Source organism: Glycine max, chromosome 14 (genome assembly GCF_000004515.6).
Source record: "Glycine max cultivar Williams 82 chromosome 14, Glycine_max_v4.0, whole genome shotgun sequence".
Lineage (NCBI taxonomy): Eukaryota > Viridiplantae > Streptophyta > Magnoliopsida > Fabales > Fabaceae > Glycine > Glycine max.
Window position 1 is genome coordinate 3,698,938 of NC_038250.2, and position 71,211 is coordinate 3,770,148.

Here is a 71,211-nt window from a genome sequence, read left to right on the forward strand (position 1 = left end):
TGTATGGGAATTTCAATTTGGCAAATAAGTTGAGTAAAGCTTGGTTGTAACCAGAAGCACATAAGAAGTTCAAGTAATCGGTGGTGCGTAAATCGTAAACGAGTCCAGGGTCAATTGCAAGGTTAGGCTGAATGTGTCCGGCACCATATTCGAATGGAGTTGCTACCTTATGAAATGCATTGCGAATCGGTTGATTGGTGTTATCTAGTGTTGTAGCTGGAATTAATTAAGAGCATAGTTGTTAATTAATAAGCCACCAATGCTTTGCCAAATGATATGCTGCATATGTGCATTTTATATTTTGTAGATATGACAGTATTTTGTAATTAAGCATGCATATGCATATATATTACTAATGTACCTGTGGTCATAATAGCTGATTTGATAGCTGCTGGACTCCAAGTAGGATGATATGTTTTGAGAAGACCTGCAATGCCAGCGACATGAGGGCAAGACATAGAAGTTCCCTGTTGCACATTGAAAAGAGATCGGCGTCTATCCGATGGAAGATTAGACGGACCAGCTCCTTGTGTAAAAGCAGCAATTACGTTCACACCAGGAGCAGTTATGTCTGGCTGAAAAAAAAAACGAAACGAATTATCTAAAATTTATCTCTAAATGAGTCATTAATTGTAAGAACGAAAATCACCATGTAATGTAGGTGCATGTAGTTAACAAAATGTATATATTATAGACCTTTAGTATCAATGGTTGCACGGAACTGGGACCCCTGGATGAGAATCCTGCTATGATTGGAGCTGGTTTTACTCCTATATATGTTTCTGCAGCACTCAAGTAAGCTAAAATCTCCCTGCAACAACATACATATAAATTAATATTCAAGTGTTTCACTCGCTACTATTATACTATATATATAGAATACGACGTTTAGAAGGGATTTAATGATATATGAATTTTACTTGTTATTGCCATTGTTGCCTGTACCGTTTTTAATATTATGACTTCCCGTTCCACTTATACTTGCAGCGGGTAATACATGATTCTCGGCCAGAAGTAAATTATCACTTGGGTCATCATTTTGCACTAGAACTGCCACAGCGCCAGCAAGTTTACCCTGTTCACCCTCACTGGCTGAAGTTAATTTATTACCTCGAAGGCAGACTAGTATTTTTCCCTTTACTTTGGTAGGATCAAGTGTTCCCGGTTTGCAAAGACGACTACACCAACCAATACATATATATATACACACGTATGAGACAAATATTTGAAAGCTAGCTTGGGAAATAAAATAATGAAAATGGTGCTTACGCATCATCAATGGACACACTAGGAAGTCTAGCGTCCACAGAATAAATCACCGGATAGAACTTTTTCGATGGCGACGAAGACGGTAAGCCTCGATTGAGACTGGCACCCTGATATGATACACGTACGTATGATCCAATTAAATTAATCTATATGAAATAAATTAATCTCTAGATAATTAGATGATATCTCTTACGATAATGGATTGATTGTTGCTGAGAGAAATTCTGCTGCGAAAATCTCTGTCCATTGTACTAGCAGCAACGGTGAAGGACCAGGGTGCAACATTTGTGACACTTAAAGGTGCTGGTCCATCATTTCCAGCAGAGCAAACTACGACTATGTTTCTGGCAACTGCATGGAATGCCCCTATGGAAATCCCATCCGTGAACAAGGCTTCGGGATAGGGATTAGACCCACCCAACGAGGCAGAGATGACATCAACACCATCATAAATGGCATGATCAAATGCTTCTAGAATATCTGCATCATAGCACCCTCCTTCATCCAGTTTATTCCAGCATGCTTTGTAGGCAACAACGCGAGCCCTAGGGGATCCTCCCTTAGCAGTACCATTGCCGTTACCTTCAACATTTGCACCAGGAACAAAATTACCACCAGCTGTTGACAGTGTGTGGGTGCCATGCCCTACCAAGTCACGTCCGCTGCGTAGCGTTTGATCAACCTTCCCACCTCCCGCCTCCCGACTTTTGAGAAAAATTCTTGCTCCGATCAACTTTCTGAATGTTCATCATAATTATATTAATATTATGGCCTCATCATGTGATAGCAATTAGCAGCAGCGTATTCAAGAATTTTTCTTAACGTGAGTAATAAATAATTTATAATATTTTTTTCAAAAAAATATATCATGAATCTTTATAAAATACATAATATTATGATAAAAAATCCAAGATACTTAAACTCGGTTGTGGATTACCATACTCATTTGTTTATTTTTGGTCCTGTGACTCTTGAAAAAATGATTGGGGTATTCTTGTTCTTGTCTGAATTTGGATTTGAAATATGGATTTGGAGGCCAGAGCATTAAAAAAAAAAAAAAAAGACTATTTCATATTAAACCACAATAGTCATTACGTAGGAGATTTGTATACTAACTTGCCATTTTTACTGCACCTTTTTTTTATACTTATTTGAATAATAAAAAATATTATTATTATTTGACTCAAACAATAGTTTCTATTCATCTATTATACTTTCACAATCTTTCCTTTATTCAAACACATCCTTAGTATCACAAAAATAAATAATAAAATAATTACACTATAATTTCCCTCTATAATATATATATATATATATATATATATATATATATATATATATATATATATATATATTAGAATAGCTACACCTATATTCCTAGCTGTCTAGTATACTTTGGTAGTTTTTCTTTAGATTCAAACACACCCTTAATAAACACAAATTACATAATATAATAGAATATCTAATTTACAATTTTAATCACCTATTGATCATAATCTAATATTTTGATCTCTCTATTTTTTTCACGATATTAGCTTTCTTATTTCATAAAATTTATAATTTTAATTGAATCCTAATTTTTTACACTTTTTTATGTTTTAACTAATATTGAGGATTGAAAATTAAACATTTAACAACCAAAAAATAATATAATTAATTTAAAAAAGTGTACAAAATTAAGGATTAAATTAAAATTGTGAATTTATTTAAAATAAATGAACTAAAATTGAAGAGCGAGAAAATAAGAGGCAAAATTAGACAGATAAAACATTAATTAAGCTGTAAATAAAATAACAACTACCTTCCATTGCCGTGATCTTCGCACCGTTTTAAAATACATATATTATTTCAAGCTCAACCCAATTTTTGAATTGAAATATCAGAAAATTAATTTACCTGTTACACAGATATTTCTTTGTACCATTAAAACTGTCAATCTGACAGACACCTTTTCCACGCCACTTTGAAGGGATAGGCCCGTATCCTTTGTCGCTGAAACTGGGGTGTTCGGGCCAAACCCCTTTTCAAGAAGCAACCAACGTATTTAATTAGAAAAGGAAAATATGTTGGAAGTACAAATTCATGAAGAAAATAAATGTAAACTGAATTAAGAGCACGTGGAACGGTAGTCAAAAAGAGATTAACTAAGCATACCTGTATCAATATTAGCAATGATTATATTTTCTCCATATCTTGCTTTCCTCCAAGCGGAGTTTGCAGTGACTTTTCCATTTTTTTCCAGTCCAAGAAAATCCCATGACCTGGTAGTGAACAATTTGCGCTCTTTGCTCAAGAAAATAGAAACTACATTTGGATTTTCTGTACCAATAGAAACACGTAATGCATAATTATTATATCAATTTGTGTGGCTTCAAGATGACAAGAAAATCATGGCAATATATGGTAATGAAGTTTGCTCACTTGCAATCTGTGATGCTTCTTCCTCTTCAAGTAGGGCAGCAAAGCCATTGATGTACTTATTGTACGAGTATATAATTGCTTCCTTGGCCTTCTCGTGACTGTACGTTAAACAAACTTTGATTAACTCATACGTCCCAATAAGAATATTTAACACAACTAATTCCATAATTGTTTTACCTTCCTAAGTAAGAAGCGAGTAAATCATGATGGGAATTTGTGGCTGTTTCAAGATCACTAGGCAAAGGGTCTGGACCATGAGAATGTCCTCCCATGTACACAATGTAGGTCTGGAAACACAGAGTCCAAAGCACACAATTGGTGAAATGTTTTATGGTACATTAACTAACAAAATATAAATTTGGAAATTCTCAAAGTTGGAACTTGAAGAGATGATGGCAAAACTCCATCAGATTTGAATGGCAAAGCTTACTAGCCTTTCTAAGGGCATTGGTAGGTTCCTGCAAGAAAATGCAAAGAAGGAATAACGACAGAACATGTTTGAAGATAGAGAATGCCATAATATATCTTCAGTTGTTGTTTTGGTGTGGATGTAATCCGTGCTCTGCCTACTTATAGACGGAGTCTGGGCGCGAAAGTGCGTGCGTGTGTAAAAATAGAAAATTAGATCATTTTATTTTTAAAATGAACGGTTTAGAAGCATGATTATAATATGAAAATGAATGATATACGAAAGGTGTATGTACTTACTGATTGATAAATATATCCTCGTACCAAATAAAATTGAAAAATATAGTAAATAATGTGATGTAATAAAAAAAAGACGCAAAGAATGTATATATGTTATAAAATTATATGAAGGTCTTTGTGCATAATGCTTTACTATTGGCTTTGGAAATTAGCCTACGCCACCTCTTCCCCCAATCACCACGTCATTCACACACAAAAATAGTATTTCACTCCATAAGGGTCCGTTTGGAAGGGACACATATAAATGAAAAGAAAATTAAAAGAAAAAAAAACATATATAACGATATATTTCTCTTATTTGGTTTTAGGGGGCAAAAATCAAACAGAGTAACTCACTTTTAGAAAAAAAATACAATTTATCTTTTTTAATTTTTTTCTCCAATTTAAATTTTAAAGTTTTTTTCTCTCTCATTTATTTTTTCCTCTTCCAAACATAGGATAAGTCTAGCTCTAAATCTTTGGTAACTTTCACCTATTTTCATTACATAGACATCAATGATATCATCAATGCCTACATATGTTATTATTTATTACTTAAATATTATTTATTCTCTAGTTAGGCTCCAATTTTTTATTTGATATTAGAATTTATCTTAGATCCATCCAAAGAATCATGCACCAAGTTAATATGAGATTTGGATTTTTTTTAATACATCTTCTCACGTTCAATATTTTTTGGGTTTGGTGTGTGATTCTTTGAATGAATCTAAAATAAGTCCTGACACCAAATAAAAATATAAATTTGGTGCATAACCCTTTGAATAGGATTAGGACTAGGTTTCCTATCATTTATTTACGTTATTTTTAATTTGTATATAAACACTATATATCATTCTATATAAGCCAAACAATGAATTGGCATTAGTTTGTAACAATAGAAAGAGGAGGCATATCTAACCTGGGGAAGTGAATAACTTTCTCAGGAATGGGTAAATTACATCATAGATTTATTAGTTTGATAAATTTTTTTATCATATATTAATTTGATAATTTAATGGTTAAGAATTAGTGACTAACCTGTTGTAAAGATTTTAAGTAGAAGTTTATATAATTGCAAATAGTGCATGAATTATATATTTAAAACAGTTTTTGTTAAATTATATTTGAAATATAAATATATTTTTATCTATCCTCCCACCGAATGATTAATCAATGTCTTTTTCTCACGATGAATCGGAAAGGATTAAAAAAATATAAATTTATATAAATTTTATTTGTCTTGCATTTTATTAAACTTAATGTGACTAAGTTGTTTGCTTTCTCATGTAAGAGGTTAGAAGTTTCATTTCTTTCTTTTAGTGTTTTTTTTTTTTTTGTGTATTTTCGCTCAACTTTTCAAGGGAGTAGTGCGTAACAATAAGCCACAGCAGAGATGAGCGGAAAGCATTGCCAATTTTGCAGGTGCGGGAAGTGAAATCAATAAAAATGTTGACACGGTCTAATTAGAACATTCTTTTATTCAATAATAAATATATAGAAGAGATTAAATTAAACTAATTAAATAAATAAAATAACCAAATTAATAATTTAGGAGAAAAAAGTAGAGCTCGATCGGTCACGTGAAACATTCCAGCCCACTTAATTTCAACACAAACGTTGCAAAAAGTGCCTTCTTTTCATAAAATATTTCAATTCAATCACTTTTTAATACAATTATAAAAAAGAAAAAGAAAAATCCCTGTATGATTAATCATATCATATAGGTATCAAAAGAAGAAAAAACAAAGATAAGCACAAAGGAATTAAAGTGCACAAAGTTCGAGGTTAAAAAGATGATTATGATTGCTTTTATGATATATTTGGTTTAGAAAATGAAAATAAAAGAATAAAAATAAAAAGAATTTTTAAATTAAAATAGAAAGTAAAATGAATGTCCCACTAAAATAATTTTTTATTTTATCTCAAATTATTTTCTTTTGCTAAACACTACTTTTTCCTTTTAGTGACCACCACCCCACCACTCCTACCAACCATAGCAACAGAGAATATATGGATGCTTGACTTCTCCTCATATGAGTCAAGGCACGTGTAACAGTCATCTATTAAAGCACCTCCAAGTCCATCCGAGATGCTGATGTGGTGAAATTTAAGAAGGAAGAGAATGAAATGACGGAAGAGAAAGAAATAATTACAAAATAAAAAAGTAATTTGTTCAAAGAAATTGTATTGACGTTGTCCTCGATTCATAAAATATAAGTGATATTTTATATGACTATTTAAGATATATGTGAATTCTCATAGACGTTTAGTCTTTAATAATTGGGTTTTCAATATATTATCTCTAATAATCTAATTATTTAAATATATTGTAAATTTTTTATTTATCCATAGATATTCAATTATTTATAAAGTTATACATTATTTGTACTAATTTTTATCTTTTAAGTTGTACATTATTTTTAACATAATTCATAAGGTACTCATTATAAATGGGTAATTATCTATAAGGACTATTACATCACTATAACAATCTTTATCAACAAGCAACAACTTTCACTTCACACTATAGGAACTCTTATACTCTTTACACACATTTTTCATTTGTACTCACTTGAGACGAACACATACTTATTTACATACACTTATATTCTCATATTTATTCTCTTGACTCACATATTTACTTAAGTGTTAGAGTCATTTATTTTTCATGTCTCTCCTCCTGTTCTCCTAGCGAAAGTCACTTTGAATCTGAAGTGCAAAATTCAAGAATCCATTTTAATCATACATATATTGATGTGTGTCAGTTTTCAATTTTGATAAAAAAAAAAAATCAAAATCAGAATAACATTCATTTAAGTAATATTGAATTCAATTTTGTTAAATAAGACTTTAGATTTAATATTAATAATTGGTAACCCGAAAAACAAGAAAAATGAAACAAATGAATAGTCTTTTTGTTCATTTCTCTAAAATCAAATACTTTTATTTTTATTGTATTTCTCACTTATTTTGTCAAACATTCTTATTTCGATTCTTTCTATTTCTCACTTATATTTTTTTTCTTTCTTCAATCAAGCAGATCCTAAGAAATGCTTAGTGGAACATGTTCTTGGTAAATACTCTCAAAGTAGCATATACTTATAATGACATCAAATTTTAAAAGTTTTGTGGGTGTTATGTACATATAACTTTATGAACAATAAATTATTTTTCTCCATTTCATAACTATTGTTATTTTAAAATTGTTGATGCTTTAAAAATTTTAAGCCTTATATTAATTATTTTTCATATATACTTCTATTTAAAATAACTATATTTATTCTTAAATTTACTAGGAACACTATACTTGCAGCCTAAACACGAATATTTAAAATTGTATTGCTGAAGAGAAGATAGTGGATATTTAATAACTAAACGACAAATTTTAACATGATGTAAGAATAAAATTCAATTGCATTGCAATCTAGTAGTGTGAGTCTATCAAACATTAGTTAGAAAGATCTAGAAATATATAAAAGAAAAAGAAACAAGCAAAAGGGTAGAAATTATCCTTTTTTCAATAAATTGGAGATTAATAAAAGAATTCTTCCAATTACATTGTCAAGCCTTAGCCCTTTACTCTTGTTCAGGGTTTTCTACGTATATCCCTTTCAGTTCATTATAAAAAAGTCATATTTTATAGGTTTAAAAACTTTTTTGGTATTAAATAATTTAGTAATTTTTTATTTTTGTCTTTATAATTTTTTTATTTTATTCTTTATAAAATATGTTTGTTTTATTTTTTATCTTTAAAACACTTTAGATTGTATTTTGAATAATAAAAAAATGTTATAAACAATAAAAAGACTTATTTAAAGTGTTTTAAGATTAAAAAAAACAAAATAACGCAATGGATTAAAATAAAATTATTTTTACAAGTATAAAAATAAAATATATATTATAAAAACAGTTAAGTCTATTTTATAATATAAATGACATGTTGAGATGTTAATGATTAATTTAAAATAAATTATCTTTCTTCACTATAGGAAAAGTGCATTATCACTATAAACAAAGTTGCTTACCTGAGCGCATAAAGGAAACTCAGAATAAAGTAAGGAAAAGTGTGTTTGGAAACGAGACAAAGGCAGTATTGATACTTTTCTCCCCTTTGTCTCAAACTTGATACTTTAATTATTATTATTATTATTATTATTATTATTATTATTCAATAAAAGGATTATTATCTTACATATATTTTATAATAGATAATTTTACTACATATTATTATAATTTGAGCGAAAGAATTTTTTTTAAAATATTTAATACAACTATATATTTAAGATTTAAAATCAAAATTATTCATTAAATAAAACAATCTCATATCAGTTAATCCAAATGTTAAATGATTGTTCTGAAATATGTTTAAAAAGATGATTAAAATTTAAGTCAAGATTAGATCAAGATCAAAATCAAAGAAATCAAGAAATATAAGTTCTAAAAGTAGCTAAGTGAAAAAAAAAAACATTTTTAGGCAAGGGTTCAAATCAAGTGAAGGTTAACAACTATTTCCTTCAGGATACAGATGAAGGTGCTTGCTGATTGAGCTTGAAGTCGTATGCAACAAGGATGAGGCTAGTTTCAGATTATGTTTTGTATTTTCGTTCAACTTTTGTATAACACCTTCAAGTGACAGCTAAATAATGTTAAATGTGTAAAGTATTTTGGGTTTAACTTCTATGTAATATTTCTTTATGTTATGAGTAGCATCCGCAAGATGTGATCAACTTTTATTATTTTGATGTGTCCGACCTCATTCCAAAACCCATTACATGGTTTTTGTGTGAATAGTTTTTGCGTGTTGTTAAAGGGATAAAACCCATTACATGGCTCCATTCTCTCCTTAATAGAATGCATAACAATGAAAATAGTTGACCTTCAATATCTTTGAACAATTGAAAGCCAACATTCCCTCTGATATCGATGATTTCTCATTCAAATAAGTAATCTCAATATTATGAGAGGTTAAATACTTCTAAGTTTTCATAAATTTCTTCAAGATTGATTTGGGCATTAAATTGATGGCAACACCACCATCATGTGGCATAGTAAGGTATTGGAGTGGACACTCTGAGCTAGCTAGTTATGTAACTATGTAGCAGAAAAGCTGCTCGATCATGTTTAATGTACGTGAAAGGAAAATGTTGGAAGACTCCATAATAGAGAAAAGTATAGTCCATAGACACCACAGTCATACTAACACCTAGGAAGAGAAAAAAAATTATGATAAAAAGAGAAAGATAAAAAACAATAATACAAATGTTAACATTCTATAATGTTAATGTTAATGAATAATGATTTTTTTTTATTATGTACCTAACCTATTGACCACGACCAATATCGAAAAGTGATAGCAATAACGACACATTTATGATCTACGGTTAATAGTCGCTCAATGTTTCGATGTTTATGTACTCCAATTTAAAAGTGATAGCAATAACGACACATCTATCTATGGAGTACATTATTTTTTAAAAAGTTAAAGTTAAAATGGATGTACACTAGTACTTTATCGTATCCAATTCAAATTACATTATTTCATTTCTTTAGCAGAGTGTTTTAGTTCCCCAAGTTATACAGTTGGTCAAATTTATCTTAAATTATAAATGATCAGTTAGCTTTATCTCTCCATTAGTTAACGTAAATTTTAATGTTGTTAATCAACTTTATCTCTCCATTAATTAAGGCCGAATTTACCTGCCCTCCACCCATCATAATTGTAAATTGAAGTATACATTCTATAAAATGCTAATTTATTATTATTGTATATAGTAAAATTATTGATTTTTATAGTAACTAGTTTAAAAAGTCACGTTAGATTTTGATGTAACAGAATTCTACAAGGTTAATGGGTTAGAATTTCATAATTTTATTAATTTTATTCTTTTGTTAAACTTTCTATGCTTTTTCTTTATGGTACACTGATCACCACCACTACTACCGTGAATAAAAATCGAGAAAACGAAATAAAGAAGAAGCGAAACCACAAAGAAAGAGCTTGAAACAAGAACCATTATTTCTTACACCGTTGACGGTAATATAAAAGGAGTCATATGAAAAGGCTCTTCTTTTTCTTTACGTACGGTACACAAAGGGCTTTTGAGCTGGAGATAAAATTCCTCGATCCATATATTCTCATATATATAACGAAAAAAGCTAGCTAGTTGATGAGATAGATGCTGCTTGCTGCTGCTATATATAACGACTTTGTTCCCGTGTCTCCAATAATTAACACAAAGCTCTGTAAAAAGCAATCGAGGGCATGCATGAATGCATGTGCGCATTTGTAGCGGTGGTCTATTATGGATTCAAAGTAGGTTGCGAGAGGAATAGAATTGAAAAAGCATCTTTGCTTCCATTGGCTTTATCAATGAATTGAAGCTTGTGAGTGGTGACAGCCAGTGTTCATGCACCGACTCTATCTGTTGTCTGAGTATCTTATAACTACAGTTAAAGGTGTTATTGATGAGTTTAAAGGCAATTAAAGTAACCCATAATAAGGAATAATAAATTTAGTGAAATGACTAAAAACATAAGGGGTTTCATTAGGTATACAAATAGACATGTATAGAAAGTAAGTTAAAAGAAAATAAAGTTACAAGGAAGTAAAATATAATTTATTTTTGGAATTATGTTTTTTTTTAATTATATCTAGAAGTTATTTTAAACTTGGATTAATCTTCGTTGAGTTAATTAAAAAATGTATTGGATGAAATGAACTAAAATATTTTGTTATAATCTAATATTAACTATGTTTTTAGTCCTATAATATGAACATGTTTTTTTTTTGTTTTTTTTTATTTTCATCTCCGTAAAATATAAAATAATTGTTTTTTTTTTCACTTAAAAATAAGCAATTTTTTTTGGCCCTGGTAATAAAAATTAGTTTTTATCCCTCCAAATTTTAAAACCATTATTTGTGCCTAACATATATCTATTTTTAGGAAGATAGGTAACACTCATTTTGGACATTATTTTGCTAAACTAGATGATTTGGTAAAATTACATATCAAATTAGGTGTTTTGAAAAGTTAATTACTCAAGACAGATGATTTTTACTAAAAAATTATTGACAATCTAGAAGTGTGAGTCTATCAACCCTTATTTAGAAAGATCTAGAAATATATGAAAAGAAAAGGAAACGAGCAAAAGGCTAGAAATGATCCTTTTCTGAATAAAATGGAGAAGAATAAAAGTATATATTCTTCCCAAACCTTACATTTTCAAGCCTTAGCCCTTTACCCTTGTTCTGGGTTTTCTACGTATGTCCCTCTCAGTTCATTATAAAAAAAAACGTATTTATCGGGTTAAATATTTTTTTGGTATTCATAATTTAGTATTTTTTTCATATTTGTCTTTGTATTTTTTTATTTTAATTCTTAAAAAATATGTTTGCTTTATTTTTTTTTATCTTTAAAACACTTTGGATTATATTTTGAACAACAAAAGAAATATTTTGAACAATACAAAAATAGTATTTAAAGCATTTAAGAATAAAAAAAATGAAATAATACATTTTATAAGAATTAAAATAAAATTGTTTTTATAAGAAAAAAATGAAAAAAAAATTATAAAACAGTTAAGCCTATTTTATAATATAAATAACATGTTGAGATGCTAATGATTAATTTAAAGCAAATTATCTTTCTTCACTTTAAGAAAAGTACATTCTGACTATAAACAAAGTTGCTTAGCATATCACATAAAGAAACTCAGAATAAAGGAAAAGTGTGCTTGGAAACAAGACAAAGGCAGTGTTGATACTTTCCCCCCCTTTGTCTTTCAAACTTATACTTTTATCGTTGCTATTATTAAAGAAAAGGATTATTATCTTATGTGTATCAGAGATCATTGTACTCAAATCAAATACATTACTATAATTTATGAGCGATATATTTTTTTTTTAATTTAAATATTTAATGTAATTATATATTTAAAATTTAAACTCAAAATTATTCATCAAATTATAACAATCTCATGCTAGTTAGTTTAATCACTCAGTGGTTGTTCTGAAATATGTTAGCAAAGATGATTAAAATTTGAGTCAAGATCAAAATCAAAGAAATCAAGAAATAAATGTTCTAAAAGTAACTAACTAAAAAAAAAACATTTTGAGGCAAGGGTTCAAATCAAGTGAAGTTTAACAACAATTTGCTTCAGGATACAGATGAAGGTGCTTGCTGATGGAGCTTGAAGTCGTATGCAACAAGGATGAGGCTAGTTTCAGATTATGTTTTGTATCTTCATTTAACTTTTGTACAACACCTTCGAGTGACAGCTAAATATAATATTAAATGTGTAAAGTATTTTGGGTTTAACTTCTATGTAATATTTCTTTATGTCATGAGTAGCATCTGCAAGACGTTGTTTCATGTTTTAAATTTTATTGATAAGGAGGTTGACCAACTTTTATTATTTTGATGCGTCCATTCTCATTCCAAAAGAATAGGTTATGTGTGTTGTTAAAGGGACAAAACCCATTCCATTGGTCCATTCTCTACTTAAGAGAATGCATGACAATGAAAATAGTTGACCTTCAATGTCTTTGAACAATTGAGAGCCAACATTCCCTCTGATATCGATGATTTCTCATTCAAATAAGTAATCTCAATATTATGAGAGATTAAATACTTCTAAGTTTTCTTAAATTTCTTCAACATTGATTTGGGCATTAAATTGATGGCAACACCACCATCAAGTAAGACTTTATTTCGAAAATGGTCAAGTTCTTCGGAATAACTATTGAAACTTGAACTACCCCGTCAACACTTAGAGTGAATGATTCTTTGATGTGTCTTTCTTCTTTGAAATCAGATAGTTCTTTAAGAAATATTTATGTGTTGAATTGTTTTAATTATTATTTTTTAGAATAAGGAGCTTTATGAAAATATGAAGAAAAGACATTAATTTTTTTAAGGTGGGGCAAAGTCACCATTGTCTCAGGCATTCCAAAAAATAATGTTCGTGATAGCAAAAGAGAAAATGAATCAGAAATAATTATCTGTTTTTTATGGAAATATTTTTGGAAATGAATTATTGGGAATTACTAAGTTGTCATGTCTCAAGCATTCCTTAAAAATAAAGTTTTAGCGATTGCAAGTGAATCGGAAAGGGAATAACTAAGGAAATTGCTTCTTGCAATCCATTGTTTACTTCCTGCACCACATACAAGCTGAACAATCAAAAACACCCTTTAGGACTATTTTTGGGTTCCAAAACTACTCTTTCGTAAGCCTATAGGCATTTAGGAGTACTATTTTTTGGGTTTCATAATAACGAATCCAGAATATAGACCAAGAAACTTATCCTTACAGAACACTAACCGGAATCATGAAAACATTATTTTGAATTGAATAATCCGAAGAATAAATTGTTTCGAGAAGTAATCTTAATCTGGAACTACATTCACGTAATTATGGATTGGTTTTTCTAGAATTATGTAAACATAATTCTGGATTAAGCTTTCTGGAAATCATTTGTTCTCCGAATTACTTAATTAGGAATGACACAAATATTTCGCCATTCCAGATAGTGTATTCCAGAAATAAACAAGATCTAAAAAAATAAAAGCTGTGAGGTCTCAAAGCTTTCGATTTTGCACAAACTTTTTTGTCCATTTTTTAGTTTCCTATGGGGTGTAGTAAGCAATTCCTCATAACTAATTACTCATTTTTATTCTCACTAACACTTTATAAACCCAACTAATTAGGGAATTAATAAGTATATTTCCTTTTATTTTCTATTTTCCAAAACACCCTTATATTAAGGGTGGGCGTGCACTGTTACATACAGAAGATGAACAAAGCATGAGTTATATGGGTTAGGACTTAGGAGGAATGTCTGAGTTAGTAAGATAAAATGTTTTAATTTTGTGTGGGTTGCAATTGTGGGAGGTGGTATGATGCAATTGTGAGCAAAGAGAGAAAAATCAGAAAGAAATTGCTTGTTTCCACCAAGGCAATTGCTTCCTGCACCCTAATCTGAAACGTAATTTACATTTCAGATCAACCATTTCTTAATATAAAAATTTATATTCCAGATTACATTTTGAAAAGGCTAATCCATAATGTGAAATTACATTTTGAATTAGGCTTTTTAGAAGGTTAAAAAGGTGCAGGAAGCAAATCTGAAGGTGTAGGAAGCAATTGCCTTCCACCCATAAAAATAAAGAAGGCTGATAAGCCCATATTAATCCCACGAACACAGGAACCCAAAACAAAATAAATTCAACAAATAAAAGGAAAAAACAGAAAACATTTTTTTTTTATCTGAGTTTTATTAAATTTCTCAAGTCGTTGACGACAAAAAGAATGCTTATATTTATATGATTGGCATGTGAAAATTGGTTTGAGAACACAGTTGATATAGCCGCATAAACGATAGCAACCAAGTTGAACAGGGATAGAAAACAAGGATCATTCATGACTAGAATTTAAAGCACATGGGTGTCCATTAATCATTTTTCAAGAGAAAACCAATAAATTTTACCCTAACGCCTAGCCCCACCCCAGGTGCGCTTGCTGTTATCCTCCCTCGTGCTGTCTCCTTCATAAGAATGTCAGTTGAGGAAATTTTTTGGATCAATCAGTGCCTTCTATGTGTGTTAAGTTTTTCATCTAAAAAAAAAACTTAAAAAGAAGCCCCATAGCCATACAGGACCTCCTTATTATACTTACACTCGGTTTTCACACCTCTCTCGTTAATGTATTTTGTATTAATGTATTATTTACTATTAAGGTTAAATATTATAGTTATAATTATAAATGGGGTAATATATATTCACTATATATTTTTCCTCAAAATAAAAACGGTCTTTAATAGTTGAATCTCATGCTTGAATACAATTCATATGTAATTGGTGTTAAAGGTGACTCATTAGTGCTTCACTTGATTAGGATGTTTGCGTTATGGTTTGATTATTCAGTTTTTAGATAAAAAATTATCCTATCTAAATATAAAATAAAGATAGAGTTTGGTTAAAATATAATATCAAATCGGAATCAAATCAAATTTTTATGATTTGGTTCGATTTGATTTAATGATTTTTTATTTTTTTTATTTTATTATCGTATTTTAAAATCTATCCATTAAACTTATATAATTATTATTCTATATTATTTTAAAATAAAATTATTTTTTTATTAAATTTTGTTTAACATATTTTAGTTAAAATTTATTATTTTCACTACTATTTAACATTAATATAAAATGATATTATTAATTTTTTTATAATATAATAGTAATTTGTGTTTTACTTAATATTTAATATTAATTTTTAACAATATTAACATATTTTTTTAACATATAAAAATAAAATATGCATTTTAATTATAAAATAAATGAAAGAAATAAATTATCTATTAATTATCATAATAAAAATCAATATAACTATAATATGTAAATTATTTGGTTTGGTTTAATTTTTTATAATAAGATATGAAAACCAAATCAAACAAAAAAAAATGTGATTTTTAAAATTTTTGGGTTTTGTGATTTTCAATTTTTTTTATTTCATCATTTACCAACGATTTGGTTTTAAATATCCTACACTGACTGTGAATCGACCGTACATGTGTTTCAATTTTCATTGTGTACTGCAATATAATTACAGCATTCCAGATATTCATATCAATAGATTCATTAAAAAAATTCATCTTCTCTTTCCAATAATTATATCCTTCATCATTAAATGTTAGAGTACTTAATGTTACCTTCTTGTAGAAAACTAGAAAAGGCTTATTTTTGAAGCTGTTACACTTGTAATTGAGAGTCGATGTCACTTATTAATCAAATGATTACATATAAATTTAGAAGGTTGAATTAAGTTCTTTCAAAAATGGTCAATATAAATCATGAAAAGAGAAACCCTATATTGATTTGTTGGACAGATATTAGAGTAAAACCACAGAAATCAAACAAATAATCAAATAGAGCAATATAAGAGTAAATTTTATATGTGATTAGTAGTAATATATAGACACCCTATTTCTAGAGTTGAGGAGGCTAACTGACAAATTAAAACTCCTGCAAACGTTAAAACTTTCAAGCAAGCTCAACAATGAAGACATCTATATAAAAAAACAAAAAGGCATCTATCACAATTCCCATAATGCAAATCCATAAGTGAAAGAAACTTACCAAAGTTACTATACACTATCCTATATATGTATTGCAAGCAGAGACATAGTTAACTAGGGGTCCACCAGTTTGGTGAAACACTCAGGCAACAACCTAATATAAATAATTTCATGTTACAATGATTACATATACATGTGTGTGTGTTTCCTTGAATCCAGAAACAACCAGCGTCGAAGGGGCCAAAGTTTCACGTGAAATTTAGATGTACACATTGTTTAGTGCGGACCGCAATATATATGCATGATGTATTTTTGGACACTACCACAAAATTTGTCCGCAGGGTATCTAACATTATATCTTTTGTTTAATTACTACACAGCTTTCACATTTTAGAATTTGGCTAGTTCATTCCTCTCTCAAGAAACACATGGCATATTAGTCCCACTTTCTACATGGTATCTAGCATTAAATAAGTTTTTTCTATGTATGAATCATTAAATCAAAGAATCTTGTTAATTTGATGGTTGAAAACTGTTAATATTTTATGCAGTAATTAATGTATTTTCAGACTAAAGTACAACCACCTATACCTTTTGGAGTGTCTTAAGCTTTGTATTTATGTTGGACAGGTGGCTCATTAACCTGTTAGGTAGTAGAAACCTGCTGTGCTATTTTGTAAGTCAGTATACGGATCAGAAACATAACATTTTGCTGCTGTATGAATGAAATACCTCTCACAGTTCTGATTTCATAGAAACTTATTTTACCAGCAAAACTAATGTTACCTACCTCTGTAACTAGTATTTGTAAAAAGCGGTAGATTCAGCAATAATCAATTATCATTATAATAATTGCTTACTTTGCTTGGATACTAATTTCTAAATACTCATTCACTAATAATTGATTACTTGTCATATTAATTGATTACATTTATCTGAATGTGAACCTAGATGTTTTGTTGGATAGTTTAATTGATTAATTGAAGCAATAATCAATTACAATAGTTAAAGAACTAACGGAATAACAAGGTTGAACTCTTTTACAAACGGACGCGCGGAAAACTTTTCAAGTAAATATTTTTTAGGACTATGGCTAAATATATCTGCAAGAAAACTCGTATATGGATATTTTGAAGAATATATGAATTTGAATATATATGTATTAGACAAATGGTAAAGAATCCTAAGAAAAGGAGAACTGAATTTCTAAAAATCAGTCCCAAAATTATTTTCTTGAAAACTTATAGACACAATTAGGTTATGTAATTGTGCAATTGAGATGTAGAGAGTATAGCCAATGTAAATCTAATGCAATTTATATGATTCTAACACGATTACAGCATATAGAAGTCTAGAAACATTATGTATAACAAAAATACAGTGAGTTGAGGAATAAAGAGGATGTGAGACACAGATGTTATTCTGTTTAGATCATTACTGATCTGCATTGAGTCTCCAGTAAACCGTGCTGAGATTCTTCACTAGTTAAAGCAATAAAAAAAGCATACAACAGGCTGGAAACAAGGTTCAATTATCAACGAGTTGACTAAGTGTGACCATGGAGAATAAATTCACTGAAGATGATGTTGGCATCACAAACTCGTTATACACTTGTTCCATGCTTGGGCGAAAACGTGGACTTTCACTTAAGCAAGCAAATGTTATTTTTGCTATCAAGATCACCTCCTTGTCAACTGGATTCACTGGTTGAGGTAGTCGTTGGTCCAACACATCCTTTAACAGCAAATTAGACGCCGATGACATTCCAGGGGATGAAAAAAATGAAGAAATGAGATCGCCTGGATGCTTCCCCATCATTATTTCCAAACAAAGAACTCCGAAACTGAAGACATCACATTTCTCATTCGCTTCCATAGTATAAGCAAGCTCTGTAATATATTCAATTAAATATGAAAATAGTATCATACAACAAGTAGCAGCACTTATTATTGAAACAAGTATAGTGTTAATTTCTTAATAACAAAAAGGGCCTAACCTGGTGCAGCATACCCATAGGTGCCTGCAAACGAGCTTAAATTTTGTGAATCAGGCTTCAGAATTTTAGCTGTTCCAAAGTCAGAGACTCGGGCTTCATAATCCAAATCTATAAGAACATTCTTGCTTGATATGTCTCGATGAACAATAGGAGGAAAGCAACCATGATGCATATGGTACAAAGCATTTGCCACACCTTTAACAACCTTCACCCTCCTTTCCCAATCAAACAGTGTTGCATGCGTATCATCGTTTAGTAATTTATCCAAGCTACCTCCCTCTAGGAACTCATAAACCAAAAAGGAGAAGCAGGGATGTAAACAATATCCAATTAACTTCACAATGTTACGATGCTTGATTTCTGCCAAGGCTTGAACCTCACTTGTAAAAGCTCTTATGTTGAGTGTTTCCTCGTCGGGTACAGCATGTAGTTTTTTCACAGCAACAATTTGCCCAGTGGATAAACTTGCCTTATAAACAGATGCAGACCCACCTTCTCCAATGAGATATTTGTCATCAAACCCCTCTGTGGCTTCAATGATACTTTCATACACTAATTTTCCATCATAACTCCAAATGGAAAAATAATCCTTGGTTTGTTCTTCTTTAGCCTCCTCCTTTTTGGCCTTTGTTGCTCTTCGATAATAAATACACAACGAAATTCCAATCATCAATAATAATAGAAATAGAGCCCCCAAAGCAGGGAGTAATGCCTGGATGATGACATTTCTTTTCATTTTACCATGAGGTAGGGTGTGGCAAGGCACCAAACCGGAGGCATTTCCACACAAGCCTTTATTATTTTTCAATGCATCAAATGAAGCATTAAGAAAGGCTGGAATGCTAGGAATTGAACCCTCCAATTGGTTGTTAGATATGTCAACATTTGCCAAGCTATTCTTAAAATCAGGAATGGTTCCAGAGAGATTGTTGTGTGAGAGGTTTAGTGTTTCCAATCTTTGCAAAGTTGCAAGTTCTGCTGGTATTTTTCCATTTAACAAATTCCTACCAAGGTCAAGATCTTGAAGAGATTGCAATTGGTTAAACGAAGGAATGCTTTCTGTGAATTTGTTGTTGCTCAAGTTCAAGTGAAGTAATTTGTGTAAAGATCCCACCTGTTTTGGAATTGGGCCACCTAAATTATTTGCTGCAAGCTCCAAATTTTCAAGGCGGGACAAAGCACCTATTTCGGTAGGAATGTTGCCAAAAAGTTCATTGTCACCTATTGATAGATCAAACAAAGAGGTCAAGTTCCCAAGTTCTTTTGGAATTTTTCCTGTTAGATGATTTGAAAACAAGACAAGTTCCTGTAACATGGGTGCCCAGCCTAGTTCTGGTGGTATACCACCAGATAAATTGTTGTTGGATATCTTAAGGCTTGTGAGACTAGGACACTTAGCCCAGTTTGGTGAAATGTGACCATAAAAATTATTGTTACTCAGGTCAACGAAGTCTAACTTTGGATGCACACCAAAAGCATCTGAGATATTTCCGCTCAACCGGTTTCCTGATAGGTTTACTCTGGTAAGACTGGAGCAATTTTTCAGGCTTTTTGGAACTGAACCGGTGAAAGAATTACCATTAGCAGCAAATTTTCTCAGTGACCCACCTATGCAAATTTGTTGTGGCAAAGGACCGGTGAAACGATTTGTAGATAGTTGTAAGCTTTGGAGTTTGGTAAAGTTATTCAGTGCTGGTGGTAATGTACCATGAAGTTTGTTATTAAACACTAATAAAAAATTGAGCTTTGTCAAATTTCCAAGGGTAGAAGGAATAACTCCGGAAATAGTGTTCCTAGAAAGGTCCAGCGACTCTAGATTGATCAAGTTTCCAATGGAGGTGGGAACGGATCCAGAGATCATGTTATGGGCTAAGAAAAAAATGCCGAGCTTTGTCAAATTTCCAATATTTGAAGGAATTGATCCCGAAATTCTATTACTTTCAAAATCAAGAACTTTCAAATTCACCAACTCTCCTATGTAGGGTGGGATGGGACCAGAGAGACTATTGTTTGCGAGCTTAAGATGTTCTAAATTTGTCAAGTTTCTAATTGATGGAATGGTACCAGAAAGTTTATTGCCTGTTAAGTCTAGCAAAGACAAGCTAGCCAACTTCATCATGGAAATGGGGATTGAACCACTAAAAAGATTAGCATCCATTTTCAACTGAGAAACTCTAGACAAGTTAGAAATTTGCTGAGGAATGATTCCATTAAAACTGTTGTTACTAATATCCAGAGTTAGCAGCTTGGGAAAAGATGAAAATTTGAGACTGTGAAGAGTACCTTTTAGCCCAAGATTTGCCACATTTATAGCGGTCACAGAGTTGGAATCATCACAAACGATTCCTTTCCACGTGCAAGGACTTACACCACTGGACCATGATGACAAAGAAGCTTGGCTTTGGTTGTCAAGACTCACTCTCCACTCAAGTAGAGCAGCTGCTTCCCTCTCTTGGTTTTCAGCAGTGATGGCAGCAAAGGCAAAAGAGGTAGACGTGAAAAGTTGGGAGGAATGGAGGCTTAAGAGTGAACATAGAATTAGACGAAGTAATGAAAGCTTAGAGAACATCATATTTTAGCTATTGGGTGATTATGGAATAGCAGAAGATGATGAATCCTCGATCAGAGCTAGTAGTGCAACTAAATAGCAGAAAAACTGCTCCTGTTTAATGTGAAAGTTACAATTACTTAATCTCATAGAATTAGATAGACTAGCGTGGCCTCAGAAAACATGGATTGGATTTATTGGGAAATTTACAATTACTTAATCTCATTCTAGACTATTAGATTAATTTAATAGTTCGGATTTTACCATTTTGTTTTGAAAGTTTTTTTTTGTTCAGACCATCGGTAGGTTTCATCAAATGCAATCAGAGGTAAATAGAACCGTTATGATTTATAGGCTATAAAATTATCCCTCAAAACCATGTGCTAAATTGAAATATTTTGTAACAATTAATTTACACACTTAATAGTATTTTTTATGGGTTTAAAATAAAAAACGATAAATTAATAACTAAAGTAAGAATTAAATTAAAAAAATATTTTTTAAAACAAGTAGTAAAATTTGGATGATAAGATTAAGGTAAATAATAAAGTGACAGTGACTTTTGCTGATGCAAAGTTAATGCATCCAAATCCAAAAAATATTGTGGTCCCCACTTGTAAAATACTTAAAACGTGTTCTACGTTTTTATGTTTATTATTCTTTTAAAAAGACAAAGTGACATTTTAAAATTTTTTATAAATACAAATAGAGGGAAAAGAGAGTAAAAGGTTACCAAATATATTTATGTAAATAAAGATTCTTTTGCAGATAAATAAAGATTTGTATACTATCAATAAATAAGAAATCATTCAATTATTTTTTTTACTCAAATAATACAAAATAAAATAATAATTACATAAATAATACCCTCTCCAGATTATTTATACAAATAGCACCATCACTGTTCACGCAGAGAACTTTGACCTCTCATACCCGATTCCTCTCTTGAATTTTTTTATGTTTATTTTATTTTGATGTTGAGAAATTGGGAACGTCATTTTTATGTATTTATTATTTTTCTGGTTTATAAAAAGAACAATTCATGCCTAAAAAAAGAACAATTCTAATAACGTTTGTTTAGCGGACACTAAAGGTAGCATCAATCACATTCTGAAGTTAGTTTAAGATTTAGTGTCAAAAATGAAGTCTGCACTAATCAATTTTATGTCAGCTTTCATGATTTAGCGTCCACTCTTGGCTAACATTATACCAAGAGTTTCTTGTAGTGATATTATCACAGAATTTGGTGATTAGGAAGATAGGATTCACGATCACAAAATTAGGAAATAACCGCCATCTAGTTCGAGTTTAAATCCTATTGGCACCTGAAAAATGCGCTTTTGAATGGTTTTAGTCATATGAGATCTCTATGCAGTTATCTATGCAGGAGTACTAACATATTCCAGCTGCTCCAACTGACATTCAAATGCTTGCTGTTATCATTTTGTAATTCAAATTCTGCTGATAAAATATGATTATGTGAGGACTAGTTTAAATTCAAATCTCTTTGGCCTTTACTTATTTAGTTGTAACAAACTCTCTGCTGTGCTGTTATAAATACATATTCCTGTTTAACCTTTGCAAATCAATAAAACAATGAAAAATCTTTCATTATTGGTGGGATGTTGTTAAGGGTTTGACAAGTGTACCAAATGTTCAAGTAATAATAAAGTCTTGGAAGTCTGAATGTCGAATTTATAAAAATTTTGTGTTGTATTTATCTTGCATATTTTTTAATTAATTTATAAGTGAAGAAATAATATAAAAAAGAGGGGCAGAAGAGAAAAAAATAATAATGAATTATAAAAAGCAAAAGAATTAAAAGCAGAATAATTCAAAACGAGATTCAATAGAATGAGAGTGTTAGGATCTAACATGCTATCCTACCCACATTTATTCATTTGCTCGCCCCTCAGAATGACAAGCCTATTTTATTTGCATGCGCATAAAATTATCATTTTATGTCTAGCAATGACTTTCTTATGAAATTCTTTCTTTTTGTTCTGTGAGAAGTTATTCTCTTCTGAGTATCTAACTCCTAAAAGAATGAAAAGATGAATAATGCATGAAAAGATAAACATAAAAGATGATAGAATGAAAAAAAACTTGGTATTGCATCGATAAATAGTAAGTACATCATACATCGCTTGCTTGACTTTTAGGTCTGTCAGGCCCTAGGATTTAGCACCCATGGCGATGAGGGCTATATAATGAGGGGAGAGAAAGAAAGAAAGGGATAACATAATAAAAGAAAGGAGATGAAGAGTTCTCAGGGCTTTAGGTAATAGTAGTGAGAGTGCTCTGAGACTTGGTGAGTCGTTCCCCCTCGACCAGATTCTCCATTTACAACTGCTGAAGTGGACTTTAGATCTTCGTAGGCTCGCTTAGCGCGCCCTCCTTTGCTCAGTGCCAATGGATCACGTGCTTAATGGACTCCTCTCGCTTAACGTGCTCTGTTTTGTTGGATCTCGCGCTTAGCGCGTGTTGCGCGCTTAGCGGATTCTGTTTCTGTTGCGCGCTTAGTGCCATGTCTTCTGTCTCGTTTAGCGCGAGTTGTACACTAAGCGAGTCGTGGGGTGGATCTTTTTTGATTTTTTTTTTTTTTTGTCTTCATTATTTTCCACTTTTTATTTTTAGCACCTTCAGTTTTTGTATTTGTCGCCAAGATTCAACGAAACATCAATTTTTTAACATTTAAGTGTAAATAACTGTTAAATAATTATTTTTAAAGATAATTTGACTTTATTTTTTATTATCAAAGTACAATTATTTAGCAATTATCAGATGTTTAAAATAAGTGGTTGTATATCATTACTCACAACAACCAGAGTCTATATGGTAGTACTACTATATTGTATCAAGAGCCTATCTTTAATCAACCTTTTTTTTTTTTTTCGACCCACATGGCCTCCCAAACCACCTCTTCCACAACAACCAACAATGCCTATAGCTCCTCTAACTCTAACATCATTGAGTTCAACCTTGCACCCAACCTGCCAACCAAACTTTCAGCAATCTGGAAGGAGATGTTAAATAAACCACTCCCTGTCCTCCATCCACTATTGGATCTGGAGACTCCGCGGTCACAAATCCTGAATACCTGCATTGATGTCACCAAGATAGCCATTTTTCACTTGCCTTACTCGGATCCTGCAGCCCCGCGGCTCAGGTTATGTGGCCTCAGCTACTTCCTCTGCAGATGCTTCTGCTTATCTTGCCCTCAGCCTCAGCCACTAATCTAGAGGCATTCTATGTTGGGAACCAAAGTAAATGAAGATGAATGCATGACTGCACGAGATAAAATAGAAAGAAGAGAAATCAATGGTGAAGGCAAATTGATGGATTAGAGCCTAATTAAAATTGTTCAATATTATTTAGATAGGGTCTCAACTCTCAACATTGTCTATTAATTAGACTTTCAAAGATACGGGTTCCATACATGATAGAGTGTGCCTATTACAAACATAGCTCCAAAGCAACAGAGTTCAATACCTCGAAATTTTAAACCTTCCTACTAGTTTAGACAAAGTTTAACACAACAGGAGTAGGAAGCACGCTTATATTACAGCCTAAAAACAGCAAACGCAAACACACTCAAATGACAGTGATAACATAACAATGCTGAGAGCAACTTCTAACTTCTAAGGTTACATTACAGAACTACAACAGGACTGGTTACTCTGTGCCTGCCATCTGTCCAAGACAAATTCCCAAATAAAGGCAACCCATGACGGGCACCAATTGGCTGCAGTATAACCTGAAACTTCTTCTTTTCTCCGGTTCTCTTAAAAGTCAACGAACATGGTTGAACAAGAACCTTAATCCCCTTCGGCCCGTGAGTATTCACAACATACGTGCTTGGAGGCCCAACATTTGTAACTGTACGAGTAACACTTATGGTCTTTGACCCAGAATGACGCACCGTAATTGAAGGATAGTTGAAATCTTCAATTCTGTAAGACTTGGGACAAGTGTAAGGAAATTTCAATTTGGCAAATAAGTTGAGTAAAGCTTGGTTGTAACCAGAAGCACATAAGAAGTTCAAGTAATCGGAGGTGCGTAAATCGTAAACGAGTCCAGGGTCAATTGCAAGGTTAGGTTGAATGTGTCCGGCACCATATTCGAATGGAGTTGCTACCTCATCAAATGCATTGCGAATGGGTTGATTCGTGTTGTCTAGTGTTGTAGCTGGAATTAATTAAGAGCATAGTTGTTAATTAATAAGCCACCAATGCTTTGCCAAATGATATGCTGCATATGTGCATTTTATATTTTGTACATATGACAGTATTTTGTAATTGAGCATGCATATGCATATATATTACTAATGTACCTGTGGTCATAATAGCTGATTTGATAGCTGCTGGACTCCAAGTAGGATGATATGCTTTGAGAAGACCTGCAATGCCAGCGACATGAGGGCAAGACATAGAAGTTCCCTGTTGCACATTGAAAGGAGACCGACGTCTATCTGATGCAATATTAGACGGACCTGCTCCTTGTGTAAAAGCTGCAATTACGTTCACACCAGGAGCAGTTATGTCTGGCTGAAAAAGAAACAAATTACCGCAAGTTTATCTTACATGAGTCATTAATTGTAAGAACGAAAATCATCATGTCATATTGGTGTAACAAAATGTATGTAGACCTTTAGTATTAATGGTTGCACGGAACTGGGGCCCCTGGATGAGAATCCTGCTATGATTGGAGCAGGCTTTACTCCTATATGTGTCCTTGCCGCACTCAAGTAAGCTAAGACCCCCCTGCAACAATATATGTAGAAATTAATTAAGTGTTTATATATATATATATATATACATACACACACGACATTTGAAAGGGACTAATGATATGTGTGTGTGAGAGAGAGAGAGAGAACTTTACTTGCTGCTGATGTTGAAAGCACCTCCTTGACTTTGATTCCATGTTCCACTGATACTTGCAGCAGGTAAAACATGATTCTCGGCCAGAAGTAAATTTCCACTTTGCTCATCATTTTGCACAAAAACTGCCACAGCACCAGCAAGAGCACCCTGTTGGCCCTCACTAACTGAAGTTAATTTATCACCTCGAAGGCATATTAGTATCTTTCCCCTTACTTTTCTAGGATCAAGTGTTCCCGGTTTGCAAAGACGACTACACCAACAAACATATATACATACATATACTCGTATGAGACAAGTACATATAAATATTTGAAGCAAGCTTGGGAAATAAAAACAAAAATTGTGCTTACGCATCATTAATAGACACATGAGGAAGTCTAGCCTCGACAGAATTAATTATGGGATAGAACTTGTTCGACGGGGACGATGGAGGCAAGCCTCGATTGAGACTGGCACCCTGATATATACACACACATTCCAATTAATTAAGTTGACATAATAAAAACATATGAAACTAATAAATTAAGGAAAAATATAGAAAGATGATACCGTAATGGATTGATTGTCGCTGAGAGAAATGTCGCTGAGAAAATCCCTGTCTAGTGTGCTAGCAGCAACGGTGAAGGACCAGGGTGCAACATTTGTGACACTTAAAGGTGATGGTCCATCATTTCCAGCAGAGCAAACTACGACTACGTTTCTGGCAACTGCATGGAATGCCCCTATGGACATCCCATCTGTTAACAAAGCTTCGGTATAGGGATTAGACGAACCGATAGAGGCAGAGATGACATCAACACCATCATGAATGGCATGATCAAATGCTTGTAGAATATCTGCTTCATGGCACCCTCCTGTGTCCAATTTATGCCAGCACGCTTTGTAGGCCACAACGCGTGCTCTTGGGGAGCCTCCCTTAGCAGTACCTTTGCCGTTACCTTCAACATTTGCTCCACGAGCAAAATTACCACCAGCTGTTGACAGTGTGTGGGTGCCATGCCCTACCAAGTCACGTCCACTGCGTAGCGTTCGACCAACCTTCCCAACTTCAGACTCGTGATTTTTTAGGAAAGTTCTTGCTCCAATCAGCTTCCTGAATATTCATAATATTATAGGCCGTTCTACCTTGTTACCGACAACAAAACTTCCAATGATAAACTGAACTAAATCATTACAGGTATCTAACATACTAATTATGAAAACAAATTAGTTTTTTTAAAAAAATTATTAGCTTTTTTGGGTCTAGACAACAGTTATTCTTTATTAGCTTGCCAACACAATTTATGTAAGAATATTAAAAGGTATCGAATTTGTTCTGTCATTCAAAGGAGCAATCAGTGCAGATATATACACTGGCCAATATTCATCATGAGGCTTGCGATGTTGCTCCCAAGTCCTAAACATATGCATATGTTTGTGGCAAAGAAAAAGTTACGCCTAAATTACCCTACATTAATATCCATATCAAATATACTCCTAAACATACGCCTATAAGATATTCCTACCGGATTTTGTTAAAGAGAAATGATTCTTTGGACACCCAAAGGTATAGACACCTTGAGAGAGATGGAAAGAGAGGAGAGATAGATAATTGATAAGATTGATGATGGATGTGATGTAACAAAAAGAGAGATATGAATGTTTGTAAAATCAAATGATTGAACATGAATAGTTATTATACTAAAGTTAAAGTTGAATAGTATGCCTAATATCAAATTATGTAAAATCACGTGATTGAGCATGTATAGTTAATGTAGTGAAGTAAGGTTGAATTGTTCCACTAATAGTGAGTTTAATTATTAATGAAAATAATTTTTAATTACATTTTATTTATCTTTTGATCGAACTCATTAGACAAAATTTATTTTCCATGATAAATCCAAGGATTAAAACAAAAAAAAAATGAGTTATTGGTGTCCAAATATCACTATTCTTTTTTAAAAAAATGTTACATGGTATTTACATCTTTTATTTACAAGCGTAAATTTAGCATATCCCATTAAATATCACGTTAACAACTTATCATGACTCTTAAAAAAAAAAAAACTTATCATGTCTAGGTGTTGCAACCTCTTTAATTTTTGAAAAACATACATGAGCACCCTCTTATTCATTACTTTACCTCAACCCAATTTACAAAAGAAAATCCCTGTTTGTTTCCAGAAATAATATTTCTTTTTTTTTTACTGAAGAAATAATGAAAAACATACATGAGCACCCTCTTATTCATTACTTTACCTCAACCCAATTTACAAAAGAAAATCCCTGTTTGTTTCCAGAAATAATATTTCTTTTTTTTTTACTGAAGAAATAATATTCTTGGAAATACTATTACATTAAGATGTTTGATAAATATTTAACATTGCTTGGAATATTTTTAAATCTATATTAATTTAAAAATAAAATTATCGAATAAACAAAATATAAAAGAGAAAAGTGAAAAATTATTTTAGAAAATAAAGCTTCTCACTTTTGCATCAGAATAAAATGGCAATGAAATCAAGATGTCTAATTCAATTGGTTAAACATGCTGTAAATCTCTAGTGCCATGTTAATATTTCCGAGAATATACGTTTACTCCGTGAAACAAATAAACTCAAAGTAATGTATGCAAAATATTGAATTCTATTATGTATTTTTTTTTTTTTTTGTTATTAAGAGAATCTTCCATCTATATATAGTTATCAGGACGAATCCAAAAACTAATTACAAAAGAAAAATCTGAAGAGGGTTGGGTCGGGTTTAAGTCCCGTCCTATTTTGTTTGTTGAATTTCCAAGTCCGTCCCTTTGTTTCCGAAAATGACAAATTTATGGCTTCATACCTGGCATCACAATCCCTCCCTTTGCTAAACTTTTATTGCAAAAAAAAGATATAAAATTAAATATTTGCGCTATGATTGCACATTGAATAATTGTTAATTTCTCTGTATAAAATGATAACGTACGTGCAGCCTGATTAATTTGATCCTTTTTGGTTGTTTTTCTACACTAACTTGAGTACTAATTTTATAAATTTACATTCAATTACCTTAAGTTATATATTTCAGTAAAAAGAATATATTACCTTTGTTTAAAAGGCTGGTTTCTTATGTTTTAATGGGTAGTTCAACAACCCCAATTTACGAATTGAAAGTTGAAACAACAAAGAAAATTTACCTGTTACAGAAGTATCCCTGTGTACCATTAAAACTGTCAATTTGACAGACACCGTTCCCACGCCACTTTGACGGGACTGGTCCGTATCCTTTATCGCGGAAACTGGAGTGTTCGGGCCAAACTCCTGTTCAAAAAGCTACTAATGTATTTGCAAGAGGAATATGATGGACTTTGGAGTACAAATTAATGACTTTTTATATAAAATGTAAACTATTTTAATTATAGTAGTGAGAATGAAATCCATCCATTTGTTAAAATAAATTATTTAATAGGTGTGATTGGCACACACTAAGGTAAAACATAAAGAGAATAATGCATAACAAATATGTTTAAATTACGAGACATTTTTGAAACACAATGAACACAATACAAACAAATTAATGTAAAACTTATTATAGTATCATTCTTAATATAGATTATCTTAACAAAATTACTTTTATAATTATTATTATATTTTAGAAAATATCATATACTGTTATATATTATTAATATACAGTGGTTGTCCTAAGCACAGTCGAGGTGAATCATTTTTGGAGGGGGATCATTTTTATTTTATTTTGTTTATAAATATTAAAATAATTTTATATAGTTTTAAAATTATATAAAAATAAAAAAATAATAATAACCAATAATTTTTTAGGGAAAAAATTAACAATAATTAGTCAATTAATGGGTGATGTTTTACTTTTCCACAAAAATCTACTCACAATTCTGGAAAAATGAATCCACAATTTTATGCATAATGCTAACGTAAAGAAGAGAGTTGGTATATTATTTCCTGTCATATTTTTTTTTTCCAGCATTAACGTAATTATGTAAGCAATGACATTGAACTTTCTCCCTTTCCCTCTAATCTCTGCATCTTGGGTCTCTCTCTTTAATCTCTTTGTCATTGCACCATGTCTAACAACCCGAATGCACAGTTACACAGAAACAATCGTGTCGTGCCACTAATAAGTCCTACCTTTTCATTGTGTTTCATCCTCTTTAATTTCTTTGTCGATCACTTTGTGTCTCATTGTCGTTGTGTGTACTTGGGTAATTTATCGTTTCATAATGGTAGGAACTAATTAAGACACATAGTACTGGTGGACACCATCATTGATTCTGTTTTCCATTGTGTTGTGGCTTTCAAGGATTGCTCGTATGTTTAATCATTTTTAGCAAGTGTGTTTAATTGTTTATACTTTTGAAAATTGGTGTTTGTAGGTTCAACGTTACAATATATATAGCAATGCCAATGTAAACCTGAGGAATTGTTTCACTTTAGTTGGTATTTGGGATACAAATGAAAAGAGGAGGGATACATTAGGGATATATAAGAAAATAATAAAAATCGAAACTAAAGTACAACATAATTATTCTTATAATCTTGATGGTTAAATTGTTGTTAAGAGAGGTTTTAATGTTTGAATTAAAATCAAGCTTGGTGATATTTAATTATTTAAAGATATTTAATTATTTTCCCTTGTATAACTTTTAAAATAATATTAATTGTTCATGTTGTTACATATGCATATGCTTAAAGAATTAAGTTTATCGACATTGAAATGATTAAAATTCTATTTGCGACCTATTAATTAATTAGAATTTCTTTTATTTTTATCAAAAACAATTTTTAAAAAATCTCGATTACAAACAGGCTATTAATAATATACAACAAAAAATACATTAATTGAAGAAAAATATTCAAATAATTATAAGAACATCGTCTTCTCGTTTCTCTTACAAATAATAATGAAATTATTTAAATATATTACTTTGATTTTTGCATAGATATATATAATTTCTCATTTTTTATTTAAAATGAATGGGTTTGGTTAGAAGAAGCAAACTTAAACTAAACCTAAAACGACTCACCGACGTGTTTTTGAGCTGATAGATGGATAGGTGATCACAGTATATATATGTGTGTGTGTGTGTAATGGGATAAATTGTAATGTCGGTCTTTCATTGATTTTCGATCTATAATTTTATTTTCTCTTTTTTAAAAAAATATACAATTTTTGTCATATCCTTAATTTAATTTTCTATATGCTTATTTTTTTTATATTTTAATTAATTAATTTTTTTAATAATATTTTAAATGAATATGTTAGGTTTAAAGTTTTTCAATTGAACTAAAATTAAAAGAAATAAAATATATGTAAAATTAAAGATTAAATCATAAATGTGAATTTTTTAAATACCAGAATTGCATTAAAAGGAGATAAAATTTTTTGTTAAAGAATAAAGGGGAAATCAAATTGCAATTTAACAGTTGTAACTATAAAAACAATATTTTAAAATTTCTAGAAAAAATGTCTTAATTATATATCTAGATATCGAATTAATTCAATAGTTAAATTAAAACATAATTAAGATATTTGGTGGCTTGGTGCTGAAGAAGTAAACACAATAATAAAATATCAGTTCAGCACCTTAAATTTTCGATCAATTTGTTGTCGGAATTGGTGCTGAAGAAGTAAACACAATAATAAAATATCAGTTCAGCACCTTAAATTTTCGATCAATTTGTTGTCGGAATAAATGTAATATAATGTAATTTAAAAGCTGAGCTGTTGCGTTGTAAAATGACGTACGGCTTTTCTTAGGATTTTTTTTAAAAAATAGGATACAATATTTTTTAATTTCTATAAATATAGTTAAATGTAATTTTCTTAAAATATACTATATATATATATATATATATATATATATATATATATATATATATATATATATATATATATATATATATATCAACAAGTCATATCACATGTTACTTTAGAATAACTATTAAAATGATGTAACTAAATATATCATATGACAGTGACGCTTTAAAGGAATATTTATAATTTCATAATCTCTAATAAATGTTAATCTCAACTAAAGCACTATGCATCTACTAAAAAAGAACAAAAAAAAAAAAACTAAGCAATATGCATACCTGTATCGATATTAGCGATGATTATATTTTCTCCAAATCTTGCTTTCCTCCAAGCAGAGTTTGCAGGAATTCTTCCATTTTTTTCCAGTCCAAGAAATTCCCATGACCTGGTTGTATGCAATTTGTGTTCTTTGCTCAAGAAAACAGAAACTACATTTGGGTTTTCTGAACCAATACAAACATATAATATACACTATATCAATTTGCGAGGCTTCAAGATGAGTACAAAATCATGGTCATGGTAATAGTCTTTGCTCACTTGCAATCTCTGATGCTTCTTCCTCTTCAAGTATGGCAGCAAAGCCATTGATGTGCTTATTGTACGAGTACATAATTGCTTCCTTGGCCTTCTCATGACTGTTAAATTATCAATTTTTTTAATTAACATGCACGTCCTAATAATATATTTAACAGAATTTAACATTTGTTTTACCTTCCTAAGTAAGAAGCGACTAAATCATGATGGGAATTTGTGGCTGTTTCAAGATCACTAGGCAAAGGGTCTGGACCATGAGAATGTCCTCCCATGTACACAATGTAGGTCTGAAAACACAGAATCCAAAGCACGCAATTGGTACATCAACAAAATATAAATTTGGAAATTCTCAAAGTTGGAACTTGAACAATTACAAAACTCCATAAGATTAATGAGAAACCGTAATGGGCGAACTAATAAAATGCAAAGCTTACTTGCCTTTCTAAGAGCATTGGTAGGTTCCTGCAAGAAAAAGCAGAGAAGAAATGATGTCAAAACAAGTTTGAAGATGGAGAATGGCATCATGTATCTCCAACTGTTCTTCTGTTCTGGGGTGGCTGTAGTCCATGATGTGCCTCTGCTTATATTGGAAAATGGGTAACATATATTTACTTTGTTTTTTTGTTTCTTTTCCTTCTTTTTTTCGTCCTACTTCTATTCTGTTTTTTTCCCCTTATCTTTCTTCCATTATTTTTCATTATAACATTTATTACATCCATCATTTTTTATTTTTTATTATTCCTTTCTCTTCACCGTACACCTAAACAAGAAAGCAATGATTCAACATTTATCGTAACAGAGAAAGAATTGTGCTCGAGGGAGATAATGAATTTTGCATTTATATGGGATATAGAGGAATAGGTTTGTAACTTTTATTAATTAATTTGATATTAGTTTACAGTGATATATATACAAGTGAACAGTCCTAATATGTAGTGAATCAAGCTACCAATCTCCTAATAATTCTCAACAAATCAGAATTGAAAATAACAGATTTACACGGCTAAATAATTAAAGGAATTGAAAACTAATTATTATTATTGATATCCTCCCGCAAGTTGTATAATTTGGATGAGAGATGCAACTTGGACAGTAGCGATTCGAACCGAGGGCGAAGCAGAGGCTTTGTTAGAATATCAGCAAGTTGATCATCGGTAGACACAAAAGACACTTGAAACTTGCCATGTTGAACATGTTCTCGGAAAAGTGGTAGGCTAAGGCTATATGTTTCATCCGAGAGTGGAAGACAGGATTAGCACTGAGATTTGTGGCACCAAGAATGTCACAGTATATGACTGGATTGGCAGTGGGCATGTGACCAAGTTCTGTGAACAAGGAAAGAACCCATAATAGTTCACTAGCCGTGTCAGCCAATGCTTTGTATTCTGCTTCAGTTGATGATCGAGCAACAGAACATTGTTTGCGGGAGCTCCAGGAGATGGGAGTGTTACCGAGATACAACAAGTAACCAGTGGTTGAAACATAATCATCCTTGTCACCAGCCCAATCAGCATCCGAGTAGGCATGAAAGGTCAAAGGAGCAGTCGCTGAGATGAAGACTCCTTTGTCACAAGAGCCTGCCAAATATCGGAGCACTCGTTTGAGTGCAGACCAATGCGTCGTTCTTGGATTTTGCATGAACTGTGCGAGTTTGTTAGTGCTGAAGGCGATATCTGGACGTGTAAGACTCAAGTATTGAAGGCTTCCAACCAGTGTGCGGTACTCCTTTGGAGAGGGTAGGAGATCACCAGAATCCTTAAGTAATTGAACACTCGCTGACAAAGGAGTGGATGCTGGTTTTGTATTTGTCATGCCTGATTTATGTAGCAGATCAATGATATATTTCCTTTGTGAAAGAAACATTCCTGCAGCGGAAGGAATTACTTCGACACCCAAGAAATAACTGAGACATCCAAGATCTTTTAACGAAAACCGAGCAACAAGTGTGGCAATGAGTTTGGACAACTCTGCAGATGAATTTCCAGTGATAATTATATCATCAACATATACTAATAAGTAAAGTGTAACCTCTGGTTTTTGGTAGATGAAAAGAGATGCATCTGCAGTGGAATTGACAAAACCAAGGGAGAGCAGGAATACGCGAAGCTCCGTATACCAGGCGCGGGGTGCTTGCTTCAGCCCATAGAGTGCCTTTTTGAGGCGACAAACATGATCAGGAAAGTTTTTGTTGACAAAACCAGGTGGTTGTATCATGAAGACTTCCTCCTTAAGTGTCCCTTGAAGAAATGCATTGTTGACATCAAGCTGACGTATGGGCCACCCTTGACGAACTGCAAGAGTTAGGACAATGCGAATGGTCACCGGTTTAACAACGGGGCTAAAAGTTTCTGTATAGTCCCAACCAGAGCGTTGGTGAAACCCTTTGGCGACTAACCGAGCCTTGTAACGATCAATTGATCCGTCTGGATTTCGTTTGATTCGAAATACCCATTTACAGCCAACCAAATTTTGATCAGAGGACCGACTGACAAGATCCCAAGTGTTGTTGTGGTGTAAGGCATCAAATTCGGCTTGCATGGCTGAGCGCCAATCAGGGTCGCGAAGGGCCTGGGTGATGGTGTTGGGTTCAATGGGAGAGAAGGCTTGGACATGGAGATTAAGCTTTTGGATGGGTTTGATAATGTTGTTTTTAGACCGAGTGATGATCCCACCTCCATTTGGGTTGACAATGGTTTGGGGTGGTGGAGCAGAGAGTTGCGGGGATGATTGTGAGGTTGGAGGAGGAGATTGAGTGGGGTTTGTGGGTTCGGTGGAGGACTGGGCCATATATGGGGAGTTGGTGATGGATGGGGAGGAAGGGGCAGGAGATGAATCTTCCGGTGGGTTCATGGGTTGTAAGATGGAGAGTTGAAGTGGGCCTGTTTGTTGCTCCGGACTTGGACTAGCGTGAGTTACTAGGGAGTTGAACGGGAATTCAGATTCAACGAACTTCACATGCCGAGAGGTGTAGATCCTTCCTGTTGTGGGATCGAGACACAAATATGCATGTTGATCAGCCGAGTAACCTACAAAAACACACATAGCAGACTTTGGTGCAAGTTTATGGTTAGCATATGGTTTAGTCCAGGGAAAACACAAACATCCAAAACACTTTAACTTATGATAATCCGGACTAATGTTGAGCAATTTAGAATAGGGTGATTGGTACCCAAGAATTGGAGTTGGGAGGCGATTTATGAGATAAGCGGCGGTGATCATGGCGTGAGGCCAATAGGTGAGGGGCAAGCCCGAGTGATGGAGAAGAGAGAGACCGGTTTCAGCAATGTGACGATTCCGGCGTTCTGAAATTCCATTATGTTCAGGTGTATGAGGTGGCGTTGTATGATGACTTATACCATGATTTAGTAAAAAAGGGCGAAGACCAATATATTCGCCACCATTGTCTGTGTAAAGAATTTTTATTTTGTGATGATAGAAATTTTCAACTAGCGGTTTAAATTTGGGAAATATAGTTTGCACATCAGATTTTCGTTTCATTGGATATAGCCAAATATAACGAGTAAAATGATCAACAAACATGCAATAATAGCGAAGATCATCAATTGATAAAATAGGAGAAGTCCAGACATCAAAGAAAATTATTTCTAATGGATAACAAGATTGAAGAGTGGATTCATGGAATGGAAGTTTATGACTTTTGTTAATTTGACACGAGTGACAATCGGATTGCGGAAATTTATTTGAGCCTAAGGAAAAATGTTTCTGAACAAATTTGAAAATAGAAGATGAAGGGTGCCCAAGCCTATGATGCCATGATGCAGAGGATTCTGTTCGAACCGTGTGGACGGAGGGTGAGGTGGCGGACCAGAGATAGAGTCCATCCACACATGAGTCTTTATGGGTTGTGTGACCCGTCTGCAAGTCCTTCACATAAAAAAGTTTGGCAGGAAAACAACAGCAGAGTTGGTTTGTTGGGTAAGTTTAGAGACAGAGATTATTTTTTGTTTCATGGAAGGAACACACAGAGCATTAGACAAGGATAAATCATTAAGTAAAAGTGTTCCAGAATGAGTGATGTTTAAACCTGAACCATTACCCATAAACAGTGAGTCAGGACCAGTGTACGGATGATGAAGTGCCAGATTATCAGATCATTGGTTACGTGATGTGTCGCTCCACTGTCAAACAGAAAATCATGTTGCGATGGGCGGCAGTTGCAGTATTGACCTGAACCTGTCCAGTGTGAGTCGGAGAGTTACGAGGTGGCGGTCGGAGGTCGGGGTGGGGGACACACCTAGGGATGCTGCATGCTGGGAAGGTTTTGGCCAACTGGAGGAGGAGGAACATGAACCCTATTGATGGTTTGCACACCACTGGACCAGACCGGCCCAGGAGGAAAAGGGTTTGCAGGATGTATGATGGTGTCTTTGAAAGGACCAATAGATGTGCGGATGTGTTTTGAGAAGGATCCAAGATCATGCGAGGTCTTGGTTGAGACACAAGGAGGCCACTTCATTAGAGAGAGTGGTGAGGAGAGCACCATATATAAGGCGGTCCTGGTGACGCAGTGAGCAGGTGGAGTCGTTACCGGAGTGATGCAGTGGTGGGGGTCGTTTTCGACGGCGCAGGAAAAGATCCATCTGGATATTGAGGAGATCATAGCCATCAAGGAGAGCTTCAACTTGTTGTTTCCAATTAGGATAATTGTTGGGAAGAAGTTTGGTGACATTGGTGAAAGTGATGCAAGCAAGGGGTTTGGATGGCTCATGGGGGTTGGGAATGAAGGAGTTGTTGTCGGCCATGGGAGGCAAGGGTGGGGAACGACGTCCTTAATTGAAGAAATAGGGAATGGTGGATCGTTTAGGCTGATACCATATAGAGGAATAGTTTGTAACTTTTATTGATGAATTTGATATTAGTTTACACTGATATATATACAAGTGAACAACCCTAATATGTAGTGAATCAAGCTACCAATCTCCTAATAATTCTCAACAAATCAGAATTGGAAATAACAGATTTACACGGCTAAATAATTAAAGGAATTGAACACTAATTATTATTATTGATATGGGAAACAATTAAAGTGGCATAGTTATGCATAATAGGAGCTCAATATGAAATGGATTGTTTTCAGCTTTGTCAGGCGTGGAAGAAGCATATTTCTTTTTCTTCTTCTTCTTCTTTTAATATAAGGTATAAGAAGAAGCCTATTTCATAGTCTGGTAGAGGATGTGAGAAGAATTAGTTCTAATGCTTCAAGGCAAGAATTGTTATTCAAAAAAAGACAAGGCAAGCTGTCCATTGTTTAGCTTCCTTGTCTTTTTATTTATTAGATGGATGTTGAATTCAGGGAGGAGGTCTCTTACGAATGGGGAAAAGAAAAGCCTAGCTTCGAGGCCTAGCAACTAATAATTGTTAAATATAAACTATTTTTTATAATAAAAATATATTGAAAATATCTTTAAAAATATTTATTTAACAGTTATTTTTTACTTAAATGATATGAATTGATAATTTTCTTTTTTCTATGACTTGAAGATATGAAAATAAAAGATTAAAAGATCCAAAAGATATAAAAAAGATAAATAAGGAAGATCTTTTGCATCAAGTCTAAGTCTACTTTAGTAGCTATAAATAGAAAGTCGGACCAAGGGGAAAGACTCACTGAGTCTCAGAGCACTCTCACTATTACCTAAAGACAGATAACTCTTTTCTGTTATTATCTTTATCCCTTCATTTCTTTCACCCCTTTCATTGTAAAGCCGGCCGGTCATGAGTGACTAAACCCCTAGTTAGGGTCTGGCAGGTCTGTTTTATTTTGCATTCTCATCTTTACATTCTTTTAGGGGTTAGACACTCGGGAGAGGGTAACTTCTAATAAAGCTTTAAAGAAAATATGCATGAATCAATTTTGGGAGTTAGATACTCGGGAGAGGGTAACTTCTAACAGAACAACAATAAAGGATTTAATAAGAATATCATTGCTAGACATAGAATGATGGTTTTATGCCCATGCATTCATGCAAACATCTAGAATTCATACTTCAAGCATTTTATTTGTCGAGTCTTTTCAAAGGAATTTGGGATATAGATAAATAAAATAGGCTTGTCATTGTGAGAAATCAGGGGTAAGTAAATGAATAGATGTGGGTAGAATATATCTAATTGCATTGACAAAGAAAAATCATAAACTCATGCATCCTAGACAGACAAGGCATGTTAGGTCCTAACATTTGCATTTCATTGAATTCTCTCTTTAATTATCTTGCTTTTAATTCACGCATTTCTTAATTCACTATTATTGCCTTCTATTCTTTCGTCTACTCTTTTCCTCTATTGTTTTTCTTTTATAAATTGAAAAGTATCCAAGATAAGTACAACACAAAATCCCTGTGAAATCGACACTCGGACTTTCGAGATTTTATTACTTGGACATTTGGTACACTTGCCAAACGCCTAACAGGAACCTCTATAAGAGAGAAAGATAAGGAAGAAACTTGTATTATTTTTCTGTTGTCCAATACATTCATGTTTACTCCTATATATATGCATCAATGATGTTGTGATTTGAAAAGAAGATAACAGGATTCTAGAGAATTCTAGTGAATTCTAGCAATAACAGAATTTAGACAACAATAACAGAAATTTAGACAAGTATCAGACAATATTATTCCTTGTCCTGCCACCTCAGTATTCCCTTAACATAATGGATTACACAAAATCCCTTATGTGCTAAGATTAGGTGATCTTTCTAGTGGGCCTCTGCTGTATGCTAGTGATTGTTCCTATCGTGCCTGGTTGTATTGTATCTGATGGTGGTTGTCGTGTTACTCCCTCCATAACAAGGTCCCATTTTAGTTGAGCACCAAATGATAGGGATGAGCGTGTACTAGTTTTCAAGGAACCAGGAACCTCCAGCAAGTAGTAAGAGAGAAAGGAAGAACAGAGAAGAGAGTAAAGGAAATTGGATAATTTTCATTCATGCCTTGCTTGTTATTTACATTAGTATTTATAGACTTCATTCTAATATAAAAGATTCTCGAAATATTTGGTCCTAACAAAATTTGTCCACATTGTCCCCTAGGAGCTAACAATGCCAAGTAAGGACATTCTAGAAGGTGGCCTTAGTTGTTGGCCTCACCATTCTTCCTCAAACGTAATCATTGAGGTAAGAAGGTTTTGAAATCCTTCTTTTGATCTTAGTTTCTATTTGCACCTCCTCTTTTGCTTTTATGACTCCTGCCTGCATTTCTGTTTGTAAGCCCGTATCAACCAAATCATGAGCATCTTCTCTATTTCATCAATAATATGTGAGCATCTTGAATTTGAAAAAAAAACTATGCTTTCATCATTTTCTGGAAGCACGATTTTAATCTGAAGAATGATTGATGTACGAAATGTATGTTACCTACCTACCGAGAAATATATGCTAGAAGTAAATTTATTATTAATTATTTATAAGTTCCTATAAGAAAAATAATAATAATTAAGATTTACTTAAATTAATCTATGTATGATCCGTGTTAAATCTGTTTGTTTTTTTTTATTATTCATTCAGCATGAACGACCTTGTTTTGAGCCGGGATAACTTTACTGTTTTTATTCGAACAATTTTTAACATGTTTTCATTAATTGAATGTGAACCTTTTATCTTTTGAAATCAATTTAAAGTTAATGTGTTTTTAAAAAAAAATTTGCATGATTTTATTTTCTTTTATTCATTATTTGTGAGAATAGAGAGTGTCACACACCAAAACAAGAAAGCAATGATTCAACATTTATCATAACAAGAAAGCAATGATTCAACATTTATCATAACAAGAAAGAATTGTGCCCGAGGGAGATAATGAATTTTGCATTTATATGGGCAACAATTAAAGTGGCATAGTTATGCATAATAGGAGCTCAATATGAAGTGGATTGTTTTCAGCTTTGTCAGGCGTGGAAGAAGCATATTTCTTTTTCTTCTTCTTTTTTTAATATAAGGTATAAGAAGAAGCCTATTTCATAGTCTGGTAGAGGATGTGAGAAGAATTAGTTCTAATGCTTCAAGGCAAGAATTGCTATTCACAAAAAAGACAAGGCAAGCTGTCCGTTGTTTAGCTTCCTTGTCTTTTTATTTCTTAGATGGATGTTGAGTTTTGGACGAGGTCCCATTTCAGTTGGACCAAACCATGGGCAATGATGTATCTTCTCTATTTCATCAATAATATTTGAGCTTCTTGAATTTGAAAAAAAAAAAACTCTGCTTTCACCGTTTTCTGGAAGCACGATTTAATCTCTGAAGAATGATTGATGTACGAAATGTATGTTACCTACCTACCGAGAAATATATGCTAGAAGTAAATTTATTATTAATTATTTCTAAATCTCTATAAGAAAAATAATAATAATTAAGATTTACTTTAATTAATTATGACTTTACTTAAATTACTTTTCAGATTCTTTGAGGAAAAACAAAATCAAATCAATTAATTTGTATCCTATGATAAGCTCTCTGATCGGCATCAACTTCAACTTTAAGCCCAATTTCATGTATGATCCGTGTTAAATCAGATTAGAGCCTCTCCATGAATCAACCAAAAGAAAAAACTCAGCTCCATAAAAAGTATAAATCTATGTTTAAAGTTTCTTCAAACATCAAGATCATATTAGTTACATTACTGGAGTCCCCAAGTTAGACTTGACTTTCTTTGTGAGTTTATCTTGCTCTTCTTTCTAAGTCTTGCTCATCTTCTGTTTCCTTGCACATTTTTCTTACGTTGAAAAACACAAATAATTAAGTGCAATCATGAAATGTCAAAACATGAATCACATGAAAGTGTCGACAATTGGGTTATTTTCTTACAAAAATTTATTTAGTTAATGCATTAAAACATCTAAAATATAATGGATTTATCGGCTATACAAGAAAACCAGGTGATCACAAAAGAATAATTGGTTTCTAGAGTTATGCTCTTAAACTTATACCTAGTAAAATTGTTACACAATAACCCTATAACTATGCGGTATTACATGATTTCTTACAATGCAGACAGACAAAAATGCTTACAATGCAAAATAAATCCAAGTTCAAATATTTTAGAGTTGTCCAATTGTAATAACAGGAAATGGACCCATTAAAGGTGATTTTGGCATCACAATTCACAAACACCTGATACACTTATGACCTTTTCTATGTACCTTTTTATATTTTTTTCCATTTTTATTATGATACATTTATTCAAATTCCTTATCACCTTTTCTAAGTAAATCATGTTTTTATTATTTTTTTATAATTTTACACTTTTCATTTATTTCAATAGTTAATTTTATTGAATATTTAATAAGTTAGTTTTTCAGTTTTCAGCTACCAGTTTTCACTATGTTTGTTAAGGCATTTCAGTTAATTTTTAAATTTTTTTATTAGCTAAAAGGTTTGTTTGACTATTTGGTAAACAATTTTTTAATAGCTTTTGACGTTTTTTAAAATTCTACTTGAAGTGACATTTTTTAAAACATCAGCTTCTAATTTTTTATATTTTCTTTTCTTTTATCTTCAATATATTTACTAGTTATCTTTTTAAAATAAATCATGATTTTTTTTGTCACTTTACACTGTTTAATTACTTCAACAATTAGTTTTATCAAATTTTTAGTTAGCGTTTGAGTTAGTTTCATCAAACATATCCTTAGTAGCTTCTAGCGTTTTTTGAAATATTACTTGAAGTAATATTTTTTAAAACACTAATTTGTAGTTTTTTTATGTTTTCTTCCATTTTATTCTTTATATATTTATCTAATTTTCTAGTTACCCTTTTTTAATAAATTATTATTTTATTATTTTTGTATAATTTTACACTTTTCAACTACTTCAACAATTAATTTTACCAAACATTTATAATTTAATAAGCTAATTTTTCAATTTTCAGCTTTTGATTACCAATTAACTTTTTAGCTTTCAGGTAATTTTTCAACTTGTTTTATCAAACATAGCCTAGGTCTACAAAAAAAAACCTAATCTACCTAAAAAAGGAAATAAAATCATAAAAATAAACTTTGATATTTTCATTCATTGATTGATTTCCTAAAGAAGGAATACACTTATAAATAGTCATAATTGATATCAATCAATGGATACTAATTATTCATTGAGGGCAAGGCCCAATGTGAGGCGAGGTAATGTTAGGATGAACTTAGAAAGACCCAAATATATCCTAAAATTAAAGTAATTAAAGGATTATATTGGGCTGAGTTAAATATTTTATATTATAATTTTATTTATGATCAGAATGAAATGATGTTGACATTTGGATAAATATTATCCATGGATTAATATCATTTATCAGTATCTAAATGTATTTTCCTTTGCCTATTATTATGAATGAAAAATATGAATGTTATCTTTTATCTTCTATTTAGCTTTAATAGTAGTTTTATGTAGCTTTAGTGTTGCCTAGCTTTTAGCACTCTATATAACATGGGTTGTAGACTACAATATGCATGATGCGTCAGCTTCTTCAATCTTTGGCACCGTGGCTAATAATCTGTCGTCAGGGTATATCTGAACATTATATATTTTGTTTGTTTGTTACTACAGCTTAATTTCTCATTTTAGAACTTGACTGGTTTCTTTCTCCCTCAAGAAACAAAGTATTAAGTATTAACTTCATGCATGGCATATTAGTCCCACTTTTCATTGACCATATATGTACTTCTTGCTGCATCCAAGGTTTTAAAAAGATTTTGCTTATCTGCAACGTCAAAAAAATTGAGATCTCTACCATTACATTAACTGAGGCTGCATCAATTGTGTATTATCTGCAATTTTGCACATTACAAAGATTATAATGAAAACGCAACGCTAATGATGACCACAAGTTAAAACCTTAGCTGCAGGCGGCATCCCTAGGAAGGCACAAGTCAGTTATTTACAATGAAATTGCCCAAGACTTTAACCCGGTATAGACAGATCAAATTAGCATCCCCACCACGTGGTGTGAAAAAGACTTGTCTAGTTGTAAAGTACACAAATCAAACATGAGACATAATATATAATAGAAACGAAAAAATTATATACTTTTCCATTCAATACAAGTTCTTCCCATCAAGACACTAACATGCGATCTTGTTTAGGATAAGGGTACATAAGATTTTCTTGGATTTTCCAAGTCGAGAGTTGCAGATTTTTTTTGTTTTTCCTCCTCGCTTCTGGTCCACTGTTGGCAACTTGGCTCAATTTTTTAGGTGAGTTTGAGATAATAATCATAGTATATATTCATCGGTTGAAAATTAAGAAGAGACTCGTTGATTTTCAATTAATCCAACAGCTGGCACTACAATTAATTACGTTCAAATTGGGGCCGAGTGCAAGAGTGCTCTACCTGATTGGAATCCAAGAAGCATATATTGAAGTAATGCATTTGATTTGGCTTCTTTTAATTTCCGATTTTTGAAGGATTTATTTATAAAAAAAAAACATAAAAATCCCAAACTAGTTTGATTTGATTAGAAAATAAAAATTTTGAAATTAGACGCCACACTGAAGAGTGAAGACTAGAGCTAAAATCGATCCCAAACTGCTTCCTTTGTAGCAACTGTATTTTGAATATCATTTAGAACTATGGTCAATCTGCAATAAAATTCGCATAAGAATATTTTGAACAATAGATTTTAATAAAAATCACTACCGCAAATGGTATTTAGACTATATATGCATCATTAATTGGAAGAGATTTCAAGTGGTACGTTAATTTTGAAATATATAGTGAAAATATCCTTAATTACTTAAAGAAATCACTGCTGTCTCCCTTTAAAACTAGACCATATTTATTCAACCTACAAAATAAAGACTCCGGGTCTTACTTAAAGACATAAGACAGCTTTGCAATATTTTCCAGGTCTGACAAAATAGAAGAAGCATGCACACAACAAACATTAATATAACAAAAAGCTTACAACACACCAGAAAACAAGGTTCAATTATCTCTGAGTTGACCAAGTGTGATCATGGATAATAAATTCACTGAAGATGATCTTGGCATCACAAACTCGTTATACACTTGTTCCATGCTTGGGCGAAAACGTGGACTTTCACTTAAGCAAGCTAATGTTATTTTTGCAATCAAGATCACCTCCTTAACAACTGGCTTCTCTGGATGAGGTAGTCGTTGCTCCAACACATCTTTTAACAGCAAATTGGACACTGATGGCATTGCAGAGGGTGATAATAATGAAGAAATCAGATCCCCTGGATGTTTTCCCATCATTATTTCCAAACAAAGCACTCCAAAACTAAAAACATCACATTTCTCATTCACTTCCATAGTATAAGCAAGCTCTGTAATATATCAAAATATGAAAATGATATTACACAAGAAGTAGCATGACTTATTATTGAAACAAGTATATATATAGGATTAAATTCCTAAGAACAAAAATGGCCTAACCTGGTGCAGAATATCCACATGTGCCTGCAAACACGGTTAAATTTTGTGAATCAGGATTCAGAATTTTAGCTGTTCCGAAGTCAGAGATGTGGGCTTCATAATCCAAATCTATAAGAACATTCTTGCTTGATATGTCACGGTGAACAATAGGAGGAAAGCAACCATGATGCATATAGTACAAAGCACTTGCCATACCTTTAACAACCTTCACCCTCCTTTCCCAATCAAACATTGTTGCACGCGTATCATCGGTTAGTACTTTATCCAAGCTACCACCCTCTAGGAACTCGTAAACCAAAAAGGAGAAGCGTGAATGTAAACAATATCCAAGTGACTTCACAATGTTACGATGCTTGATCTCTGCCAAGGCTTTAACCTCAGTTGTAAAAGCTCTTAAAGCGGGTGTTTCCTCGTTGGTTGAAGCATGAAGTTTTTTCACAGCAACAATATGTTCTGTGGGTAATATTGCCTTATAAACAGATGCAGACCCTCCTTCTCCAATGAGATATTTATCATCAAACCCCTCTGTGGCTTCCAAGATATCTTCATACACTAATTTTCCATCATAACTCCATATGAAATAATGATCCTGACTTCTTTCTTCTTCAGCCTCCACCTTTTTGCCTTTGCTTGCTCTTCGATTGCAAATGCATAACGAAACTCCAACCACGAATGCCACTAGAATTAGAGAACCCAAAGTAAGAAGTAATGCCAACATGATGACATTTCTTTTCCCTTTATCATGAGATGGGGTGTCGCAAGGCACCAAACTGGAGGCATTTCCACACAAGCCTTTATTATTTTTCAATGCATCAAATGGAGCATTAAGAAAGGCTGGAATGTTAGGAATTGAACCCTCCAATTGGTTGTTAGATATGTCAACATTTGCCAAGCTATTCTTAAAATCAGGAATGGCTCCTGATAGATTGTTGTTTGAGAGGTTTAGTGTTTCCAATCTTTGCAAAGTTGCAAGTTCTGCTGGTATTTTTCCGTTTAACAAATTCCTACTAAGGTCAAGATCTTGAAGAGATTGCAATTGGTTAAATTCTGATGGAATGCTTTCTGTGAATTCATTCTTGCTCAAGTTCAAGTAAAGTAACTTGTGCAACTCTCCCACCTGTTTTGGAACCGGGCCACCTAAATTATTTGCTGCAAGCTTAAGATTTGTAAGGCGAGACAAGTCTCCTATTTCTGCAGGAATGTTGCCAGAAAGTTCATTGTCGCCTATTGACAACTTCCACAAAGTGGTCAGGTTCCCAAGTTCCTTTGGAATTTTTCCTGTTAGATGATTTGAAGACAAGACTAGTACTTGTAATTTGGGTGCCTGGCCGAGTTCTGGGGGTATACCACCAGATAAATTGTTGTTGGATATCCTAAGGCTTGTGAGACCAGGACACTTAGCCCAGTTTGGTGAAATGTGGCCATAAAAGTTATTGCTACTCAGATCAATGTAGTTCAACTCTGGATATACACCAAAAACAACAACAACAACAACAACACCTTATCCCACTGAGTCTGTAAAGACTGGAGCAATTTTTCAGGCTTTTTGGAACTGGACCCGTGAAATAATTATAGTCAGCAGCAAATTGGTCAAGTGAACCACCAAGGCAAATTTGTTGCGGCAAAGGGCCAGTAAAACTGTTTGTAGATAGTTGTCCATCTGGTCTACTCTCCTCACTACAGAGTCTACCGGTCTTCTCTCTACATGCCCAAACCATCTAAGTCTATTTTTCACCATCTTCTCTACAATAGGCGCTACTCCAACCCTCTCTCTAATAGCTTCGTTTCTAATTTTATCCTGTCGAGTCTTACCACACATCCACCGCAACATCCTCATCTCCGTTACACCTACTTTATTCTCATGTTGGCTCTTGACCGCCCAACATTCTGTTCCGTACAAAATCGCCGGTCTTACCGCAGTCCGATAAAACTTTCCCTTTAGCTTGATCGGTACCTTTGCATCACATAACACCCCCGATGCTTTTCTTCATTTCATCCATCCTGCTTGAATGCGATGATTCACATCCCCTTCAATTTCTCCATCATCCTGTATTACAGACCCAAGATATTTAAACCGTGTGACTTGAGGGATAATATGGTCTCCTATTTTCACCTCTGAGTTAGAAACCCTCCTTCTTTTGTTGAACTTACATTCCATATACTCCGATTTGCTTCTGCTTAGGCGAAAGCCATGTGTTTCTAGAACTCGTCTCCAAGTTTCCAACCTCTCATTCAACTCATACACCAAAAACATCTGATATATTTCCGGTCAACCGGTTTCCATCTAGTCTGAGTCTGTAAAGACTGGAGCAATTTTTCAGGCTTTTTGGAACTGGACCCGTGAAATAATTATAGTCAGCAGCAAATTGGTCAAGTGAACCACCAAGGCAAATTTGTTGCGGCAAAGGGCCAGTAAAACTGTTTGTAGATAGTTGTAAGCTTATGAAATTGGTGAGGTTATTCATTGCGGGTGGTAATCTACCATGAAGTGTGTTTTCGAACACTAGTAAATAGGTGAGCTTTGTCAAATTTCCAAAGGTGGCAGGAATAGTTCCGGAAATATTGTTTTGACAAAGGTCTAAGATCATTAGATTGACCAAGTTTCCGATGGAGGTAGGAATTGATCCAGAAATCATGTTAGTGCCAATGGACAAATTGACCAGCTTTGTCAAGTTTCCAATACTGGAAGGAATTAATCCTGAAATATTATTTTGATCGATTTCAAAGACAATCAAATTGACCAAGTCTCCTATGTAGGGTGGAATGGGACCAGAAAGACTATTGTCTGAGAGCTTAAGGCTTTCTAAATTTGTCAAGTTTCTAACTGAAGGAATTTGACCAGAGATGGAGTTACTTGACAGATTAAGTTCAACGAGGTTGGCCAACATTCCAATTGTTGGAGGAATGGTGCCAGAAAGGTTATTGAATCCAAGTAATAAATACTTCAAGCTCCGCAGTTGTCCAATCTCCTTAGGAATGTAGCCAGAAAGTTTATTGCTTGCTAAGTTTAGCCATGACAAGCTAGACAACTTCATCATGGAGATAGGGATTGAGCCATTAAAAAGATTATCATCCATTATCAACTGAGAAACTCTGGACAAGTTAGCAATTTGCTGAGGAATAGTTCCACTAAAACGGTTGTAACTGATATCCAGAGTTAGCAGCTTGGGAAAGGAAGAGAAGTTGAGAGTGTGAAGAGTACCTTTTAGCCCAAGATTTGTGACACTTATAGCGGTCACAGAGTTGGATTCTTTACAAACGATTCCTTTCCACCTGCAAGGACTGACACCACTTGTCCATGAAGACAGAGAAGCTTGGCTTTGGTTATCAAGGCTAGCTCTCCACTCAAGTAGAGCACTTGCTTCGGTCCCTTCATAAGCAGTGATGGCAGCAAAGGCAAAAGAAGAAAACCTGAAAATTTGGGAGGAATGGAGGCTTAGGAGTGAACACAGAATTAGACCAATCAATGAAAGCTTAGTGAAAACCATGTTTGATCTATTGGGTGATTATTGTGAGGTACAAAATGTTGGACGCTCAGAGCTACCACGTTCTAAGTCGCGGGCCTCGCGAGGCTCCAAGTTGTTTGGCAAATTGAAATTCCCTTACACTTGTCCTAAGTCTTACAGAATTGAAAATTTCAACTATCCTTCAATTACGGTGCGTCATCCTGGGTCAAAGACCGTAAGTGTTACTCGTACAGTTACAAATGTTGGGCCTCCAAGCACGTATGTTGTGAATACTCACGGGTCAAAGGGGATTAAGGTTCTTGTTCAACCATGTTCGTTGACTTTTAAGAGAACCGGAGAAAAGAAGTTTCAGGTTATACTGCGGCCAATTGGTGCCAGTCATGGGTTGCCTTTATTTGGGAATTTGTCTTGGACAGATGGCAGGCACAGAGTAACCAGTCCTATCACAATTCTGCCTAAGAAATCACTCTCGATCAGCATTCTTATGTTATCATTGTTGTCTTTTGAGTGTGTTTGCATTTGCTGTTTTTTAGGCTGTTATGTTTTTATTTTTTATTTTTATTTTTTATGTAAAGCTTTGTCATAAATAAGGTATTTTTAGAATGCTGATGGAATTGGAGCTATCATCAAAGAACTAGTAATGATCGGAGGAAAATCAAGCAAATTTAAATCACGTTTTTGTCTTTACTCTTTAATAAAGGAACCACACAACATCCTACGCGAACATCAAGCAAAAATAGTTATCACTTCATATGATTGTCATCCATCTAAAAGCTTATCATTTAAACACAACTAGCAAAAGAGAAAAAGAAATATTAAATAAATAAGATTTTGGTTTGGTGTCTGTCACAGTTCAAGATTTTGAGGTAGCCACACTGATATTAATGGTACCCAAACATGCTGTAACTACAAGAAAATGTCATTAGAGACCAACCAAATCGGTCTCTAAATTGGGTATATAGGTCTGCATACATTAGAGACCGAAGAGGAGCAGTCTGAACAACCCAAGTCGGTAAATCGTTATTGTAAGAAATTTATTTCTAGCGAAACAGAGACCAAATCCAAATCGGTCACTATGTAACAAATTCTTTTATTCAGTGACCAGACCATTTTCGGTCACTAAGGATAACATCATTAACACTGTTAGCAACAAAAATTGTTTGGTGCCATTTTGACAACTATTTTACTATTTTATAATTTTGAATTGAATAATATTTTCTTAAACTCACCGTTAGTTTAAAAGTTCTTTTTACATAGATCATATATGCAAAATTTGATATTGATCCAAAATCTGTTGTTGTCTTGTTCATTATAGTTAAAATCAATATAATATAACATTTTAAAATATACTAAAATATAGATCATTTGATTATCTTTTTGTTGTTGTTCAACTTTGACAAAATTTAACATAAACAATCTTGACAATATGTAGATATATTTCAATAGTTGAATCAACAAAAATCACGTTTTATATTAAGTTATAAAAATGGTGAAAAAATTATCAAAGTTACACCGTGTAATTTGATTCCTCCTATATATGTATCAATGAATAAAATTTTTGTATGTGAAGTGATTAATCATAGAGTTAAAACATAAATTGATAATAAATATATTAATTAATTAGATTAAATTAATTTTTTGCTAAAAAATATTGAGTGTGATGTCATCACTTAAATGCTACATTAATATTTTTAGCTAAAAAATTGACAACAAACTAATAGTTTACTAAATTGCTAAATTTTAAAAACGTATAGAACCAAATGTGTAATGTGTTACGAACATAGAACCACAAGCAGAAGTGAACAACAAAAACAGAGCATCAGCAAGAGTGGAATATGCAAAAGAGGGGGTGCCAACAGAAGACAAGCCCAAGCGAAGGATTAAGAAACGTGCATACCTAAACGACTTCGTTTGAGGATAGCGACAAAAAGAGAATGCTGAGTCATTCCCAGAATCTTCGAAAATCTTCCTTGCACAAAATTCATGCTTGATGTTGTCAGCCCTGCACGACAGCACTAACAAATTGGTGATTGTAATATTCCTAGGATCATTTTGTTACTAGGAAGTTTATAAATACCTGTAAATAAAGAGAAAGAATCAATGAAAAAGCTTATGAATTTTCCTTCCCCTGTTTCTTCTCCTTTTCTCTCTAGTTGTCTGGAGGTGCTGGTCCTCGTAAACCCAGCGTAGTCATAACAATTTGGTGCTCTCATTTCCTTTCGCCATGTCCAGTACCCCCCTCATCATGGGGCCTCGGGTTCCCTAGAAGCCCTTCTTACTCGTCTCGATGATACTCTCTAAATTATGACCTTGAAAATGGATGAAATCCTCAATCGAGCCTCACCATTTTCCTTTCCGCAACCCAACCTTGATCCTCACTCCACCCATTCGACCCCCATTCCCGCAACAACACATAAAATGAAGTTAGAGGTCCCACAATTTGATGGTACCAACCCTCTTGGGTGGATTTTCAAAATTACCCAGTACTTTGAGTACCATGGCACGCTAGACCGTGACCGCCTCACGATAGCCTCATTTTACATGGAAGGGCGGACACTTGCGTGGTATCAATGGATATCCAGCAATGCACAGTTCACTTCTTGGCTGGCCTTTTTACAAGCTTTGCAAACCCGTTTTGCCCGTCACAATACGAGGACCCCATGGGTGCATTGTTCAAATTAACTCATAAGGGTTTTGTGCAGTAATACCTGAACGAGTTTGAGGATCTCACAAATCGCATCATTGGGCTTCCGTCGCCCTTCCTCCTCAATTGTTTCATCTCTGGTTTAACCCCGGAGATTCGTTGGGAGGTCCAGGTCTACCAACCCCTCACCGTGGTCCAAGTTGCGGGCCTCATGAGGCTCCAGGAAGGAAAAAAAAAAGGCAAAGAAGATCTGACAAGACAATGATGTAAAATTGAGTTTTACCATTAGTTCAAAAAAGTACATGAAATGAAATAAGCATGACCATATTTTTTTTATCTTTATCATTAATGGACGATAGCAGCTCCTTCAAAACACTATCCCCTGTGAGATCGAGAACTTAAATACAGCAATGAACAAAATGCCATAGTCAATTTTCATTCTGATTCTTAAATTGGCCTTTTTTCGGCTGTTTCTTCATTAAAAGAAAAACAAAATCCTACGGAAAATCATGATTCATGCACCACAAAAGGTGTCCATAATCATATAATTAAAATAAAAAATAGAATCTAATACTTATATATAATATAAAATAGTTTTATATTTTTATTTAAATTATTTTAAAAATTAATAATCTTATGATTACTTTTTTTGTCGTAAAATGACCATTCCTCTCATGAGTTTAATAATAAAAACATCGAAATCCTGATCAAACGCGCATCCCTCCAGTTCTTGAACTTCTTGAGCAGCATGAGGCAGGGCAACTGGGCACACCAGGCCATGAGTGATTGATGGTGGTCCTATAATCACTCGTCCATTTGTTACTGTCACTTACACCAAGTGGGTCCCACTTTCCTTCTTACCCTTTACCAGCACCTCGTTTCCCTCAACACCCTTCCCTTCCTACATAGTAACTAACACACACCACTCTCTCTCACGTCACCCATTTGTTCCACAGACATACACACACTCTGCACACCACATTCCCAGAAACATCGTCAACAACACAACAAACACAAACCCTCTCTCTCTCTCTCTCTCTCTCCCGCTCTGTTTCTCTCCACAGGAGCAGAGAATGCATCGCTTCATCATCCTCACCATTCTCCTTTCCCTGGCACTCGCAGGCAATGCTCACCTCTACCACTTCATTTCTCTCTTTCTCTTCTTTCATTTTTGCATAACAAAAGTTAACCCTTTTATCCTACATTGTTTGTTTGTTTCAGATGGAGGTTCCATTGGAGTTAACTACGGTCGTATAGCGAACAACCTCCCCTCCGCGGTGAAGGTCGTTCAACTCCTCAAATCCCAAGGACTGACACGTGTCAAAGTCTACGACACCGACCCGGCAGTGTTACGGGCACTATCCGGATCCGGAATCAAAGTGACGGTTGATCTTCCGAACCAGCAACTTTTCGCAGCCGCCAAAGCTCCCTCCTTTGCATCCTCATGGGTCGAAAGGAACGTCGCCGCGTACTACCCTCACACGCAAATCGAATCCATTGCGGTCGGCAACGAGGTTTTCGTGGATCCACACAACACCACCAAGTTCCTCGTACCCGCCATGAAGAACATCCAAAAAGCCCTCACCAAGCACAACCTCGACAAGGACATTAAGGTTTCCTCCCCCATTGCACTCTCCGCGCTTGCAAATTCTTACCCTTCCTCCGCCGGGTCGTTCCGACCCGAACTCGTGGAACCCGTTTTCAAGCCCATGCTGGACTTTCTCCGCGAAACCGGGTCATACCTAATGGTTAACGTGTACCCGTTTTTCGCGTATGAGTCAAACGCTGACGTCATCTCTTTGGACTACGCGCTGTTCCGTGATAACCCTGGAGTGGTGGATCCGGGTAACGGGTTGAGATATTATAACCTATTTGACGCCCAAATCGACGCCGTTTTCTCCGCGCTAAGTGCTTTGAAATACGACGACGTTAAGATCGTGGTTACTGAAACAGGTTGGCCTTCTAAGGGGGATAGTAATGAGGTGGGTGCCAGCGTAGAGAACGCTGCAGCCTACAACGGGAATCTTGTTCGTAAGATCTTGACCGCTGCTGGGACCCCCCTCAGGCCCAAAGCCGATCTCACCGTTTATCTCTTCGCCCTTTTTAATGAGAACCAGAAGCCCGGGCCCACTTCCGAGAGAAACTTTGGCCTTTTTTACCCTGACGAGAGGAGGGTTTACAATGTTCCGTTAACGGTGGAAGAGCTCAAGGACTACCACGACCGTCCGTCGGCGCCGGTGAACGGCGGCGGACAGAAGAAGGAGACGCCGGCGCCCGTTGTGAGCGGCGGGGTTTCGAAGAGTACCACTGGGAACACATGGTGCGTGGCGAACCCGGACGCGGATAAGGTTAAGCTGCAGGCGGCTCTAGATTTCGCTTGCGGCGAGGGAGGTTCTGATTGCGGTCCGATTCAGCGCGGTGCCACGTGTTACGATCCTAACACGCTTGTTGCCCACGCTTCGTTCGCGTTCAACAGTTATTACCAGAAGCAGTCGCGCAAGGGTGGTAGCTGCTATTTCGGGGGTACGTCGTACGTGGTCACGCAGGAACCTAGTGAGTATTCTATAAACCCCTTTTATTTTTATTTTGCCTTAAATATGTTTTGATGCATGAATTTTTTTTTTCCAGTTTATTACCAAATAAATTAAAAGAATACCAAATTATTGGTTGATTGAAGGTGTAGCAAGTGTGTCACGTTAAGTAACAGCATATACTAAAAATTGTTAGATTGTGAAATATAAAAAAAAATGTTTTTAGGCAATAAATTAGAAAAGAAGAATAGTACATATATGAAAAATCATGTTTAAGTCTTTTACTTTTTTATCTTCCGATTGGGTGTAGTTTAGAATAGTGTTATGTTGGGCTGCTAACTTGAGCGGGGTGAGAAGAGTGGTGCACGACAGGTCAGTGGACATAAAAGAGGCACGTGATAGGGTTGAGAAGGGGAATCTTTTATGATAACGACGTGGCGTAACTTTAGTGGGTATAGTGTACTATAGGGGTCCATTCTAATTACGGTGCTACAGTGTTGTGTTACTTGATCTATGAAAAAAAAAATGTTTTTTTATTTATCACAATTTTGGCGAAAACCCTATTCCAGGAGGGACAAGGGAAATGGACGCAAACCTAATGAAAAATTGTAATAATTGTACTTTATTGATTTTTTAAAATTTTTTAGTTGAAATTATGGATATGTGGATGTGAGCATAATTAACCTAAGTTGTTATTTTGCAGGGTATGGTAGCTGCGAGTTTCCTACTGGATACTAAAAGCTGAAGAGGGCAGAGATATTCCCGCATGAGGATATGCATCTGGCTGATTTTGCTTTGTGTAAAGTATGTTATGGGAAGGTGTCTGGAAGTGAGACTAGGAAGAGAAGATAAATTAATTGTTGGTTTATATTAGTTTTAAGATTTTTTGGGGTTATGGATTATGTTAGTTAATAACGTTGACTTTTCTTCCAGTTGGTGGAAACTGGGAATGGGTTAGCTAGTAACTACATTAATTTAACTTTGGGGACTAAAGTAAATTGTATCTAAGATTTTTTTTTTACTTTGCAGTAGACTTTATCTTTTGTGATTTCTGAAGTGATCGTTGTTCTTCAGGTTTCATCATATTTGAAGTACCTTTTTCTTCCACTGCATCACATGGGCGTCCTATTAAAATTTTGTTCAGAGGATTATATGAAAGAAATATTAACTTCCAGCATTTCACTTTGGAAGAAAATTTAAATTGAAGTAAAACATGTTTAAGAATAATAAAAACTAAACCTTTATTAAGATTTTTCCCGTCCGTGACTAACGATATTTAATCACGCTTAGGGTGGAGACTATTTTCTCAATTTAGGTGACCTAGAGTATCCTCTAATTGACTAATTGCTTGTGAAGTTAAGTAGCAGCTCTTATGGTTATAGGGCAGTTTACCTACCATTCAGTATATTTAGCTTTATTTGGACGGGTGGGTGAGTCGTCCCTGTGGGACCTAATTCACAACTTGCAACCTTTTTCATCCAAGAAAAGAAGTGAGTAGGGTTTCTGTGAGATAAAACTTAAGTGCTGATCACATGCAGTGTTGCTGAAATTTTAAAATGAAAAATGATTTCCATAACGAATAGCTCAAAAGCAAATAAAGCAATAGCATGGAAATTTACAATTACACATTACTGTTTTTTTCCTTAGGTAATTTATTTTTCTTAGGTAACATATAATAGTTAACAATGTTATTTGTGATGACATATATATGATTCTTAGCTATAATATATTATAGGTGTTATAAAAAACTGTTGCTTTATGTCATACTTGGGGCAACTTTTGTTATTATAGTGTGGTTATGAGAAGAAAAAAGTTGGCATTAGAATGCACTTGAAAATTTGTTATTTATATTTTCAATGATGTTGTAATTTAGTTTGAATGATATTAGTAACTTTTAGCAAAGGTTTTGTATTGCTTTTATGAATAATAAAAAAAAAAGCTGCAGTGATATTGAGTCAGTTTATTTAAACTTATTTATTAAATAAGAGTTTTCTTTAAATAATTTTCTTTTTTTCGGTATGCTTGTCTAAATTATTTCGGTTTAAAAATTAATTTTTGATTATTTTAAGAATGAAATCTTATCTTTTTTTAAAAAATGTGAAAAAATATAAAAAAATATTTTTTTAAAAATTTAAACAAACTCCTGTTTACCAGACTTTGTGCTTTTTCTATACAAGTTTGTCTGTCATTGGATTCTTTTATTTGAGATATTTACGGTTGAAGAGGCAGAAACTATAATGAATAGCGAGAATACCACAATTAACATGTTTTTGTCAGAAGAGATATGTACACAAATTAGACGAAAATAACATAAACAAATCACATAATAAATAACAATGGTGAAGATAATTTGAAAATAATAATAATAATATGATACATTTAAATACTTCTTTGTCTTTGTTGGGAATAGGAGCATGATATAAATTTTAGAAGATTTTCATCAATAAACTATAAATGAAATACTATCTAATTTTCACATTTTTTATGCTTAAAATTATTATACATAAATTAAGAAATATTTAATAAAATTTAAAAAAATTAAATTTGAACTAAAATAACTTTATTTGATACATTTATCTTTGATACTTACATTTACATTACTAATAGTGAATATTAAATAAAAGTATATTTAAAAAAAATGTATTAATTAGATTTTAAAATTCTAAAATATCAAATATTTAAAAAAAATTAGAAAACTAAAACAATAAAAGATATAATAAGGAGGTACTACACAAATAAAATCAACACCACATTAAAAGAATAAATTTATGAATCATTCTCATTTATATATTACTAAATTTGTCTACTCTTACCCAACATAGAAGTTCATATTCACATTCACACTACAACAGTATTATAAATAAACTCATTGTTATCCTTACGTTTCACCAATTTCTCTCAATCTCCTAGTTCAATATTATTTTTTATTCAAAATTATTTACTTCTAACCAGCTTTATATAACTTTATTATTTTCTTGTCAAAAAACTCGTATTTTTTTACATTAAAAAAATTAGGTTAAAGAATCATGAATTGAATAATCTGGTTGCAGTGCCTGTACAAATGGCGAGGGAGACAAAATCAATGGAATGGGAAGCTTTTAAACTTGGCTAACGGCCATAAAAAGAAAAGGCCAAGTCCCATAATATAAGGTAACAGTGAAAGGTAATAGACTAATTAATAGCGAATAGTTTCTGTTTGCAATTTTAATGATTTGCAGAGTTCATTTTCAACAAATACTGCTAAAAAGTAACTACGAATCTCGATTGCATCAATTCCCACTTTCATTTATACAATGAACATGCAGAATATCCGAACCCAGTTCAATCCAACGGATGCCCCATATATCATGATTTGAACAAAAGTTTTGTTTGTTTTTCGGTTTTTATTATTATTATTTTTAAAATTTTTATTAAAATTATGACTTTAAATCCAAACACATTAATTGTTTTATCATTTCTTAAAGTATTTTATCTGATTCTTATTTATATAAATAAACAAGGTATGCATGATTGAAATGTTAGAGAAAAATTAAAAATGTATAAATTTAAGAAAAATTCAATTCGACTAACTAACTAAATTAATTTCCTTCATCATTATAAATTAATTAATTGAGTTTTTTTAAAAAAGGAGAAAGAGTATTAAAATAGTTTACTGTACCAAACAAGAAACCAATTTGTTATTATTTATTAGGTGAGGGAAGAACTAAACTGAAATCCTCATATTCGGCCTCCTGCAGTAGCTTATGGCAAAAAGAAAAAAAAAAAATTAGAAACAAAGACGTTCAAAAGTTGGCCATAAATTATACATGAGATTCTCCGCATCATACCAGCAATCTGACAACCAAAAGTACACATTCTTTAATATAAGATTTTTCCCAATATGTTCTCTCGACTGGGCCCGGGAACTTGAATTCATATGAGTAAAGACTCATACAGTTAACTTGTGACATTATGTTATGCATAAATTTATGCTATTTGGTGTAAAAAATGTGCTAACTTTTTCATACATTTTTTTTCAATGGGAACTGTGTTACATCACATATTAGGTAAATCTTTGTCATCGCGTAGATTAATTGAAATGAAATGGTTTTAATATAACTAGTAATTTTAAATTTATGTCAGTATGCTGTTAATATAAATATTTAGAAGAATTTTTTTATTATTTATAATAGTCTTGTCAACTCAAACAAAATTAGCTTCCCTAAAAAAAATATAGTCTCTTAAAAAAAAACAATATATTAGGTGGATGCTCATATTCAGATTTGTAAAAAAGCCTTCATTGGATGATTATTTACATTTTAATAGTCTTCAACATGATCATCTTGACACAGTCTTTTATAATTCACAAATGAGAAATTAAATTTTTGCTGTAATTTTTTTTTTAAATCAAAAGTGTCAATGGGAAGAGAAGCTTTCAAAGTGGCCGTTAGAAAAGAAAAAAGCCAGATTCCAGCAGAGATAAGGTATCAGTGAAAGGTTATAGCAAATAATTCCTGTTTACTATGTTAATGATTAATTTGCAGAGTTCATCGTCAACAAATCCTGCTAAAAAGTTATCATGAATCTCGATTGAATCAATTCCCTCTTTGATTTGAACATGTAGAATATCTTAACACAGTTCAATCCCCTGCTGGATGCAATTGACGAATTAGTACTTAGTGAGTGATTGGTTATGCGTCAAGTTGAATCAAAATTATGTCAAATTTCAAATTAACGTAGAAGTTGGTGTCTGTTGCTTTTGATTTCCACATCCCATACACGAGTATTTTCTCTCCTGACGTGCAATCAAACACACTCTTAGTATGTGTAATGTTTCCATATATCATGATTTGAACATAAGATTTGTTTTGCTTTGTTTAAGTTTTCACTCGAATTATGACTTCAATTGTTTTTAAGGGAAATCCAAACACATTATTAAAAGTTTTACCATTTCTTAAAGTATTAAAATACAGTTTATTGTACTAATTAATTAAGAAGCCAGTTTGTTATTATTTATTAGATGAGGAAAGAATTAAACTGAAATTCGCATCTTCGGCATGCGCTGCAGTGGCTAATGGCAACAATTTTTAGAAATAGAGACGTCCAAAAGTTGCCCATAAATTATACTTGACATTTTCTGCATCATACTATCAATTTGACAACCTAAAAAGAGCACCTTCTTCCATATAAATAGTTTTCCAATTTGTCCTTGGCTGGGCCAGGGAACTTGAACCCATGCATGTGAATAAAGATTCATACAGTTAACTTGTGACATTATGTTATGTGTGCATGCATGCTAGTTTATGTAAAAAGAAAAAAACTAAAAAGTACTAACTTTTTAATACAAATTCTTATTTAGCGTTTAATGGGAACCCTGTTGCTTAGGTAGATCCTCACGTTCTGGTCTGTGGTAAAAGCCTTCATTGGATGATTATTTACATTTGTATATTGTGTCTTCAACATGATGACGCAATCCCATTGACACAGTCTTTTACAAATCTCAAATGAGAAATTATCTTTTTACATTAAAACTATGCAAAAGATTGTATAATGATCAGAGAGAGACAAAAAGGAGAAAAGATATAAGTGAAATATGTTGAATGATATGATATAATAAAAAGAAATAAACCAAACAATGTTATCAAAAGTGTTGTAAAAATATGAATATAACTCTTCTAAGATGCTGTCAATTTAGATTAACTTTTGCTCACTAAAAAAGTCAACCTTTTAATTTATGAGAAGTCTCTGAATAATTTTTTTTTTTACTTTTAATTTAGGATTTTACTAATTTATAACTATGTAATTGCCTTGTTCTTATAAATAATTAAAATATAAATTTATTTTAATTTATATAAGAAACTTAAATTATTTTATTTCTTTAATGGATTTTGTTTTTCTATATTAATAATTGTTAAAAGCTTTATCTTATTCTCAATACCATCGGACAGGCAACATACTCCTGCCAATTTAAGGATCCGGACTTAATCATTTACTCCTTTTATTTATTATCGTGTTTCTTTTTTACTGCCACATTTAGGTATATATGGTTTGGGTTGTGTAGAATGAAACATAAAGAAAGTTAAGAAAAAAAAATATTTAAAGTGAAGTAGTGTAATAAATGTATGTGTGAGATTCATATTAAATAATGAAAATTTATTTTCTTTTTTAATCAATTTCATCTTAACTAGTGAGTAATATTGACTCTCAGACGTGATAATATAGTTATTTGACGAGAATTTTGTTATTTATAATAATACTCTTAATAAACTTAAATATGATTATTTTCATGAAATATATGATTATTCAGGAGAAGAAAAAGAGATGTTTCGGGCTATCAATTCTTGAAGCTTGAAGCACGAGCTGAGTTACAGAAGTCGGTTTGTCTCTCCAGCTGCAAGTCTGCAACCCCAAATTGTCATTTAGCTCAAAGTCACATGCCATGTTGTTTCTCACAGTGATTCCAATTTCCAAATCATACAACTCTTTGATGTCATCTTGTGGTTTCGGATTCTGTCACTGTCGTAGTATGGTATTTCGGGCATTGGTCATATGACATTTTGTCTACTATGTGCTTGGTCTCTTCAATTCGGTGCATCATGCATGTGCTATTTTACATTTTAATTAATCCCAGGAATATTTTTGTATTTTTACCTTTTCATTTTAATTATGATTAATATCAACAATACAATTTTTATTAATCTTACATTTTACACCTTATTTCTTCACCCTTTTGTTAGCAACAAGGAACTCAAGTACCAACACGAGACTCACACACCATACCACATCATACTTTAATGATTAAATTATACTCATATTTTTTTTAATATTTTTTTTAGATTGTATTTAACATTTCTCATTTTTTTCCTACAAAATATCTCATAATTATTTTGCTCATCAGATTCATATTACTTCTCTCTTAGATAGTTTAATAATTTATAATAGAAAGAAGACGCATGCTGATCACATAATTTTTTAGAAAAAATTATGTCTAAAATATCCTAGTCTTCTCTATCATACTCGTACCCCTGTGTTTTTTTTTTTTTCAAATTATATCCGACATTCCTCCTTTTTTTACCCTAAAAACTCTCTTAATTATTTAACTCACATTACACTCATATTCCCTCCCTACTAAAAATCGTTTAATAATTTAACAAAAAATAGACACATGCTGGTCACATGACTTTTAATAAAAATTTATATTTAAAATACTCTCATCTTCTTCCTCCTACCTCCATAAAAGACATGACATCATTTTTAATCTGAAAAATATTTTTACACTCTTTCTTCCTTTTCTTTTTTTATCTAATTAGACGTGAAACTAACTTTTTGTTGGACGTGAACCCACCTTATTGCTACACATGTGTTAAGACCTTTCCTTCTTATTCTTTTTTTAGTTCATTTTTTTTTTTGCGTGTTGGATTGTTTGGTTATTGCATTTTTGTTGGATGCATTTCCAACAATGCCTATTGATTGAATATGATCATTTATCTCAAATTTTAGTGTTTCGCTCCTACATTTTTGTTTTTAACTACTTTATTTGAAATATTTATTTTTGATGGCTGGGTGTTTGATATAATATTAATCAAGTTACATCTTCTGCAAGTGTTAGCAACGATGAAGTAAAAATCAAATATTAAAGAAAAATCTGTTACAGTCTTAAGAAAAGTTCATTCACATAGTCAATTATTAATTTGTTATTGAGTATTTAACAAAAATATTAGTGTAATTTCGTCTACTCACATATTTCAATTGATGTTAGTTAACGACTTAACATAAGACAAGTAAAAGTAATGTAAAAAAGGGAGGGATATCGGTGCAATTTGGAAAAAACACAGGAGTGCAAGTGTAACAAAGATGTTAGAACAATTTCATCTACTCATATATTTCAATTGATGTTAGTTAACGACGTTAGTAGAAAAGAGAAAAAATAATTTAAAAAAAAATATCGGATGCAATTAAAAAAATAACAAAAAGTACTAATATAATTTAGTCTATTTTAATATGCACACATCAATAGGCTGAAACTACAGTTTTTTAATAAAACTTATAAGGAAATGAATCAGTTTTTTTCATGAATTAAAATTAATTTATACACGTCAGCTTCTGAAAAATTAGATGAGATCTTTATAAGTAGTTTATTGCACTAGTATTTGAATTGCCTCATACATTGCATGGATCCGGAAACCCAGCAAAAATTCAGGTCTCTTGCTCATGATTGTGATTCAAATTATAGAATTACCAACTATGAAGCAGATAATCAAGCCAATTCTTGTTGTCAAGTAAAAATAAACAAATCAACAAAACACACTCACTAATTAGTCTGAAATAAAATAAAAATCGCATGACATAGAAATCACCAAGTAGCTAGATTAACTACTCTTGTGCTGAGTGGAAAAACAGCACCAATTTGATAATTAGTTTGAAAAGGACCTCTCTTCAAAAATAAAATAAAACAAATCCTCACAATACAATTTTGTGGAAAACACAACATCAGAAAGTCAGACACTGGTCATACTAAGCCAACCCGTCCGTCAGAAAGATACCCCACCATAGTAAAGACGATGATAGAGAACACACAACACAATCTGTTCCATCCGTTGGGTGTGCATATTGAGAATGTGTTTAGTTTCATCTTGAATTCTTTAAAATTATTTTGAAAGATTAATTAATCAACATGCTTTTGATTAGATTTTCATAATATTAGTTTCACGTTAAAGAATTAGTTCTGGATTCATTATTGATTCTAATTTAACTAGTGCGTGTTTGAATATAAAGCTGAATTGATTCGAGCTTCCAAAATTGAGGTGGATAATTGAAAATTTTGAAGTAACAAAGACTTGCTTTACTGTGAAATTGAAAAAAATCATTGAGTTGGCGCCAATGCACTGCATTCCAAACTTACATATATTTTTAAGTAGTTTTTGTAGTGGATAAAATTTCTTACAATAAGTTTTTCTATTAATTTGTTTTATAATAAAAATATCCAAATATAAATTATAACAGTTCAAAATCAATTCTTTAAAATCAATTTTACTAGTACTCATCCAAATACACTGAACAGTGATATTTGATCATGGATTTAAGTAAACAGGTTTATACCAGTGAATAACTTTTGACCTAATACTAAGTATTTGACTCACAGTATGACAGGATAATAAGGATTTAATTCTATGATCTTTAAAAGCAAAATTATTGTACAATGGGAGATACGCAATTTGACTATGTATCCCTGATGGCATGTGAATATACCAATATCTAGCTAACATCTATATTGGAACTATACTATATAATGTATGCTGCTTAATAGGCTATTTGTATTTATGTTCGGCGAAAGGAGAAGGTTATACATAAGATTCAGGGAAAACATAGGAGGATCCTTCAACCAAAACAACAACAAAGTAGCCAAGAAGTAGAACTTTCTTTGAAAGGTTTCTTATGGCAGAACTAAAAAAAAGGCAACGCATACAAAACTACAGAAACTGAACAAAACGTAAGGGAAGCTTGCTATAATAGTTTGTGCCACCATGTCCACGAGGTGAAAGGTACTACTCGAGTGAAGTAAGATCAGCAACAGATCTATGAACACATATCTCTTTAAAGACTGATACCATGAAAATTGACTAGTCTCTCTAGCTTCCGAGAAGGCGTATCCAAACCCATGCCATTATGCATTATCACAATCTACATATTAATTTGACAGTCCAAAATGTTAGCAATTGGCAAACTGTATATAAAGCGTAAATAAGAATTGCATATAATAAAGAATTATCAGCAGCTTCCAGTATGTTTCCAAACTTATTCAACATTTTTAACTATTGATTGCCAATTATATCTGTGAATTATGGAAAAGTCTTTCTGCAAATTAAACGTAATTGACCCATCTTTATTATCATATCGTATTGTCCTGAACCTTTTCTATACCATATTAACCTGTTTTCTTAAAATAATTTAATAATTCGTACATTATGCATGCAGCAGAAAATAATAACTAGAAAGTTTGCAACTCTAATTAAAATGGTATAAATATGTTGATGTATCGACTTTCTAGCTAGTTATTAAGGTTATTTACTTAAGAATATTCACTTAATGTAACATTTTTTAACCAGCTTGTAGGAAGTGAGAGAAGAATATTTTTATTGTGCAAGATTATAATATTTTAGATTTACGAAGTTAGTATATATATATATATATATATGTATGTATAAACCAAAAGAATTATATTCTAAACATAGTATGGTAAGATCATTTTACCAAGGGCAATGTTTACTGTTGTTTTGTCCATTGATGGGGATGCATTGGGAGAAGTAGGCTCTTCCACATGCAATTCATGACGAAATTCCTCATCATCATTCACTTCTGCTAATCTTGATATAATAAAGCCATCTGAGTGCTTGCGTCATTCTTCAGTTTTTCCTTACATGTCACACGGCACCCACACTTCTTTATTGTTGCCTTACATGACTTGGAACAATTCTCCACAAAATATATCAATTGGAGCTGGGTTTGCTCCCCACTTAGATAATGCTGAATATATACATGATCAGCACTCAAAAATATAATATGGATGTAAGGGTCATTGAATTTATAAACCAATTGTCCAAACTTGGATGCTATAGGAAACTTTGGGTCAGTTCAGGAGCTTTACAGACTCGATAATAAATGCACATCTCCTCATTGCCATAAGAAGTTGGTCTCTTATAAGATGGAGATGACTCCTCCATATTTAAAGGTTCTAATGCTAGGTATACTGCAATTCCCCACCATTCACTTAACTGGCAATCCTTAGGTACATCCATTATTATTGATGTAACTTGTTACGTGCAAGGTTGTTTGCTGAACTTCGAAGGTCAGCACCTCCAGAAAATCAAGAAGAAAGAAGAGAAACAATCCAAGGTAAGGGCAATACTTTTTTTCCATAATCTGAATTACACACATCACCATATATATAAAACATAAAACTTGGCTGATATACTAGAATATTCTTATAACAGAAATCCTAACAAATTATTAGTGCTAATAGAAGTGGTGGCAGACAACATGTTTGGTACACCCACTACTCTCATGCCAACTCAACACTCCTGCTTCTTCCTCGTGTACGTCCTTCTTGCTTCTTCCTCACGTACGTCCTTCTTCCTATCATAGCTGAATCACAACCAAACTTGTCATAGGGATAATGTGATGAACCAATTGCAAGGCAGTTTTGATTGTCAAACCAACATGGAATTTCACTCCCTGGTATGATGAACCAAACGTCTGGCCCTTCAATCTGTTACAATGAATTTTTTTGTTGTAAATTTAACTAGTTAATAAAAAAAATTAAACTATTCATTTGATTCTTACAGTTTTTTTTTTTAAATCTCTATATAAGAAAACGGTAAGTTTTAGTCCCTGCACATATATGAAAGTTAAATAGTTTTGGTCCTCATTACTAATATAAGACAAACATTTCATGGTGGTGAAAACTGCTTATATAATTTTTTTCTAGCAATGATAAACTATTACAACAATTGTTCAAGAATTAAAACTTACAATTTTCTTGTATAGGAACTAAAAATAATGACATAACTATAGGGACAAAATAAATAGTTTAACCATAATCATAAGACAGAAACATTGGAGAGAGATGGAAGGAGGATGGGGTGTACAACAAACATACCAGATCCATACGTGATTATGTCTCAAATATCTTCCATAGCATTTCTATCTTCATCCAAATTAAAGGGTTTCAATTTAGGACAATTATTTGCATACAAGCCTTGTAAATTTGGTGGAAGCATTGGCAAGGATTTAAGTCTTGGGCAATCATTGAAGGACAAATTCTGCAACATAGAAAGATTAATAATGCACTGGGCTGGTGGGTTAACAAAATTGTTACCACTTAGATCTAAATCCTGCAACAATGATAAAGAACCAAGATCACTAGGAAATGATTCATCGTTAAGATCACGGTAAATCCAAGGACACCAAGGCAGGTAAGCTGGAAAGAGGAGGCATGATTGACTCTTAAGATCTGTTTGCCTCATAAACATTGAGATCCATAGAAAGCAAGTTTTGTGAGTTGGGTGCTAGTTCTTTCCTTCCACCAAAGGAGAGCTCTTTAAGTTTTTCTAAACGAACTTAAGATAAAGTAATTTCTCTTATTGCAGTGCCACTCACTTTCTTGTGATCTTGTTTATTGCATTATTATGATTTCTTAAGTTTATCATGCCTATGACTTGTATATGCTGATGAAAGCATCAATAAACGTAGAAGAGGAGGGATGACGTTACTAGCAAAAGGAGACATAATTATGCTAAATTAATTGTACGGGAATAAACCATACTAAATTTTATTGTATGCACTGACCGATCAAAGAGGTGATTGGGTATAAAGTGGTGGTGTTTATATATCATGTGCTATATTTTATATACTAAAATGGGAATTGGTAAACAGTGGTGATACAAGGAAGTTATTAACTGAAAATTTTAATCTATTGATCAGAATGTTATATATTTTAAATAGTAATTAAAAGGGGAATTGGTATCACACTTCCTTATTCTTGGCAAAATCTCATAACGCTAGCACACTTCCTTATTCTTGGCTTCCATGGCTTAGAATGATTCTCCACATAAAATATCAATTGAAGTTGGCATTTCTCTTCGTTGCATTCATAAACAAAGTGGCTAAATTTAGGTCCTATGGGGAAAGTCAAGTCAGGTTCACCCTGAGGAACTTTACATGCCCAATAATAAATGCACGTATCCTCATTTCCCACAGGATGTGGACTCACATGTGATGGAGAAGAGTGCTGCATATTTGGAGGTTCCAATGCTAGGCATATTGCAATTCCTAACCATCCACTAGACACAAGATAGTTAGGTACATCCACTATTATTGATGCAACTGAATCAGAACCCAGCCTGTTATATGGATGATGTGATGGATCAATTAGAAAGAACACTTCATTCCATTTCTGAATCTCTCTCCCTGGAATGATGAACAAAAAATGTGGTCTATCTTCCATTTGGTAAGCACACACTTTATGGAAATAATTTGGGTGGGTAAGGGGCAGAGTAGGGAGAGAATGAGTATATAAAAAGTATGTCTGATTCATATGTAACTCATAAATCTTCCACAGCATATATGCATCTGAATTCAAGGGTTTCATTTGAGTACTATTAGTTGTACCCAAGCATTGAGCACTTGGTGGAAGCATAGGCAAAGACTCAAGCCTTGGGCAATCAATTAAGGTCAAACTCTGCAGGGTATGAAGATTACTAATGCAACGAGTAGGTGGACTAACAAAATTGTTCCCACTTAGATTTAAGCCCAACAAAGATAATAAGGATCCAAGACTATCTGGAATTGATTCATCATTAAGGTCACAATAACTTAAATTCAAGAACTTCAAGCTTGTTAAGCGGGAGAGAGTAGGCAAGATCAACTCCTTCGGGACTTGTTGCCTCCTATGCATTGAAATCCTTTGATGTAAGTTCCATAATGAGTTGGATGCTAGTTCGTTCCTTCCACCAAAAGAGAGCTCTTTAAGATTTTCTAAACAAACTTTGGAAGAAGTAATTTCTCTTATGGGAGTCCCACTCACATCAAGTTCCTCCAAAGACCCATTTTCATTCATGCTGTTGGGCAAGGTAGAAAATTTTGAGCAACCACAAATACTGAGCTTCCTAAGAGATTTCAGATTCCAAATAGACTTTGGTAGCCAAAGAAGATTTTTGCATTTCTCCAAATTAACCAGTGATAAATGTTGCATATTTTTTCCAAAGTTGGGGAGCTTTTTAACTTTTGAGCAGCCAGAAAGAATCAATTCCTCCAAAGAATCCATTTCAAATTTTGTTGGAAGGGTTTGAAGATTTATGCAGCCTTTCAAGTTCAATAGAACAAGTTTCTTGTGCTGTCCAACAGACTGGTGAACCTCAACAAGGTTTATACAACCTTCAAGAAGCAAAATTTCCAGACATGGAACTCCAGAAACTATAGGACTTTCTATTAAATCTTCGGAATGGCTCAGATCAATGAACTTCAACTTTGCGAAATGCTGATCAATCAGAACAAAAATTTGAAAATGATTAGCTTTGGAAGATTTTGTGCTAGTATTAAATTGAATGCACAAGATTTTTACTGAGCTACTTACTTGAGATCCACTCCAGATTTTTTTTATTTTGCTGTAACGCATTTTCAACTCTACAAGTTCCTCTAGCTTCACACCAAGTGGCAAAGCTTTCAAAGTACACCCCGTCCACTGAAGAAATTTCATTGAACTGCAAAGACATTTGATGCCACGAGGAACTTGTATGTTGTGATAATTAATTACAAGGAATTTAAGATTGTACATCTTTGAGAAGGCTTCGGGATCCCAATTTGCATTGTATGGTTGAGTTGACGATTGCAAAACTATACCCTGAATCAATTCATTTTCCTGGCAAACAATGCTGAAGATAATTAATCCTAACTCTTAAGGCATAAGATTTGGATTATTTTTGGTTTACAAAAGTGTGGACTGAAGGGAGGTTCTTTACATTTCAAGCTCATTATAAACCTCAAGTTCGGCAAGGATTAAATAAAGATCATCCAAACTCAACATGACATCATCTTATAGTGAATGAAAGATCCCCGTAGTGAGTTCAATTCTATTAACTATGATAAGGAGTGAAGATATAAATTCATTGAACTTTTGTATGAGATAAAATCAACTAAAAATGTTACCTTATTTCTTTTCAGTGCTTGATCAGTGTCTTGGGGTGACCACAACCTACTGCGTTTGCCAGCATCTATAGGACATTCTTCAACAACAATTTTCCTTCCCATTTCTTGAAGCAAATCATGCATCCATAAACGTGATCCATCATAAGTTGCTAGCGATTTATCAATTAGAACGTCAATTCCATTTGCTGGATAACGGCCACAAATAGTTAGAATTTGTGTCACATGCTCTTTTACCCACCCATTGAAGAAACATGCAATATCAAGAAATAAAATCTTATAACTTGGCGGTAACCCATCATAGCTTATTATAAGTTTGTCCATCACAACATCTTTCTTTGTGTATTCTTTCACTTCCAAAAATTCTTTCCATTGAGATTCACTTCTCCCACAGAAGGATGAACCCATCATCTCAATGGCCAGAGGAAGGCCTCCAGCTTGTTGGACAGCCACTTTTGACAACTGCAATATATGTTCTAATGGTTGATCTCTTTTAAATGCTTTCTGACTGAAGAGTTGAAGGGATTCATCAGAATTTAAGAGATCAATTTTGTAACTTTCAACTGTTCCATGTGATCTTAGTACTTCCATGTCTCTTGTAATTATTATAATCCTGCTTCCAGGGCCTAACCACTTTTGATCATTCACACTAAAATTCTCTAGTTGTCTTATGTCATTAACATCATCAAGGACCAGGAGAACATTGTTGTTGAATAAGATACCTCCTATGATGCTTTTTCCTTCGTCCAAATTTTGTATTTTCAAGTCTTTCATTTTCATGTGAGAAAGAAGTTTTCCTTGTAAGCTAAGCATGCCATCACAATTCTGAGAAATCTCCCTTACGTTTTCAAGGAAGCAACTAATATCAAATTTGTTACGTATTTTCTTAAATACAACTCTCGCTAGAGTCGTCTTTCCGATGCCACCCATGCCCCATATTCCAATGAAGCAAACTTTGTCTTTCAATTCTAGTTTCAAAAGTGAATTCATTTTCTCAACTCTTGAATCAATTCCAACCAGTCCATCATCGTATGATGGCAGTTTAGGACGTAGTTTTGTCCATACCGACTCAATAATTTCTTCAATGAGCTCTTCTTTTTTCCTATTAATGAAAATGTATAATTTTGTTATAATTCAAGTGTCACTAGCAATAAAATATAACAAAGCTCTTCGCTAGTTTTTATATGTTGAGCTCTCTAAAACCATTATACATTCAGTACTTGTTTGTTAAATTGAAGCATGGATTTTCATTCAAACAATGTTGTTAGGTTAATGATAGATGGAAGTATGATATAACTATTAGGTTAATGATAAATAGTTGATCCCTTTAAATTTATTTATTCCATTTCAGTCCCTTTAAAATTTTAATATGTAAGTGTTCATACAGTATTAATGAATCTGCTTACGTGCCATATAAGATTGAGCAATTTTGTCTAAGGCATTCATATAACAATTTTAACAAAAAAAAAAGTGGTGATACATGATAAAATACCGGATGAACATATTAGATTTACCAGCAAAATTAATGGGATGAATAATAACATGTTAAAATTAGAGGGACTGAAATGGGAAAATAATTTAGAGGGATCAATTTCAAATTTCACATATTCTAGAGAACCAAAAACATATTTTACCTACTTATAGATGCAGTTAAAATAACACAAGCAAAAATTACCAATTCTTGGACTCCCAGCCAGAAAAACCAGCAACTTCATGCAAGGATTCTCTCCATTTTTGTACCTTCACTTTGTCTTCTTCAGGTCTTGTTGCATGTTCTTCGAAAGCCTCAGCGAATTTATTTTTCTGGTGTCGAACATCGGAAGGAACGACATCATAAAAGAGAGGAAAAACTGGTGTCCCCAGCACCCTCTTCGATTCAAGAATCTTGTGGAGTTCATCCAAACACCAAGTGGAAGAAGCATAGTTCTCGGAGAGAAGAACAATGACAACGAGGCACTGCTCAATTACTTTATGAAGTTTTTCCAAAATCAGATATCCTCTTTCCTTTTGTTTATCATATCTGAAAGTTGAGATTCCATTTCGCTGCAACGAAGTACATAAGGTGTTAGCAAAATCTAAATGGGTGCCTTCTGTTCTAAAACTCAAGAAAACATGGTAGGTCAATCGCGAAGACGCATTCGGAGAATTTGAGGAGGATTCTCCACGTAACATGTTGAAGCTTTCACGTTCACAAACCTCCACAACAATAATACTTTGCAACTTTGCTGACAAGTTTTAGCAAAAAAGAAGAAGATGCATGCTTCTCTTTGGCGTTGATTTATCAACTGTTGTTTAGGAGGATTCTGTAATGTGCACTTAGTCTTCTTCGCCTGAAGCAGACACTAAGCAAAGCTTCAAATTTTGTTCAAGAGGGTGGTTAGGTGATGAACAGAAACAAACTCAGACCATTTGATAAGGTCAAATGTGTTGATGGACGGTTCATATTCTATATCTGAATTTCTTGTTAAAATATTTCTTAAATTATTATTATTCGTTTAGTTCATAACTTTGTTATATGGTTGTACGCGTCTATATGTTGATGTAAGCATAGATAAATTAAAATAAGTCTCGATATTTCTGAAATGAACTATATTATAGTGAGATGAGGGAATATATAGCTGACAAGGTAAACGGTGGTTATGCATGTAATTAAGAAGTTATCAACGGATAATTCTATTAAACTGGATTGAAATGAAGATAATCTCTTGTCCTGTTACTTTGAATTCTCAGTTGCTACCTTCCTTAGAATGCTCGGGATTAGATTGAATTCTATAAATAATATATAAATAAATGTGTCTAAATGTTTTTATTTAGCTATACTTACTAGATACTAAAGCATTAAAGTTTGAATCTGATAACAATTATTTGCAGTAGTTTTTGAAGAGACGGCAAATCTACTAGCTGTGTAAGAGTATCGTCTTCACAAATATTGTAGTTTAACAACTTCATACTCTTTCAACTCAGAAATTATGAGAGGATCGATTAATTTGAGGTTTCTACTAGATTAAAAAAAAGACAAAATAATTAAACAATTATGCGAAAAATCAATAGAAGAAAATAGGTTGGGTGAGTGGATACATCTTGTACTCTTTTCACCTCTTTAATAAATTATGTTTTGCTGATAAAGGAATAAAAGAAAATAGGTAGGTATTAGAATATCCTTAGTTTTCCCCTAAAGTAATTTCTTTCTCATCTAGTTCTCTTCTTGTGATTAACATCCAATACTCTATTTTAACTTACCCTTAATTTCTTGGCAAGTAAACCTTTATTCT

The 71,211-nt window shown here is 33.0% G+C and overlaps 6 protein-coding genes and 1 long non-coding RNA gene across 10 annotated transcripts in view; 1 reads left to right on the forward strand and 6 right to left on the reverse strand.

The window, feature by feature from the left end:
* The window catches only part of LOC100795195 (subtilisin-like protease Glyma18g48580), a 4,818-nt gene extending 489 nt beyond the window's left edge, over positions 1–4,329 (reverse strand). The window contains exons 1-11 of one of the 2 annotated variants that reach the window (XM_006595763.3): positions 4,125–4,329; positions 3,868–3,977; positions 3,691–3,788; positions 3,424–3,588; positions 3,166–3,289; positions 1,463–2,006; positions 1,270–1,376; positions 921–1,178; positions 697–811; positions 362–575; positions 1–216 (exon numbers count right to left, since the gene is read on the reverse strand). The exon at positions 1–216 is cut by the window's left edge and continues 489 nt beyond it. In XM_006595763.3, coding sequence (XP_006595826.2) covers positions 1–216; positions 362–575; positions 697–811; positions 921–1,178; positions 1,270–1,376; positions 1,463–2,006; positions 3,166–3,289; positions 3,424–3,588; positions 3,691–3,788; positions 3,868–3,977; positions 4,125–4,208 — 2,035 coding nt within the window. In that variant the 5' untranslated portion in view covers positions 4,209–4,329. The remainder of the gene's footprint in view (positions 217–361; positions 576–696; positions 812–920; positions 1,179–1,269; positions 1,377–1,462; positions 2,007–3,165; positions 3,290–3,423; positions 3,589–3,690; positions 3,789–3,867; positions 3,978–4,124) is intronic. The other variant, XM_006595764.3, reaches the window with a different exon arrangement.
* Positions 4,330–17,754: 13,425 nt separating this feature from the next.
* LOC100795732 (MDIS1-interacting receptor like kinase 2) lies at positions 17,755–21,158 on the reverse strand. 2 transcript variants are annotated; one of them, XM_026125421.2, is made up of 3 exons: positions 20,734–21,158; positions 18,451–19,671; positions 17,755–18,343 (listed from the first exon to the last, which is right to left on the reverse strand). In XM_026125421.2, the coding sequence occupies exons 1-3, from the start codon at positions 21,020–21,022 to the stop codon at positions 17,982–17,984; spliced, it is 1,872 nt and encodes a 623-aa protein (XP_025981206.1). In that variant the 5' UTR covers positions 21,023–21,158; the 3' UTR covers positions 17,755–17,981. The 2 variants fall into 2 exon arrangements, with proteins under 2 accessions (XP_025981206.1, XP_003545194.1); XM_003545146.5 differs by having other exon boundaries at positions 18,451–21,145.
* A 3,219-nt stretch (positions 21,159–24,377) lies between these two features.
* Positions 24,378–32,814, reverse strand: LOC100796255 (subtilisin-like protease Glyma18g48580). Its single transcript, XM_003545147.4, has 11 exons — positions 32,665–32,814; positions 32,404–32,513; positions 32,230–32,327; positions 31,971–32,135; positions 29,042–29,165; positions 26,434–26,977; positions 26,235–26,341; positions 25,883–26,134; positions 25,647–25,761; positions 25,332–25,545; positions 24,378–25,186 (listed from the first exon to the last, which is right to left on the reverse strand). Exons 1-11 carry the CDS (start codon positions 32,749–32,751, stop codon positions 24,651–24,653), a joined length of 2,352 nt encoding a protein of 783 aa, XP_003545195.3. The 5' UTR covers positions 32,752–32,814; the 3' UTR covers positions 24,378–24,650.
* On the reverse strand, positions 31,155–31,694 carry LOC121173478 (uncharacterized). Its single transcript, XR_005888435.1, has 2 exons — positions 31,538–31,694; positions 31,155–31,461 (listed from the first exon to the last, which is right to left on the reverse strand). It is a non-coding gene; the product is annotated as an uncharacterized lncRNA (long non-coding RNA).
* An 11,272-nt stretch (positions 32,815–44,086) lies between the features above and the next one.
* On the reverse strand, positions 44,087–48,743 carry LOC100797314 (MDIS1-interacting receptor like kinase 2). Its single transcript, XM_026125422.2, has 3 exons — positions 46,864–48,743; positions 44,619–46,118; positions 44,087–44,509 (listed from the first exon to the last, which is right to left on the reverse strand). Exons 1-3 carry the CDS (start codon positions 48,104–48,106, stop codon positions 44,148–44,150), a joined length of 3,105 nt encoding a protein of 1,034 aa, XP_025981207.2. The 5' UTR covers positions 48,107–48,743; the 3' UTR covers positions 44,087–44,147.
* Positions 48,744–51,449: 2,706 nt separating this feature from the next.
* On the forward strand, positions 51,450–54,308 carry LOC100797861 (glucan endo-1,3-beta-glucosidase 12). The gene is made up of 3 exons (XM_006595767.4): positions 51,450–51,851; positions 51,951–53,282; positions 53,964–54,308. Exons 1-3 carry the CDS (start codon positions 51,803–51,805, stop codon positions 53,996–53,998), a joined length of 1,416 nt encoding a protein of 471 aa, XP_006595830.1. The 5' UTR covers positions 51,450–51,802; the 3' UTR covers positions 53,999–54,308.
* Positions 54,309–64,128: 9,820 nt separating this feature from the next.
* Positions 64,129–70,333, reverse strand: LOC100798387 (TMV resistance protein N). Of its 2 annotated transcripts, XR_005888436.1 has the most exons (5): positions 69,615–70,333; positions 67,943–69,041; positions 67,371–67,655; positions 64,896–67,274; positions 64,129–64,505 (listed from the first exon to the last, which is right to left on the reverse strand). XR_005888436.1 is itself a non-coding variant. In XM_041009243.1 (4 exons), the coding sequence occupies exons 1-4, from the start codon at positions 70,109–70,111 to the stop codon at positions 65,772–65,774; spliced, it is 3,384 nt and encodes a 1,127-aa protein (XP_040865177.1). In that variant the 5' UTR covers positions 70,112–70,333; the 3' UTR covers positions 64,129–65,771. The 2 variants fall into 2 exon arrangements, 1 of the variants encoding a protein (XP_040865177.1); XM_041009243.1 differs by having other exon boundaries at positions 64,129–67,274.
* Positions 70,334–71,211: the final 878 nt, after the last annotated feature.

Bases quoted from the DNA above. Each gene is read 5' to 3' on its own strand.
- LOC100798387 (XM_041009243.1), bottom strand. From the start codon at position 70,111: ATGTTACGTGGAGAATCCTCCTCAAATTCTCCGAATGCGTCTTCGCGA. The intron at 67,656-67,942 runs GTAACATTTTTA...ATTGTTTGCCAG, and splicing joins AAGCACTGAAAAGAAATAAG to GAAAATGAATTGATTCAGGG. The intron at 67,275-67,370 runs GTAAGTAGCTCA...CTGATTGATCAG, and splicing joins AAATCTGGAGTGGATCTCAA to CATTTCGCAAAGTTGAAGTT.
- LOC100795732 (XM_003545146.5), bottom strand. From the start codon at position 21,022: ATGATGTTCTCTAAGCTTTCATTACTTCGTCTAATTCTATGTTCACTC. The intron at 18,344-18,450 runs GTTAGGCCCTTT...AATATATTACAG, and splicing joins CTATGGGTATGCTGCACCAG to AGCTTGCTTATACTATGGAA.
- LOC100797861 (XM_006595767.4), top strand. From the start codon at position 51,803: ATGCATCGCTTCATCATCCTCACCATTCTCCTTTCCCTGGCACTCGCA. The intron at 51,852-51,950 runs GCAATGCTCACC...TGTTTGTTTCAG, and splicing joins CCTTTCCCTGGCACTCGCAG to ATGGAGGTTCCATTGGAGTT. The intron at 53,283-53,963 runs GTGAGTATTCTA...GTTATTTTGCAG, and splicing joins CGTGGTCACGCAGGAACCTA to GGTATGGTAGCTGCGAGTTT.
- LOC100797314 (XM_026125422.2), bottom strand. From the start codon at position 48,106: ATGGTTTTCACTAAGCTTTCATTGATTGGTCTAATTCTGTGTTCACTC. The intron at 46,119-46,863 runs GTGTATGAGTTG...CAGTGGGATAAG, and splicing joins AAATATATCAGATGTTTTTG to GTGTTGTTGTTGTTGTTGTT. The intron at 44,510-44,618 runs GTTAGGCCATTT...GATATATTACAG, and splicing joins ATGTGGATATTCTGCACCAG to AGCTTGCTTATACTATGGAA.
- LOC100796255 (XM_003545147.4), bottom strand. From the start codon at position 32,751: ATGATGCCATTCTCCATCTTCAAACTTGTTTTGACATCATTTCTTCTC. The intron at 32,328-32,403 runs GTAAAACAAATG...ATAATTTAACAG, and splicing joins GTCGCTTCTTACTTAGGAAG to TCATGAGAAGGCCAAGGAAG. The intron at 25,762-25,882 runs GTAAAGTTCTCT...ATATTGTTGCAG, and splicing joins GCTTTCAACATCAGCAGCAA to GGGGGTCTTAGCTTACTTGA.